General features: G+C 39.3%; 4 protein-coding genes and 1 non-coding gene across 5 annotated transcripts in view; 4 read left to right on the forward strand and 1 right to left on the reverse strand.

Annotated features, from left to right (window-relative positions):
* Window positions 1–211: 211 nt before the first annotated feature.
* On the reverse strand, window positions 212–11,524 carry zdhhc21 (zinc finger DHHC-type palmitoyltransferase 21). Its single transcript, XM_038274791.1, has 8 exons — window positions 11,441–11,524; window positions 8,050–8,239; window positions 7,856–7,954; window positions 7,609–7,720; window positions 5,616–5,754; window positions 5,353–5,469; window positions 2,874–2,917; window positions 212–2,320 (listed from the first exon to the last, which is right to left on the reverse strand). Exons 2-8 carry the CDS (start codon window positions 8,201–8,203, stop codon window positions 2,188–2,190), a joined length of 798 nt encoding a protein of 265 aa, XP_038130719.1. The 5' UTR covers window positions 8,204–8,239; window positions 11,441–11,524; the 3' UTR covers window positions 212–2,187.
* Window positions 11,525–12,463: 939 nt separating this feature from the next.
* On the forward strand, window positions 12,464–23,654 carry plaa (phospholipase A2-activating protein). Its single transcript, XM_038274784.1, has 14 exons — window positions 12,464–12,716; window positions 14,888–15,081; window positions 15,170–15,270; window positions 16,749–16,869; window positions 18,619–18,786; window positions 20,218–20,353; window positions 20,433–20,602; window positions 20,681–20,832; window positions 20,909–21,128; window positions 21,319–21,384; window positions 21,461–21,532; window positions 22,227–22,334; window positions 22,659–22,829; window positions 22,958–23,654. Exons 1-14 carry the CDS (start codon window positions 12,568–12,570, stop codon window positions 23,524–23,526), a joined length of 2,397 nt encoding a protein of 798 aa, XP_038130712.1. The 5' UTR covers window positions 12,464–12,567; the 3' UTR covers window positions 23,527–23,654.
* Window positions 23,655–25,559: 1,905 nt separating this feature from the next.
* haus6 (HAUS augmin-like complex, subunit 6) lies at window positions 25,560–39,823 on the forward strand. Its single transcript, XM_038274783.1, has 16 exons — window positions 25,560–25,993; window positions 27,226–27,321; window positions 27,412–27,490; window positions 30,771–30,903; window positions 31,061–31,205; window positions 33,301–33,363; window positions 33,441–33,498; window positions 33,765–33,938; window positions 34,718–34,914; window positions 35,658–35,787; window positions 35,868–35,970; window positions 36,040–36,100; window positions 36,730–36,862; window positions 36,931–37,026; window positions 37,102–37,237; window positions 38,889–39,823. Exons 1-16 carry the CDS (start codon window positions 25,857–25,859, stop codon window positions 39,557–39,559), a joined length of 2,412 nt encoding a protein of 803 aa, XP_038130711.1. The 5' UTR covers window positions 25,560–25,856; the 3' UTR covers window positions 39,560–39,823.
* On the forward strand, window positions 36,146–36,276 carry LOC119776409. Its single transcript, XR_005279778.1, has one exon.
* A 2,542-nt stretch (window positions 39,824–42,365) lies between the features above and the next one.
* dennd4c (DENN/MADD domain containing 4C) overlaps window positions 42,366–66,851 on the forward strand; it is a 74,201-nt gene continuing 49,715 nt past the window's right edge. Inside the window, exon 1 of the mRNA XM_038274792.1 lies at window positions 42,366–42,691. The gene's annotated coding sequence lies outside the window, so the exon portion shown is untranslated. The remainder of the gene's footprint in view (window positions 42,692–66,851) is intronic.

Consider the following 66,851-nt stretch of genomic DNA (forward strand, 5'->3'; position numbering starts at 1 on the left):
TGAAAAATAAAAGAAAAAATAAAAGAAAATCAACGATAAAATAATTTTATTTCCTCTCAGTCTACAAAACTAAGATAATTTAGATTAAGTGGAGTGGGTTTAAATACTCTACATTAACATAATTAAATGACTGTCCTTCAGTTTAATTAGAAATTGTTTTTTCTCTGAAACCTCTGGCTGTTGTCTTTTAGATTGTACATGTACATGTTTTTTTTTTTTCCCCTATACGCCTGCTTAATAAAATTATATTTATGTTTCTACAACAAGACCAGTCTTTGAGCTCTCTATCTGGAATATAACTATAAACTTTGATTCAAAATATGCATATAAAATTGACCTAAAGGGCAAGACTTTCCTAAAACTTACAGAAAAACTGCTCCAATTATTTGTAATGTAATTACCGGTAGTATGATTAATTATATTTATTCAAAAGAAGAGCTTAAGAATGTGGCTTGTATAGTTTTTTTATGTTAAAATTAGTCAAATTTATTTCTAGTAAGCACTAATAAACTGACTTAACCTACACATTTATAAATACACATTTTCCACATGACTTGATTAAAAAACTAAGTATTTGTTTCCAGATTATTTAAGATTTAAAAAAAAAATAGCAGCCAGGAGTTGTTTCATAGGTGCGAAGGATCACTTGAAAGTGTGACTACCTCCATTAAAGTGTGGGTTTGACTGTTTGGCAGTCTGGTGAATAAAGGTGTGTGTTAAAACAATAGCAAAGAGCAAAAAGAAGCGGTGATATGGAGAGACAGAACTGCTGCAATCCATCAATATCAAAAAGAGTCTAGTGACACTTCCAATTCATTTTAAACTCATTATTCCACAGAGATTAACATTGTTAGGAATCAAAGCTATTTGGAGTTACCAACCCTACTCATAATAGACATCCCAGGAAATCAAAATCCATGAGCTAAATGTGTTTGATGTCAAACAATAAACAAAAAGACTCAACGAGTATGGCTTGTGTGGAAGACCTGCCTGGAGAAAACCTTGAGGATGTACCTGGATTAACCAAAAGACCTGTGCGAGAAAAGCCATTGCACAAATGAGACCAAATTAGACATGTTTGGTCATATACAAATATACCAACCACGCAAACATCTCATACCAACTTTCAAGGATTGTGTTAGATGGACAATGATTTGGGGCTAGTATCCAGAACCCTGGATCCCTTGCATTCAATTAGTTGATCCTGAGCTCCTCTATATAGCAAAGTGGTCTAGAGTTAAACTACCGTAAGACTATTCCAGAGTCCAGAGTGTCGACCTCAACCTCCTTGATAGGCTTAGAGTGGGTCCTTAAAGGGACTGTACATAAACACACAAACATCATGGTATTGTTGATCAAGATGGTTTTAGAAGCTAAAACAAAAGCAGAACACTTAGTTATATATGTATATATATGAATGTGCCTCTAACTTTTTAAGAAAAACAGCTGATTCTAACAGCATAATTTGAAAAAAAAAAACAATAGAAAATTTACACCATCTTCTGATCCGTGAATATTAAACTAATATTTTACAGCAGGATTATTTATTATTGATTATATTAGCCTTTCTTTGCTTTAAAGCTCTCTGCAATCGTATAACATCTACTTCTGAGTAGCAAGGTATCAACTTTGCTCTGTGGCCTTGCCTTTAAAAACAAAACACATTATAGATAAAATTATAATATAGCATTTGAAGAAAACATTCATGATTCATTGGAGGGTAACCCTATCTAAGAACCGCTTTAAAAGAAGAATAGGATTTATAAAAAGTCCCGAAAACAAAAAAAGGCACAAACTTTCCACAGAAATCAAACATTTCTAACTGATTTGTTCTTGTGATAACTAGTGAAGGCTTTTTATGACGTGTCCTGAGAGATGTCGCATTGCTACCAGCAAAGGTAGCTCCCAAAACGATAAAAATAGCACTCACAGTAAATAAAACATTTTGCATTAGTTGAAAATGTATTTGTGACCCTGTTTGATAAAAAAAAAATAAACAGAGTAGATCTAAGCAAAAGAGAAGGATAAAATTAGATATCCGCTCACAAACCATGATCGCTCTTGTAGCTCAGCAGAGGATGAATAGTAGCAGATATATTTGTGGGGTTTTTAGGAGTATGTTGAGTGTTTAACTATAGCAGCTTCTACTGAGAGTGTAGGCAGCAGAGGAAATGTAGTGTGGCAGGGCTATACATGGCTGCGGTAATGGTGGCCCGCCTGCAGAGGCTGTCTGCTGCGCAGTGGAAGGAGCCATAGAAGTTTCCAGCGTGTGCCACAAACTTCAGCGAGCGCCCACTGCCACGATCTTTTGGTTCCATATCTGAACAGAAAAAAAAACAGGTAGAAAAAATATATAATTGCATACATATTAACAATTTCAACCCTCCTTTGGAGGAACACAGCTCCATGGGCGGCATCCCAGGGCAGCATAAGTTTGAGGGCGTCACAAAACATAAACAACAATTACATTGTTACATGCTAAAGAAGGTGAGGCTGACTTTGCCATGTTGTGCACTATCTACTACAGAATGGAAAATACAGCAGGCTAATGATGCTGGAGTTGATAACTGGCCGAAAGCCTCAAAGACCAAAAAAAAAGCCTTAAGTGCAAATATTTCAGCTGTCATAGTCATTACTTCAAATACATTTTTGCAATTTTTTCATTTAATAATAGAAAACTACAAGAAAATGCTACTCCAGTTAAACTGTCGTAATAAATAAATCCTGTATTTATTAAGGATGCTTCAAATAAACCTAAATGTGGAGGTAATAAATAGTGGTGGTTTAAAGGTCATTAAGGCTCTTAAGAGGAGCTTATTTTAAATTGCACCATTATCCAGCAGCGAAAATCAGTCAGACAGAATAAAACTCACGTTTCACTGGAGAACTGAGACATTTTTTCAATGGTGGTCATGTCCTGTGAAAAAGAAGAAAAAAAGAAATGGATCATTTATAATCTTGTATCACAAACAAGTTGTAACCTTCTCATTTTGGATTCTGGGGTCCATTTCAAAAAGCACGTTTACTAGAAATTAATCTGAATTTTCTAAACCTGAAAACATGGATGTTTTTTTCCGGTTCACAAAGAGGGTTTCCTCAACCTCTGTTTCTGTTGCCATAGTAACATTCTCCCCAGACGTAACCTGGTGGGAAGCAGGTTTTGTTCACTAAAGTCCTCTGTCTCCGCTCTTCTTACAGTCAATCAAGTTGCTTTATTTCCTGATTTGCTCAGGAGAGTTCTGTCATAGTTTTGTGTGAACAATAAAAAGGAAATCCTTGAACAGGTCCGTTTAGACCTAGTGAATGTTAAAAATAAAAACATAGCACATCCTATTGACAAGGATCCAAATAAAGAACGAGCGGCATTCATTCAGAGAATTAAATATAATAATAAAGATATTCAGTTATCTTTATTAGCGCTACCGTTTCGCCTCACATTCCATCACATACATCCTCGACCTCATCCGTCAACACATTTGCAGCAATGGCTTCTTTAACAGCTATTTATAAGTAATTAATATCTGTGAAAGTACATTGATGTGTGATAACAGCATTATAAAATCGACTGCACAGTCAAGACAGGAGCCTGATGAAACGATGAACAGGACCTACCTGTCCATCCACATTTTTATTCTTCATCTTCAAATTTAATACATTAATTCACTACCATTTAACCAGTAAACTAGTTTCCCCCTCGTAATGACAACACCTATAGCAGGCTGTTTTGATATTTATTAGTTTGTCTGAATATGTATTTTGATATCTAAAATACATTTTCTCCTTTTCAAAATAACCATTCTGCACATTCCTATTGTTAATGATCATAATTTGTATTCCTTTTAATCAGAAAGAAACACGTTTCAGATATCATAAATGAATATTCAGTCAGGCTGATAAAAGTTCAAACTGCTGCTTAAAATGTGTAAACATTTCTAGGTATAAAAAACTTAATCCTTACAAGTACATTTTTAATTTTTACTTTCTGCTGAAAAAACTATCATTTAGAAAAACTTTTTACTACAGCTCCAACTAGGAGAGTGATTTTGACTAGAAAGAATCTTATTTTAGTGATCTACAAATGGAACAACAGAGAGAAGAGTGCTTTTACTAAAACGGCCACTTCATATAAACCTGAGCATTAATTTGAGCAGCACTCTTCTCCTACACCATCTCCCTCTCCTTTGCAGCTGTTGTGCTGTTCCTCTGTCTTTTAAACACTTTCTCGAATGTGTTTTTTCATTTTTGCATTAAAAACTCTAGTTCCAGTGGGGTGAAGTAGGCACTTCCTGTTGCCGGTCGTCATGGTGGCTTTTCATACTTGTTACGCACTTGTTTAACTCTGAGAGGACCTACTTACAGTTGATTAAACTAACTCACAGCAGCCGTTGTCGAGGTTCTAACCTCAGGCTAGATCAATTCAGAGTTGAGGATTTGAGTTTATTAAACCTCTAGGAAATAGGCCCTAGAATGACAGCAGCTGGTTCTCAGCACAGTAGATAGTGGACGTTCAAAACAATAGAGCGCTGAAATGTAGGTTTTGATGGTTGGCTTTGCAAAAATTATGATGTATCGTGCAAACATTAAATTAAAAAAGATAATAAATGATTAAACCCATCTGTAAGACCAGGTTACATTTTGTTTTCATTTTTCTTTGATATTTAGCATTAGCATGTCATTGGTTTGTATCCACAATATTCTGTAATGTCAGCTGATATGCTGCAATGTAAGAGCAGGCTGCTGTTTCTAGTCTCCCACAGTATTTTATATCCACATGCATGTCGTCACATAGAAGACTTCACTTCCTTTCTCTCCACCATGCCATAATTGGCTGTTTTATTCTGTTGGAGAAGCAATCTTATACTATCTGTGATGATAATTCTATGAATAGATATGAAAAAAAGCCTTTCAAGGAAACTGAAAAAATCCATATATCTAACAACTTTTACTTTACACAATTAGATTTTTAAAGTTGATTCGTCTTTAAAATAAAACAGGATCCTATTTCTTTTAGGCCTCCTTCAAAACAGGGAAGATGAGAGAAAAAGCCATTTAATTAACACAAAAAATGGCTACAAGGAAACAACAGCTTTCCTGAATTTTTAACGATCAATAAAATTAAGAACAAGATTCTTCACAAGATCTGTGAAGAACAAAACTGGAACAGAACCCAAGTTATTCTTCACTGGAATTCAGGATAAAAACAAACGTTAACTTGAGAAACAAGTGTTTGTTGGGGTCAAAACGTCTCTATATATACACCTCTTCAGCAGCATGACAACAAGTTCAATACAGACTAACAGCGGACATCAGAGGAGCAGCAGTTTGGCCGTTAGTGACCGTGGGAGTACTCACAGAGAGGATGCCAGCCATCTGGGAATAAAACAGGCTTGACATGCCACCAAACATGACCACGCCCATGACAGCAGAAACTCGCAGCAGAGCCAGTTCATGACGCGTTGTAAACCTTTCCTGGAAACAAAAAGACAAAAAAAAAAACAGGAAATACAATAAGCAACTCCAGTTTAGCTCTGCTTCATTATATTTTGCTGCAAATTATAAATGACATACCACAAATTTAGTAAATCTGTAGCAAGACAGCAGACCCTCTATCTCACCTGGTCTAGCCTGGTCAGCGGCTGGAAATAATAGTACTGGCAAAAGTCCAGCACCAATGTGAAAAAGCTGAGGACCTGAGCATAAAAACACAACTGCAGGAAGAGCCAGTGGTTGTCTTCTCCAACACAGTTATTGATCCTGAAAGAAAGAGAAACGGGAGTAAGGATTTAATCTTTTATTACATTTTCTTGATATCAGGATGGATGTCTAACTGGATGACATCATCGAAGAGTCAGGGCGGCCAGTCCGCAATCTCAACGAGTAAAAAGTTTCCAGCTTGAGTATCATCTTTCCATATATTGATATATGAGGATTCTGTTCTTTATCATGATCCAATTTAAAAGGAACCTGGACCTTTAAATTGGGTGTCATGGGGTTAGACTATGATTATCAGGAGAAGCAGGTACAGGCAGATGCCAGAGGAGCAAAAAGTGAAACTATATAAATAGGAAACCTGGAAGAAAACATGCTAGAAGTTACAAAGGTCTTCAGACCAAATATACAGCCAGAGCTACAAAAGAAGGGTGTAGAACAAATCATACCCAGGAGTTAAAATTTTACTATCAAGTTTAACACCAAAATGAGATAAGACAATTGTTCACAAGACCAGACAGCCCAGTCTGACTGCATTTGAGTTATGCTTGTAGATTGCGCAATAATCCCAGTCTGTTTAAAGTCAGAACTGGTAGATTTATACTGGAGCTGCAGCTGCGTTCGAAATAAAAAAGTAATTCCACACAGTTAACGATTCAGTGATTCATAGGTTTTTTTTATAGGTTCGTTTTTTTTGTATTTGTGAAGTATAATAGATATCTATATCATAATATATTACTATATTATAAAACAAACCGCCATGCAAATTCTTTTATACCAACAGCCATTCGACTTTCAAATTCTATGCAGATTACCTTGTTTTTTTGGGGTTTTTTTTTAAAGATAACTGTAATCTTTTTTCCATTTTTCCAGTGTTTTTATTGTCATTAATGTTCCAGTTTGTGTGGGTTGTTATTTGTGTTTTCCTCTCTCCACCACCAGGTGGTGCCCTGTCCTCGTTGGCCCTCCATGCCTACCTGCGGCTCATTACCAGAGGAGTACTTGAGCAGCTGGCTGTCACCACCTCGACGCCAGAGTGTTTGCCAGTATTGGGTACTCTAGCCAAACTGAGATTAGCAGAGTCTAACCTTAGCATTGTTTCTCTGAGTCTGAACTTGTTTTTTGTTTTTGTTCATCCACAGGAAGACTTCCTGTGTTACTGGATGAGCCTGGACCTTCTACCCCTGGAAGGAATTCCTGAGTCTCACTGAGCAAGGGGAAAACAACCACATGATCCGTTCAAGTCCACTCCTGGAGAACCAAGTGACAGTCGGCACCTTTACTCCTCTGGATCCAACGTATGTCTGCCTGTCCGCTCTCCAACGAGTTCACTCTTCTCTGGATTAAACCACCACAAACTGGATCCAAGGATAAACCAAGAACCCCCCAAAAGTGAGTGCCTCTCCAGCAAGATTCCAGCCTTGCTCAGATATCCAGAGGGGCAATGTGTGGGAGTGGGTTTGGAACTCACAACCTCAGAATTTCAAGCCCTATGCCCTAACCACCAGGCCGCCACTCCCCGGGATAATGTTTTAATCACAAGATACTCCCCGGGAGTGTCTTTCTGTGTTTTTATTATCATGAATTTTGGTCCTCAATCTCCCAATCAAATTTTCCTCTTGAATCATCTTGTCTTTGATGTTATTACATGTTTATTTATTTCTTTTTTGTCTCATGCACTGTTCAAATTGCACAAATGAATGTTTTTTATCCTGAATTCCACTTAAGAAAGTGGTCTAGATCTATATTGTTATCTAAACAGATATAAATTAGTGGTTTTAAAATATAGAAAGCACTGCAACTCTTTCAGTCTGCCAGTACAGAAGGTCGGTACATCCTATTCCTATTAATAACACTGGACGTAGATAAGTCTCAGTAAGGTAGTAGCTGTGTACTCACCAGGGGCAGTGGTGGTCCATCCTGCGCACACAGTGACCACAGCGGCTGCAGTGGTGTGACCTTTTAGGTCTCATTAAGTTGCACTTATTGCACAACTCCCAGTGTTCTCTTTCTGCAACACAAACAAACATCAGACGGCGCAATCTATAATTCATAGTTTCAGGTATTTCATCATAGACTACAAGATTTTACAGCTAAAGATGACAAAAGTAAGCAGCAACAGTTTCTTTTTTCCTGCTTTCCTTACCAGAGTGAGGTATGTGTGGGTCCACAGGAAGACGGCCGGGATCTGCAGTGGAAGCTCTAAACAGGGCCACTACGCAGAGAGCCGATGCTATGTAATAACCTTTGGAAAGAGAGAAACACAAGGCTTCCTGAGCCTGAGATGTTTCTTGGACCGTTGCTCATTTTCACAGAAACAGTATCAACAGTGATACTTACAAACAACTAAGGCCCAGGGGATGTGGCCTTCATCGTAGTGAGGAAGCAGCACCAGTTTGGGGATGAACAAGGTGTTGTAGAGCCAGATCCCAAACACCATGCTGATGCAGAGCCAGCCCATGGGATCCACTACAAAGTGAAGTCGAAGCTTCATTGCTACTGATGCTACGGGTCGCTGGATCCTCACTGTCTGCAGGAAACAAATGCAAGCCAGAGCAATTAATAACCCTGTAGAGAGGGCTGTAAAATCTAACAATAATAACTCATTACATCAGACCTAAAACAGTTTTAGAGGATTCTCTATGGACTCCTCACCTCCTAATGGTTCTAACTATCGTGTTAAAGGGTTTAGGCTTATAAACACATGAATAAATCCAGTTTCACTGACCCACCCAACCGTACCTTTGTTCTCACTGGGTCATTGACACCATTTGATCGACATGTAGCACCTTTCAGTGAGATTGTTTAACATGCAAAGCACAGAAACTGCAAAGCCGAATCTAAAAAAAGTTCTTTCCAATGAAAAACACCTGTATCTGGACCTTTTTTTTAAACAACAGCTACAACCTTTTACATTCCAATAAGCAATAAAAACAAATAGAATAAAAGCTGATTTGAGGAATTAAGCCTGGTAGAAGAGGTGGAAGAAGCTCAGGGGAATATGCTGGAGAAAGACCATACAGGGGTTTCTAATGGGAACTTAAGCTGCAAAGAGATCCAAGATTTAATGTCTGAAAATTTATCGAGAGGGGAATTCAAGTGGGTTAAAAAGTAGATGCACCGATCCAGTTTTTTCCAAACTGATCGGCAGACACCCAACATAGATCCAATACTACTTTTAAAAGAATGAACCGTATACACTGCCAAGTGAGTAAAAGTATCATGATTGACATAGACACGGTTCAAAAAGGTAAAAACCTGACATGGATATAAACCATCACTAGCTGCTGTGAATGCTCTGCACACTGAAGTCACTAGATCGCTTCACTATTGCTGTGAATATCAATAAAAACAAAGATTAACAGGATCAGAATGCCGGATTGGCTTCATTTATCGGATATCCAATTCAGCTAATTGGCCAACGTCAACCGCCGCTGCCGTAGACAAACCCAAAATGTGCACCATAAATACACATTTCATCATTTCATCATTCTTCACCTTCACTATATATGGATACTCTTTAGTATATTCTGCTGTAAAATGAGTCTTATCGGGCTAGCTCGAGTTTCACAGCCCCCCTCCTCACCCACGCTCTCTCCATTCATCTCCTGGTTGCAATCTTCACTCACTGCAACAACAACGTTCACTGGTTCTTTGAAAGAACGTGTTTATTCTATGTAGTTTTTTCCGTTCTTCCAGCAGCTCTTCTTTCCTTTTTCTTTTCTGGAATCCGCTTAAGTACCTCTTTTTGGTATCCATCGTCGCTAACACATTGTACGTAACAGTTATGGTTTTAATCTACGTTCTGGATTACCCATAATTCCAAGTCGTAGTGTAAAAAATAAAATACTCAAATACATCATTTTTTTAAGATCTTTATTGCGGTTTGAAAAATACTATAGGAGTGTATTTTCTACCAACCGTCTAATGAACTATACACAGTTATTAACATAGTAATTAAAAGTACCACTGTCTGCTTTGCTATTGGTGTCGTGTTTAAACGGCTCACTGTTGAAATCTGGCAAGTGTTGCGGTATAAATACGGTCCGGTCAGTCAAACTGGTATCGGGTGGGTTTAAGACGAACTTTTCACACCATTACATCTGCAAAGAGACATCCTAGTCCACAATTAAATGGGGGTGGGGGGGGGGGGGGGGGGGGCCGGGCTGTAGGAACCAGGGCCTGTTAGGAATCCAGTTTGTGTGGGTTGTTTGTGTGTTTCTTCTCTCTCCACCACCAGGTGGTGCCCTGTCCTCGTTGGGCCTCCCTGCACACCTGCGGCTCGTTGGTTTATTACTGGAGGAGTATTTGAGCAGTGGGCTGTCACTACCTCGATGCCAGAGTGTTTGCCAATATTGGGTACTCTAGCCAAGTTGAGATTAGCAGAGTCTAACCTAGCTTTGTTTCTCTGAGTCTTATGTGTTTTTGTCTTTGCTCTTCGGCAGGAAGCCTACCTGTGAAAACTGGATACCTGGACCTTCTTCCCCTGGAAGGAATTACTGAGTACACACTGAGCAGGGGAAAACCTCTGCATGATCCGTTCAAGTCCCCATCGGAAATCCAATTGACAGTCCGTGCCATTACTCCTCTGGGTCCAACGTATGTCTACCTGTCCGCTTTCCAACGAGTTCCCTCTTCTCTGGATCATCCCACACAGACTGGATTTAAGGATTGATAAGAAACCCCTCAAACGTGAGTCCCGCTCCAGCTTTATTCAGGTCTCAGTCAAATTTCCCATGGTCCCTGAACTGATCACTGTGGTCTCCCCTTCAGACCTTCCAGTTCCAGTTCACCAGCCTTCTGAGTTCCAGATCCTACTCCTGTACACATTACATCAAATAAACCTGTTTACCTTTTCCCCATGTACTCTGAGTGGTTTCTCTGCATGTGATTCCTTAAACCGATCATGACAGGGCCCCTAAAAGGTCGGCGGCGTAAATATCAGTCGGCGACTGATATTTACGCCATTGGCTGATGGCATATATCAGAATCAGAAATACTTTAATAATCCCAGAGGGAAATTACTTTTGTTACACGCTCCAGTTACAGTTTTAGAGCGAGAGACAAAGAAATTATATTTAAGACTTTTTCCTTGAGATTCTTAGAATAATTAAATAAAATTAATTAAATTCATTAATTAAAACTAGCTAATTAAAAGCTAGTATTTACCACATTTTGAATACATATATATATATATACTAATTTATTCTGAATTTAAAGACTTTTCCAGCTGTAACACGTTGGAGAGCCCTGACATCACTCATTTATAACATGTTATTATACCTATTGGCTTCAAAATATTTAATAAACCGCTGTGCGGCCACCAGACGTGTTACCTTCATCTATTATTTCTAAATAAATATAAATAAATAAATAATGGCAGGCGTCCAATAAAAGAGTCGCTGTAAGGGATGCCAAAGAGGGGGTTACAAATCCAGCATAATGTAAAAACCATAGCAGAGGCCTGGAATAACAGCCTTATGACACCTCAACCATGAGTTAAATGTGAATAAACCGGATTTGTAACCGTAAATCAGGCTTGTAGCCTCGCCTGCTCCATCATCATTCATGCTGATAACACCTGACAGCCGCGATGGGCTGGGCTCCATACAGCCTCAGCAATATCAGCTAACACCAGACTGTTTTTATTCAGTTAGGATGCTTTAAGAAAAAAATTATTAAATACATTAATTTTTGATTATATTATTACATAAAGCGAGATACGACTTACTTGTTTGGGTTTTTTTTTTTACGTCGCCCTGAGGAGCGCACGTAGAGTCTACTTCCTCTTCCGACCCTCGGTGTTTCGGACAGGAAGTTGGTTACCTGCAAAAATAAAACTGCTTCCGGTGACTCGGATTTAGGAAAATAAAAGTATCGTGTGATTTTAAAAGTAGTATTTATTTTTTTAAGCCGTATATATATTTCTTCATTTATTTTTGTTTTGTTTGATGTCTTTGTTTCTTGGTAACCTTTTTCGTCTTTGTATGGGTGATTTACAGCCCATCTCAGTGTCTTCTCACTCTCACTCCATATTCACAATTTCTCAAACTTAAAAAATTACAGACATTAAAACTCAACTCAGTCTAGTTTAATAATCTCCCGTTGGAATTTAGGAGTAATTAAACCAACACAAATATTTTAATTCTTAAAGCTTCCAGGTTTCCCTATCAAACCCATAGGAGGTCCACAAAAAGAAAAAGAACCACTGCATTTTATTTTTCAGAAGATCAGCCAAAGAAAAGACCAACCACATTCGAAGAGGATGTGCAGAGCAACTAATTTATCCTGGATTCATAGAGGAGAAACCACAGGGACTTTCTCCTTTTATTATTACTTATCTTATTCATTTATTTTTATTTTAGTCCATTGAATATCTTTAAAAACTTAATTTCCATCACGCCTTCCAAATTGAAACGTCCAGAGAAGTGCTGTCTCCTGTCATGGTGAGTTTTTATAAAATCCACAGCCTCCTAGAAAAATCTGAATTGTTTAGCCGTTTTGTCAATTGTAAGAAAAACTAATAACATAATGACACTATATATATAATCCTTTTTTTTATTATTATTATTTTTTAGATTAGCTAGACAAACATTTAGCAGATTTTATACAAATAATAAAGCATCTACTGCTTTGAAACCTGTAGTCTAAACTAAAATGACAGGTATCCATAGTTAATTCAAGTGGTAAAAATAAATAAAATTAATTTATTTGTTTTATTTTGAAAGGCCAAATAATTGGTATTTCATGACGTAATTCCTCTTCCGGAATCATTGGCGGCGGATGTTGACAGCGACACCGCTTAGCTGTAAACGTTGGTGTTTGGGTTTCGTTTCTTGTTGTTGTGCTTAAAAGAATATGGCATCATCGAACTCCTTTAAACTCAGATGCTCCATCCCGGGCCATGAAATGGACGTAAGAGGACTGGCAGCCGCGGTTTTCCCAGAGGGAGCTTTCGTGTCCGTGTCCAGAGACCGAACCGGAAGGGTTTGGGTACCGAACTCCAGGTAGCTAGCATTAGCACTTAGCCTCCACCTGACTAACTATACTGCCAAGTTAACACTTTACGACCCTTATCGTGTCATGGTAGGGTCAGGGATTGTTTCGAGACTTGTAAACTGCATTAAAATAATTGCCTTATTTAAGCATCCACATCATCACCCTATTTTATCAGACCGTTGTTGGAACAACCGTTAGCTCGGAGGCTAACAGTTGTTCAAATTAGCTTTGTCATTCATTCGCAGCACCTGTCTGGTTTCTAAGTAACGATAGCGAAGTTTGGTGATTCCCTGGGTGATTCCAAGCTTTAAAGAGTAGTAATGGAGAATGTGTTTTTTTTTCCTGCTTATCTTATTAATATGCATTAAAAAAAAAAAGAAATAAGTCTGGGTAAAGGCTCCCTAAACTTAAAGTTCCGAGAGTTTGGTTCCGTACCTCTAATATCCGATTTTTTTTGTTTCCAATCTTATAGACATTTGTTTCCTAATTTATTACAAACAAAATTTGGATGATACGAGGTTATACTTTTAGGATAAGGTGATTAAATATTTAACGGCTATACATTATTTACAAATTAAAAACAAAAAACATTTGTTGTTCCAAACATTTAATTTATTTAAAGAAATGGGACTCTCCTTTTTTGTACATAGCCTATTAAATCCACATTTTTAGTGTCCTTTTATAGTTGGCAGCTTTAAAGCACATCTGTGCAATAATCTTACTGTCTAATCAGCATATTGATATGCCACACCTAGGAGATCACTGCCTTATCTCTATAAAGTGCTCGTTAACGCGGATTTAGATGATATTTAAGGGAAATGCGGCCGCTGTGTACATAGAAGTCTTCAGACTTTTCTATTGACTTTTGTGAAATTGTAGCAACAAAAAATTGCTGCATTTATGTTTTGATCAGTGTATAAAGAATTATGATACCTTTAATATTCATTAAAATTGCATCAAAAATGTGTGATGGACCCAAACAAAGTGGCTCGTATTGTAAAGTAAATGAGAATTTAAACACAGTTTTCTTTATTTCATGTATCTGAAAGTCTTAAGTGTGGCTTGTATCTATATTCACCCCCCCTCTCTTTGATTTGCTTAAAAATACAGAAATCTGTGGAACCAAATGCCTTCGGACCTTACATGACTAGGGCTGGGTATTTTCGCCAAAGTCCTGAATCGATTCGATTTTGATTCATACAGTTTTAAGTCGTTTATTTTCGATTCCATCTGTTTTTACAATAATGAAAGTGGTTCAACTGTGTTTCAAAATACTCATGTATTTTATTTTTTCCTGTCATATTAAACACAAAGTGAAAACTTGTAAATCAGACAGTTTAAACGTGAGATGTGAACAAAACTGTCTCAAAAGTGCAAACTTGATTTTGAAAAGTGAAAACGCCTCACTTGAGCAAACAGACGTGACACAGCAGACATGCATGAGCTGCATTATCTCCACTTTGCAAACCATATTTGCAGCGTTGTCTGTAACAACTACAGGGTGTTTGCTGGTCAGCCTCCATTTGTTAATGTCTTCAATCAACCTATTGGCTATATTTGCAGCTGTCTGGCTTGAAGTATTTTGAGTGCATCTTTCCTGCTCATTGGAATGTGAACGTAATGCACTTCACTATAAAACTAATCAATCTCACTTCCTAGACATCGATTTTGCAAAAAGGAAAAAAAGGAATCAACTCTAAATTGATTAAATAGATTTTTTTTTTACCCAGCCCTATACATGACTATTAATTTGAGCCCACTGGTGTTTAACTGACTCTCAGTATGAATCCTGTGGAGGCCCCAGAGATCCGTTAGAGAACATTGGTGACAAACGGCACCTTGAAGGCCAAAGAACACAGCAGAAAAGCAGTCTTTAATTCGAACTCCACATGCTAAAATGTGTTTCAGTGTGCTCAGTGTAATGGTCTCCCATTTTTTGCACAGTTTGTTGTCCGTGTTTATTGCCCTATCATGAAAGAAAATGTGCAAATCCCTCTTAATGTTTTAGTTCGACAGATCCATTGGTCAACCTCTAGAGAAGTGCTTGTTCAGATTATCTAGAATGCATATGTTTTCATGAGGATTATGTGATTTGTGTTTTTTTTTATTGTTGGTGCTAATAGTCCTGTAATCGGATTTACTAACTACATCTTTGCTTTCTGTCTTCTCTGCTCAACAGCCCAGATAACGGATTCACTGAGATGCATTGTATGACTGGACACTCAAATTTTGTATCCTGCGTATGCGTCATTGCGCCCAGTGATACATATCCCAGGGGCCTGATTGCCACTGGTGGGAATGATAACAACATTTGTGTTTTTACTCTGGACAAGCCACAGCCCCTCTACACCCTGCAGGGTCACAAAAATACTGGCAAGTTCTTGATAATGCGTTTGCAATTAACCATGACACCAGTGCATCTGAATTAACCTGGTAATGCTTTTTTCATTTTTTTTTTCAGTATGCACTTTGTCCTCTGGGAAATTTGGAACCCTTTTAAGTGGCTCCTGGGACACAACAGCCAAAGTCTGGCTCAATGAGAAGTGCATGATGACTTTGCAGGTTTGCTGAAGCTTCGTTATTTGTTCATTTGCTCTCCTGAACCGCAGTTTTAACAGGGTCACTTCTTCTCATATATATATTAGTGTTAATTATTGTTTGTTTGATCAGTATCACTTCGTCGAACCTTTTCTAACATTTCACGTTATAAGATAAGAATTAAAAGTATGTATGACTCATAGGGCTGGGCGATAATTCAATAACGATATATATCGATCGATAGACGTGTGGCGCAATAGAAAAAAAGAGGGTCGATAAAAGTTTGATAAAAAAGAAACGCAGTTTTCCTTCCTTCTCATTGTAGCCTAGCATGTATGTTTATGCTAGTCACTGCTTCCTCCCAACCAATCACAATCGCGGACCCAGGCACGCCGTCACCAAGCGCCGCCCTCTCAAACCACAACACAGAGCACATGAAGATGTGCAGCAAGGAGAGGCGGAGGAAATTGTTCCAAAGAAAGGTTTTTGTAGTTCGGCAGTCTGGCAGTATTTCGGTCATGGCAAGTCGGACCAAAAACAAACCACAGTCATCTGGAAAATGTGTCGGGAACCAGTGAAAACAAAGTCTGATAACACAACCAACTTTTTTTTTTTTTTATCATCTCAGCCGCTCACACCCGCAGGAGTACGAGCTGTGTAGGCCCCGGCGCGGCTTTCCTCCGAGGAATCTTCGGAAAATATATATATATTTTCAGTTCTGGGCAGTTTCCCACGTAGTTCTAACAATTGAGATTAAAATGCTGAGGGGCCAGAAACTTCAAAGTAATACCTCAGGTTAAAGCAGGAACCGGGGGCGGCGGCGGTGGGGGGGCATTTATATATTTGTTATATTTATTTTGGTCACTTTTCTGGTCACTTTAGTTTATTCTTTGTCAGTATTTAATAACATAACTCAGGTCTCTTAAGTTATTTTTCTTTAAAACAATTCTGTTATGGTTAAAAAAGTTGGTTAAATAAAGATTTAATTCGAAGTCTGTGTTTGTTTTTTTTATTAAAATTAAATCATTTAGCAATATTATAAAAAGTCCAGGCAGAGCTGCACATAAAATATGGTTTCAAATCTTTTCAATAATTATCGATCAATATGCATTTTTTTTTATTGATAAGCTTTTTTTCTATATCGCCCAGCCCTAATGACTCATGTTGATTTTGTATCAGGTTAATATTTGCATCAGTCAATTCCCAAAGCAGCAGTGTGGATGTCATATCAGAGATCGTAGTGGCAATCCTAGTCTGTATTGAACTACAACTTCAGGTCAATACAATTATTCCTTAGATGGAGTATACTGACTCTAAAATGGGCCATTTACCTTAAGATGACCCACACAGGGCAGAAATGAATTTGAAACTGTACAAAAATATACAAATTTAGCATTTAAAGTTGAAAGAACTGTTGATAGTACCCTCTGAAAGTTAATAGATCCACAGTTTTGTTCAATATGCTGACAGGACTTGTTCTGTGCTCGCTGCTTTTAATTCAGGGACACACTGCAGCTGTGTGGGCAGTCATCATCTTACCTGAACAAGGCCTCATGCTTTCTGGATCAGCAGATAAGACCATAAAGCTTTGGAAGGCTGGCCGATGTGAGAAGACGTTTACAGGTGAGTCCTTTTTATGTAGTTTCAGGATGTGAGCATATGTGTGCACAGCCAGCTTTGTTCAATCTCGTACTTGCCTTCTTCCAATTATCTGGGACCAGACCACAGAAGCAGCGTCTTAGTAGAGATGCTCAGACCTCCTTTTTCTCACACCTCCTTTCCGTGAAGCCTGACATGTTCCAGGGTCAGCTGAGAGACATTGGCTGCCTTTAAATACTTCAAATTATAACTCCTACCCCCTTTGCTAAGCTCCTATTTGTTCACCTTGGACATAGTCTATGATAAGAACCCTATCCAGAGAAGGAAAGGCACTCCAGACTGCTGTGGCGAATCTGGACAGCCGTCAGACTTGCAGATGTCAGTATGTTACGAATATACAAGAATGGCGCTAGCTAAACTGGGACTACAGCCTTCCTGGAAATAATAAAAAATAAAACCAAAAGTGATTCTACTGTAGTAATGACCAAAGCTCTTGATTATAAAACCAAAATATGTGAAGCTGCATTCATTTGTGTCACTCAGAGCGTAAGTTACCAAATAATGTGTTGTTTTTCTTTTAAACTGTGAGGTGCGCTGTACCTATACGTCTTGTTAGACAAAAGATTGTGGGCCACTTTGTTGCTCCTATATGGCTTATATGTACATTTGTTAGTCCCCTTGTTTGTAAACTTTTGATAAGTGTTATCCTACTTCAACACCTTCATTACTGCTAGCTCTATTAGGACGGCGCTTTTGGTGACTGCTGACATAGTTCCGCTTTGGCTTTTGGTGATTTCCACCATTGGAATCAGACATAGTTCCTCCATCGCATCCTGTTCCGTCCCCTGGTGCTCCTCCCGGTGTGATGTGTCAGGATCACCTCCTAAGTGGAGCGTACAGGGAGCATCTGAAGCAGATGTCAGAGCTACCTGAGCTGACAGCTGAATGTCTGAGCTCCTGAGCTTTCTCTGAGGTAGTTTCCAGCCATCCATTGACCGAAGATAATTTCGGCCACTTGTATCCAGGATTTCCTTCATTGGGTCTTGATCCAGATTTCATGACCATAGAGGAGGGTAGGAACAGACCGACCTGAATGCATCATTAGTGTTATCGGATGCAAATCCAATGGCTGCAGACTTTTTTCCAAAACCTTACTTCAACTGAAGGCTGCAAGGCAGCCACGCAGCTCCGTCTATCGATCTGCTTTTCCTTTCTCCCCTCACTGACCAGGGACCCCACTTTAACTCCTCCTCTTGCAACTCTCCTCCAACTGAAGGGGACAGGCCACCTTTTTCCAGAAACATTGCCTCAGATGAGCCGACCTTCATCCCATCCACTTCACGCTCTGCTGCAAAATGCATATCTTGTATGTCTGGGTAGTAGGAAGCCAGTGGAGTCGCATCTGCTGAAAGCAGGGAAAAGGTTTACCAAACCACTGACCCTTTGCTTCACCTGAAATCCCATCCATAAAAGTTATGAAAATGACCGGTGACAGAGGACAGCCCTGCAGGAGTCCAACATGCACTGGGAGCGGGTCTGACTTAATGCCTGGACCAGACTCCCGCTTCCAGGGGCGTTTAAGCCATCGCCTCTGGAAGGATCTGAGCACTGAAATCCGTACAACACGTCAAGGTGGCGGTTCAAGGAGGGAACCGTATCCTCTGTTGCACAGTTGGCTGTACACGCACATGCACATGTGTGTACGTTATTATTTAAAGTAAAGAAAAAAATGCAGGTTGGGTTAGTACTATATACATCTTTTTTTCACTTTAGGTCATGAGGATTGTGTGCGAGGACTGGCTGTGATTAGCAACACAGAGTTCTTCTCCTGCAGCAACGACACAAGCATCAGAAGGTGGCTGGTGACAGGCGAATGTGTGCAGGTCTACTACAGTCATACCAACTACATCTACAGCCTAGCTGTCTTCCCTAATGGCCAAGGTTTGTTCACTACGCTCATTTTAAAGTTAGCTTCATGCGGTCCTTTAGAAATGCTTTTTATTAAATCAGAATCAGATGATTATGTGATTAGATTTTTAAAGTGTCGAATTAACACAAAATCTTATCTAAGGCACTTCCATAGAATGACAAATTCTATGGAATCCAATTCAGTGCAATCACATCATTAGTGTTACAAAGATTACATATATACCATTTACTTACAAACTGGCCTTAATTTATCCTCCCTATGTCTGGAGTAATTGAGATTCTAAGAAGCTATGCAAACTCAGGCAATTTCCTTTTGTGATTGTTTTCGAAGCAATCTGTTGATTTGAAAAATCATTTGGAAATAGTAGAGCGGGAAGACTCCCCTTTAACAGGAATACACCTCCAGCAGAAACCAGCCTCAGTTTGAACAGAAAGAATATACCAAGTACCGTAATGACCCGAATATAGAACGACCCTGATTATAAGATGACTCCCTCTTTCCAGAACCAGTTTTTAGAAAATAAAACAAAATGACCAAAAGGAAAAAAAGACTATTTCGATAAACTATTTTATATTGAACTGCTAACAATTTCATTGATATTAATATTACATTGAAATATTTCTGCAATTAAACTATAAAAAGTAAAAAAAATCTACAGTAAAGACAGATTTGATTGAAATCTGGCAACACTTCAACTCAAATGCAATCTGAACTTTACTCCCGGAATGTCTCAAAAACCTGCATGAGGCTTTTAATCATAAACGTCCTCTGCCTCGCTGAGAGTCCTACTCTAAACCTGCAGCTCTGCAATTTTTGATAAGATTTTCTTTTGCTGTTTGCATTTTTTCTGTCTTTTTGAATGTACCATCTTCTGACATTACACTCTGTAACTCTGTGTTTCTTTGCTACAGAGAGTTGTTTATCTGCGCTGTATTGACCACCATTATTTTAAAATTGGCATCATAACTCGGCCTCAAAAGTCTGCAGACTTGTCTGACTTTTGATCCACTCCATTGACAGAGACTATCCATTTGTAGCATTCATGTCCATTCTCTGTCGTGATTTAAAAAAATAACCCCAGCCACAGCGAGGTGCTGGCTTTACAAAAAACTGGCGCCCTCTGCTGTTGCGTTCGTGCAGTGACCCCAGACAACTGTCAGCCTTTATAACTGGATAGACCCCGAATAAAAGACGACCCCACATTTTCACATTGTTTTTAACAAAAAAAAATCTCGTCTTATATTCGGGTCAATACGATATATCGAATGTGTTGTTATTCTGTGTTGAGCAGAGAAACGGCTAAAAACAGAAATGATTAGCAATGAGGGAAACAAGGTACCAGCAGTAGGTTTGTTAGTGATTCTTTCTAGATATGAGAAATGAATAAAACAAAAGTTATCTACATGAAAATGTGTCGCCTATATGATGTATTTCTGTCTCAGACTTTATAAGCACGGGAGAGGACAGGACTTTGAGGATATGGAGGAAAGGGGAATGTTGTCAGACCATCCGCCTCCCTGCCCAGTCAGTCTGGTGCTGCTGTATTCTACCCAACGGGGATATAGCTGTAGGAGCCAGGTAATGCAAAGCCACTCCCCATCAGCGCCCTCAGAGGGTTTTGTCTTGTACCACTCATCTGTTTTATTTAAAATCTTAGCGATGGCATCATTCGCATCTTTACGGAAGCCAAGGATCGCGTGGCCAGCGCCCAAGATCTACAGGCCTTTGAGGATGAGCTCTCCAAAGCTACCATAGACCCTAAGACAGGAGACCTTGGGGACATCAAACTGGAGGACCTACCTGGGAGAGAACATCTCGATGAACCCGGTAATTACATTTTTATCAGATCCCATCTGTATATATTTTGGTGTCTTTTCAGGTTAATGTTGCTTTATTCTTGTGCAGGGAATCGGGACGGGCAGACCCGTTTGATCAAAGATGGAGAGAAGGTGGAGGCTTATCAGTGGAGCATCGGCGACGGCCGCTGGATGAAAATCGGGGACGTGGTTGGAGGCTCGAACCAACAGACCTCTAAGAGTGTGGTGTATGAAGGAAAGGTAAGACGACAAGCTCGGTGCTGTTAAGAGGATTGCTGCATCAGAACTTCGGCTAAGGCGTCATTATCTGGTTCAGGAGTACGATTACGTCTTCACCATCGACGTGAACGAGGGAGGTCCATCCATGAAGCTGCCTTACAACGTGACAGAGGACCCCTGGCTGACCGCCCACAACTTCCTCCAGAAAAATGACCTCAGCCCCATGTTCCTCGATCAAGTTGCTAATTTTATAATTGAGAACACTAAAGGACATGTTGTCGGTCCTGCTCAGCCCAGTGGTGGTGATCCGTTTACAGGTGAGGCCGTTGTTTAGAACTGGAGCTCAATCACTCTTAGTTTGTCTCTATTACAAAATTTTATTTCACATAAACTGTTTATGTCAGGAAGTTCTATGTCTAAATCTTTGCTGGTTCTTCAAATAATTCTCAGGGTTCACTCAATACAGAAATCTGTAATTATAAGTTGTTTATGTATTTTTTTTAACAGGAGGATCTCGATATGTTCCCGGTTCGTCTAGCGACAGCTCTGACTCTGCAGCAGATCCTTTCACAGGTCAGACTCTAAACTAATGGGCCATCCACAACATGAGGGATTATGCTTCCACAGGCTTATTTTTCTTCTTGCGCAGGCGCTGGTCGCTACATCCCAGGATCCAGTTCCAACGTAGGCACTCCTTCAGGTGTGGCTGATCCGTTTACCGGTGAGTTCACCAAGTTTGCGACTTGATTCAGCCTCACTTGTCTGAGATCTGCTGAACAGAACTTGTTAATGTCCCTCAAACTCGCTTTAGGATGAGAGGTGATGGGTCCCTCCAAGCTGTGGCACCCAAACAGTTGAATGCACTACTACTTTCCCTGCGCTTGGGGTTTAAAAAACATAATTTTTTTAACCAAGCATTTTAGACTAATTTTATCCAGGGCTGCTATGATTTTATGTATTTTGTTTACATGTATTTTAAATGGTGCTGCTTTGTTTTCTATGCCTCTTATTGTACAGCTTTTTCTGACGCTTGTCTGAGAAAGGTGCTATATAAATAAAACTTACTTATTCTGTATCCCCCTTCTGAAATAAAAATAGAACATTATTGATCTAACAATAGAGAAATTCACTCTGCCATTTTGCAGCACCCAGGGAGCAGTGTGGGGTTGCAACTTCTGAAAGCACAAGCGCACTGCTCTAACCACTAGACCAACACTATCCCCACTTTTGTTCACTAAGAAATAATATTTCAGGTTTTTGTTCAAGCATTTGATACTGCATAGCACTTCTCAGCATTGGACCACCGTGGTCTACTTTATGTCGGTTGTCTTGTTTGCATGCAGTGACAGATTGCAGAACAGTTAAAGGGTTATTGGGGGTGTAACTCTTACTGGATTCATCTCTCTCCAATGCAGGAAAAGGCGCCTACTCCTCTGCAGCCCAGAGACAGACCTCCACTAACATCTACTTCCCTAAAACTGACGGTGTGACCTTTGAACAAGCCAACGCCCCTCTGATCATAGGTTAGTTTACTCAATACAGATGTAAAGATGTTTCATCTTTTGGCTTGTTTTTTCTTTAAGATTCTGTTTTCAATGTGAGTGAAGTCCAAAGTTAAATTACTATTATAACTAATTTTTTTTTGGCTGCATTTAGATTATTTTTATGGAATATTTTAGTTGCATGGCAGGTAGCTGAAACTTTTTAATCTATACTAGCTAGTCAAACATGAATTAATTTAGATTTCAAGCTCAAAACGGTCTTCCAGAATTGACAAAACAAAAAAATGTTAAAAGATATATTTGTACCTTTTTAATTAAGTCTTGTTAATCTTGCTGTTTCCTAAGCAAAGTTAAAGGAGCTGAATGAAGGTGCCCCTCAGGGACAAAGGCTTTCTGAGGAAACCATGGAAAGCCTGGAGAGCTTGTTGCTGGTGGTTTATGGGGCAAACTCACCTGAGCCTCCTCCATCCCTTCAGCAGATAAACCTCCTCTGGAAGGTCTGCCATTGGCCTGAAGGTACAGAAACAGCATTGAGTTCTCTAATTTGTGGAAATTAAGGTTTTGTATTTTTCTTTTAGATTAAACATTAATAGACTTCTATTCTGATTCTATTGTTATTTATTTATTTATTTTTTGCATTGTAGATATTGTTTTTCCTGTCCTGGACATCCTAAGGCTGGCAGTGCGCCACCCACAGGTTAACGAGAGCCTTTGCGGTGAGGCAGAAGGGGTCCAGCTGTGCAACCACCTGCTGAGCCTGATGAGGCCCGAGGGCCGCCCAGCCAACCAGCTGCTGGCGCTGCGCACTCTGTGCAACTGCTTCAGCGGCAGACACGGCCGGGCTCTCCTGATGTCGCAGCGTGAAACGGTGCTGTCTCGCGCTGCAGACCTGGCCGCTGTCTGCAATAAGAACATCCACATCGCCCTGGCCACTTTGTTGCTAAACTACGCGGGCTGCCTTCATAGCCAGCCTGACCTTGAGGCCAAGGCTCAGTGTCTGTCTGTGGCCAGCAGGGCTTTAGAGACGGTGCAGGACAAAGAGGCTATATTTAGGCTCCTGGTGGCCTTAGGAACCACTGTGGCTTCGGACCAGACGGCCCAGGACTTGGCACGCTCCCTGGGTGTCAGCTCTCAGATTTCCAAATATTCCACTGTGTCTGAGCCGTTGAAGGTGGGGGAGTGCTGCCGGCTGGTTTTAAAAGAACTACACTGATGTGAATAATTAGAGATAATAAGACGAGCACTTCTTTCTAATTCTCCGTTCTCCTTCTACAGTCTGATTAAGACAGAAATATTACACTTGTATTGTCTGCAATAAAAAAACATCTTTCTCTATGCTTAGCCTGAGTTTTATGCTGCATCTGTTATATTTATAGAATAAGAGATAAAATTATTTTAAGTTAAAATATCAAGCTACCTATATCCTGCTACATTTTAACTTTGATCACACATGCATGCAGCTTTTTATTGGACCTGAAGTCCACTGGAGGTTTTGATTGCTTCCGTTTTATTCATTTTCCTATTGTAGTGTTTGACTAGCTGTAATGAGATGAAGAGCAGTGCACTTTTTAAACAGATTTTTTTTATGTTAAAGATGGGCTCATTATAGAGGTACAGTGTTAAGCCTCAAATGTGTGATCTTTGAAAATTTAATTATGTATAAAATATCAGAAGATCCTGTCTTTATCTCAGCATAAGAGGAACTCCAGTGCTGCACTGAGGAGGTTTGTAAAAGGATTGGTGAATTGCTTTTAAGTTGAAAGTTGACTCAGGAATCTATTCTGGACAAGAGTCCCATTTATGACATACGAGATTTTTAGTTGTAATTAGTATGCCACAGAGCTAGGAGAACATTTCTAAATGCTGCTGTAAATGGAATCCCTTTTTTTTTTTTTGAAGATCTAATCCAACCTTACTTGTACGTCTTTAAACTAAACCTGAGATAAAATCCAAACCGAGGAACTGGGAGCTTTAAATCAACACCTCCAAGTTTGAGATGAGAGTCCAAAAAATGACATGCTGGCATTTTTAGCGCCTCTTCGTAGACTTGAAAGAAAGCCTCACTACTAAAATCTACAAAAAAAAATAATCTATTATAAAAAGCTAGAATACATTCAGTCTGCAGAAATCTGAAGCTTGGAGCCAAACACCTCACCAATACATGAAACAGGTGGTTTTGAGTAAAGCATGAGATTTAATCAGTGTTAAGCAAAAAGCAGGCAGAAACGTAAAAAGGCCAGGCAGAAATAAATAGCGGCGAAGAAATAACTAGGGTAAAAAAATACAAAGGAAGAACAAAACAGACAAAAATATTATAACATGCACATAAATACTTAAAAATATAAGTAATTAAAAAATAAAGTTGAAGATTATAAAGGACAAAAAATAAGGTAAATATTACAAAGGCAAATAAAGAAGCTAATTAAAAGAGTTATATACATTTATGTCTCACTGTATAATTTAATTTCTACTTACATTTATTTTTTTATTGTATTTTTGGTGGCAACTAATTTTAGCTTATTTATTTATTGAGCATTTCTTTATTTCTGTATTTTTAAATATGGCAGAGTTGGTCCTATATACATACATATACGAGATGTTGGCATTGTTGGGGACAAGTTTTGATCATTTGTTGGAAATGATCTGAAACTGAAACCAAATGAAGAGAAGGCCCCCTGTCTAAAGGGAAATGGACGATAGAGGGCACGAATATCCTTGTGTCAATGGATTCTAACCAAGCTTCAGGCCTAGTTAATCCCACAGTTTGAGTACAATCTATTGGCCTATAGCTAAAATAGCTTTAGGGAGTTTGATGAATACATATGAACTTATTTTGTATTTTATAAAGGAACAGGTGAGACAGAAAAACACACATACCTGCCCTCATTACAAGAGGAAACAATAAGGAACTTACAAAAAAAATGCTGTTTTGTGAATTATTTTTTTTTTTTTTGTAACTAATGTAAATCTCTAATATTCGTTTTTCATACTTTCCTTACAACTCTGTTTGGATGTGGTACATTAAAACACATTTCAAGGTTTTTTAATAGATGGCTACAATATCCTAGGTTTCCTAAATATCTACTTCTAAAGTTATGAAATAATGGACATAAAGGGCACGCTCGGATTTAGTTTTAATACTGAATAAATCATGATTTTTTTTTTTTTTTTTTTGCCGAGGATACCTTTATGCTTTTATTTTGGAAACAGTCACCACCGGAAGTGATTATAAACAACATCCGGGTTGTTTTTGGAAAAATTGGCGGTTGTTGTTCTTGCTGATCTCATTTTCCTGTTTCTGTCCGAGAGATATTGAAACCAATGAGCCTTTAGATGTTTTTAAGTAGCTATGACCTTACGGGATAATAATCGATGGTGTTTCTGTCTTTTATTTTCATTCTGATGTTATTGATACATGTTTTTAACCACCCTTCCAGGAGCTACTGTGGGAGTAAAGGTTGAAGTTAGAGCTAGCTAGCAGGGCAGCTAACTCCGGCTAGCTAGTGCTGGAAGACAAAGCTGGGATTCTTGTGGTTTTTAGTAATGGCGAATCAGAACCTGCTTCAGAAGAAAATCGGACAGAATCTGTGGTTTGCCCTCCTGGGTCTGGGCTTCCAACCTGAATCTGCGGCTGGATCACTGGCAGGCAAAGCCAACACCAAATACCTCTGCCTTGGACCGTAAGTTTATTATTGATGATTTAGCACAACCTAAACTCTTAAAACATCTCCGTTTATTACCTTTATTAATGTTTTGGCCTAAATAAATCTTCACGATTACAATCTCCTGGATTTCTGCATAAGGTGTGTTTACTTAAGATTCAGATGATCTAATAGAGAGCTACTTTTCCTTTTATTTACAAATCCACAGTCTACTTGGATTATAGATGGACTGCTTATTGGTAAAGACTTACATTAAGTCTACATAGATACTTTTAAAACACTTTTAATGTATCATTTTTTTTAAATGTTCACCAGATTGGGTGAGCATCTGCATAAAAGTCTTTGTTTTTATACTCCTTTTATAATCCAGGACAGATTTATTCTTAACATTAGGATAATTATCACCTTATCATTTTGTTTACATTTGGGAAGAATGGTTGCAGCCCTACTTTTTAGGTGTAGAGCAATTTTGATTCCCTAACAGGTTCTTTCCCATTGCCATTAGACTGCTGATTGTTGTGTAAAATTTTATATATATATATATATATATATATATATATATATATAAATAATCTTAGAACTGTAAATATACAGTCATATGTTTATATTACAATTTTTTTTTTATGTTTTCATTACTGTTTTCAAGGCTGCTCTTTAAAAGAAATTGTCTAGAGCTTTTTAAATGAAATTTCTTTTTGTTTACACTTGTGTATACAAAATGACAAAATAAGTCTGATGTGCTTTAATATGAGGACATAACACCTTTTTTTTGAGGACATAATCTCATGCAAAATGAAATCAGTTGTGACTTTAGGTATGGATCATATAAGCTGTGATCCTGCTTAAAAACTGCTGTTCTTAGAGTTAAATCAGGACAGAATATTTTTCATGGCTAAAAGACTTTTGAAGGGCTTTTGAGATTTGGGAAATGAGGGAAAAATATTGATGTTTTGTTTTATGTGCTGGCAAACCTAAGTAGAGTCCTGCCTAAAATCGAATCAGTGCTTCTCCTAAATTTAAGTGTTTACAGTTTAAGATTATGTAAAATACCAAAGAAAACAAATCAATTTTACAAAGTAAACAGTCATCAAATCAGTCCAGGCTTAACATGTCTTGTTGCTTTGGCTTTCAGACTAGGCTTAGTTTGGAATAATTACCTAAAAAAACAGAATGAAAACCTTTTATTAAAGTAATGAATATGATGCTCATGGCTCTGGTTGTGTTTATTATGCTTTTTTTTTTCTGACCAGGAATATGTTTGACAAACCAAACAAAGATGCCTTCTACTTGGTCACCCATTTCTTGTTGGAGAAACTGAATCCCTCTCGCTTTCATGAAGCATACAGGTAATGTCAGATCATGTGGTCGGTTATTAATATTCCTTCATTAAATGTTATGTGAACAAACATAATATTAATAATAATACTTTGTTTTAGGCACTGCTGGCCTGTTTTGGATCACAAGGCAGATGCTGAGTTTCGCAAGGTTACCTGTACCTGGCTGCGGGAGATCATGGTAGGATCTGTAGTTTTTCGTTTTAAGGAGAGCACATGAATTATGTTTTAACTCCTTTTTTGTTAACATTAAGGCTGTGTTACTTTGGTTATCATCGTTTCATTTTTATTCTTGATATGGGAGAAGAAAAAAGCAAAACCAGCCTAAAAAAATTATATCAGGGACGGGTTAGATCAGAGGTTTGCAACCTGCGGCTCTTAATTATGGCCTAAAATGATATAAAGAGACAGTTATTGTAGTTGAGCAATGTAGAGCAGTCTGAGAAGCTTTCCGTATTTTCACGACCATAAGGCGCACCGGACTAAAAGGCACACTCTCAGTTATGTGTCCCATTTCTGTATTTAACACACACATAAGGCGCACCGGACTATAGGGCGCGTTTTTTATATACAGGTACATGTCCTCTACTACCTTTAAATACCTCTACTGCGTATTTAAAAATACAGCGGGGGCAAAACTGAGTATGACTGTGCTTTATTCATGTATTTATTACAAAGTATTAATCAAACCTGGGAGCTGGCCGTGAGACAGACACATCGCAGATGACACAGCGCTGTGGTCACTCCTAAATTAACTTAAAATCCTGAATTTGTTCGCTTTTATTACCGGTATCCTGGTGCCTGCAGCTAAAATTATTTAGATAAAAAACACCTGCCAGCAGCTGCGGTGAACGAAAGGATTTCTCCTGTCGGTGCACCGCTGGTATGTGGGGGTCTGAGCGCCTCCAACAGAAATAGATAATCTGGATGAACTGACTGCAATTATTAAGTTTTCAGGTGGACTTTCTCACTTAAAAACATATTAAAACTACTTTATTCCCACTGATCACAGCAAATATAGCTGCAAGATTTAGATTATTTAGATGAAAAAACACCTGCCAGCCACCGCGGTGAAGAGGAGGAGACCCGGCCCAGAGGCTGCTGTTGAATTAAGTTTTCAGGTAGAAAAATACAGCGGGAGCAAAACTGAGTATGATTGTGCTTTATTCAAGTATTTATTACAAAGTATTAATCAAACCCATCAAAGTCATCATCCTCTGTTTCTGAATTAAACAGCTGCGCTAAATCAGACATGCCAGTTTCCCCTTCTTCGCTGTCAGTCACTTTCCGTGCAGCGCGGCTCCTCAGAAATAATGCCGGCTTTTGCGAAAGCTTGAACAACAATGCCAGCAGACACGTTAGTCCAAGCATCTACAATCCATCCGCAAACGGTGGCGTAATCTGCCCGGCGCTGCCTTCCATTTATCATGAAACTGTGGTCTCCGTCTGTCATCCATCGCTCCCACGCCGCTCGCAGCCTTACTTTGAACGGCCGGTTCAAACCGATGTCGAGCGGTGGAAGCTCCTTTGTCAGACCCCCTGGATAACGGCGAGCACAGCGTTCATTTGATTCATCTTTTTTTCACATCGGCTGTGAGATGGGCACGCAGCGATGGTGATGCGTGGAAAAAACCACCTGGTCTCCTCACATACACCTGCCTCAGCCACGCATCCATCCAGCCTTTTCCATTTGCGTTAATATCATATGTCATCAGAGCGCTGTGTCTGTCTCGCTGTCAGCTCCCAGATCAGCTTCTCTGATTGGTTGATGCGGCGCGTCCAGCAGCAAAACTTAAATTTTTCCATCTGAGAAGCAGCAGCGCGTTGGCGGTGCATCAGATGCTTAAACGCTCCCGACGTGCTGCACCAAAACGCGCTGCGGGACCTTTTGCTGCGCCTATACGCGCGTCAACCATTGACTTTGCATGTAAACTCGCTGCTTCTGCTGCACCTGCTGGGTCCGGTTCACACCGATGTCGAGCGGTTGAACAGCGAGCACAGGGTTAATTTGTTTCCCCATGTTTTTCACATCAGCTGTGAGATGGGCACGCATGGAGTTACAGATTAATGGTGATGAGTGGAAAAAAACACCTGGTCTCCTTACATTCAGCCACTCTTTCATCATCTCCTCAATGAGGTGGTCTCAAAAGTCGCAGTTACAACACACATAAGGCGCACCGCACCATAGGGCGCACCGCACATTTTGAGGAAAAAAAAGACGTTTAAGTGCGCCTTATAGTCGTGAAAATACGGTTATTTGGTTTAAAGAAATATATTTGATTAAATTCTTACAAGATAATAGCATTAAAATACAAAAAAAAAACATGTTTTTACATCTACTTCTCTTGTTATCTTGGAAATTATGTTTTTGTTTGTTTTTTACATCAAATAAAACCCTGTGGAGGAAAATCTTTGCTTCAAAAAAGGTGTTATGCTTTCCTTATTTTAAAGCTAGAAATAAAAATAAACTGATGGCTGTTTATAATGGAAACATATTTCCTATTGCAGGTATTTAACAAATATGAATAATGGGTTGTGTTCTAATCAGTCAACAAAATTTCAATATTTGTATCTCTAAACAGACAGACTAATAGCAAAATTGCTCTTTGGACCTCTAGTTTAGACCAATACCAAAATATTCCACCTCAGCCTTAAAAAAAAATTCTGAATTGATCAAATCTCTAATGATGACCCAACTCTTTTTCTTTCTTTTCAAGAAAAAAATATTTTTCTTTTTTTCCCTAATATTATCAAGCATTTAAATTAAGGGAATTATTTATGAAGCATTAAGCAGAATGTTTCTGTTGAAGCATTCAGCCCTTGTTAAAAAAAAAAAAAAAGTCAAATCTGAGCCAAATTTGAAATGGAGAACATCTGATCTTACTGTTTCATTATAGTTCAAAGGGTTTTAATGTTTTAAATACAAATTAACTGTTAAAATAAGTCAAAGTAAGAAAGCTTTACTACTGTTATTGTGAGTAGCAGCCATCTTGAATGGGGAATGGAAGTATTGTAATGTTGCCCTGACATTCTTACCACTAATTCCAACCCTGTTCCCTGCTGGGGGGCTGGAAATTCAGACATCGGTGTGAAAATGAAATGTACCACTGTCTTGCATGTTTTAGTTTCCCTGCTGATAGTTAAACGTTACACTTGAAGGAATGGCTGAATGGCTGCTGAGGAAGTATCATAATGGCTTTAATATTGTGTGCTGGAGCCAAACTGCCTCTAAAGCATGCAGAACAATGGCGCCGGAAGACCAGGATAGGAAACACTGGTATAGACCAATGAGAAGTTCTCAGAAGGCCTAGCTGGGTATATCTAATCAAAACTCATAAATCATGTCTGTGATATTCAGATTTCACTCTACATCAGGCTGAACTCTGTTCTGTAGGGATGGAAAGGTATTCTGATTTCATTGCATACATGTTTCACACCATGCTCTGTGTGATTTCCTGCAGGATGAAACCGCCAACTCAGGATCTAAAGTGGTGATGTCATTGTTTCTATCCCCTGGTGGTCCCAAGTTCATCAACTTGATGCTTCAGTTAGCGTGCCATGTGATGCTGCAGGACATGAAAACTTTTACCACAGGTAGGGCCTACGGAGAACTCTGTATCAGTGCTAATATGTCCTGAGACAGTATCCTTACTGTTCAAAAACCTGAGACAGTAAATCCTACAGGTTTACAGTTCATCACATCTGTAGCAGAGCTGTATTCTACAGTGACTTCCTGTCTTGTTGTTGACAGATAAGAGTTGGGTTCCTGAAGCTGCAGCCATGCCTGCCTCCACCTTGGACATAGCAGTGGGAAGGCTAAACTTCGTCCGTTCCAGGTTTTTGAAGGCTGCGGTGGATCAGGATCGTTTTCTCCACGAGTACCAGAGACGAGCTCAGTAGGTCTTCGACAAGTGAAGTCGGCTGTTTATCTCGTTTTACTTTTGTTTTTGCTATAAGGCCCTTTCCACACAAAGACGAATACAGAGTGTTATAGTTTGCCTGAAGATGTTTTCGGACAATAGCAGAATTGCACCCAAAGCGCTGACAAATCCAGTGGGCATGTGAAAATGGTTGGTGACGTGGTAAACGTCATTGGTGGTGATGGGGGGAGATGTAGCTCAGATATGCACACTGAAACATGAAGCCGCTGTTTTCTCTCCCAAAACACGGGCTGCTGAAACGACAAAATACATTTTGTATTTATGATTAATTAGATATCATGGATGGGGCCAAAATTCACCTAGCTTTACTTTTTGGCTGCATAAACAATGCAGGCCTACGTGTTAAATTTAAATCCGGTTGATTGTGTGGTCGTTCACATTTTCAAATATAAACGACTTATATTTGAACTCCTATTTGTACCGCATTCATACAACTAACCCTCAGATTCCACATCCTCCGCTCCAACCCGCTCACATAGGCCCTGCGGAGCACTTGCACAGCCATGTTAATCAATATGAACTGTTTCACATCCACCGCTACTCCTCTGCAGGCCCCCTTCCACTTACGTCTTCTCCGTCCTTCACCATCAAAATATGGAGCCGAGCTATTTTTGCTCCGCTCCGGCAAGGTCAAGATCCGCAATTGGAAACAGGAAAAAGAACGTAGAGAAGATCCAGTTTGTCAATAAAACTATGGTAACAACAGATAAGTAACTACAAAATCAGAGCATAATTCTTATATATTCCCCAAAAATGAAGACTGCTTAATCAAATTATTGGATGCAAACTATTGGTACTTCAACATAACAGGAAGCAGATTTCTCATCTTTACCAAAATATGTATTTAATACTTAGAGGCTTAAAAGTTTCATCAAGTCCAGTCCCAACAACTTCCAAGAGCGCCTCTCACAAATTCATAACAAACTTCTTATCACAGGCATTGATGAAGAGATGCTGAGTTTGCAATTAGAGAACAAATCAATTTTTTATAATCCCAATAAAAACCCACAGCAAAAAGAAAAAGTTTGGGCAGAAACGTGTGTGATTGATGTTGATGGTGAGTTTTAATTATGTCATATTAAATTAAGCATTCATTTTTTGCTCCAAGTCCAGAGCAAGACTGGAGGAACCGCAGAGGCTGTAGGCTGAAATTTGCGCAGGTGTTCTGGAACGGGGCGGGGCGGTTACGGAGGACGTTGGATTCAGGGTTAGGTGTTCCACATGCCCAGTAGGATGAGCAGTACGCAGAATAGTGTTCTTTGTTGCGTATTAATGACAAACAGGTCGGATGAATGTGACCTGGCCGTACAGACTGTGGTTACATTTGAAAATATTAGTGGCCGTATTTATCATCAGTGGATTCAGCCAATAAGTTAAAAGCTGGATAAAAAAGTTATTTATCGAGTGTTTTACTCACACTTTTAGCTAAGTGGGGGATAAAATCTTCAGTGTGAATCTCAGAGCGAATTACGCCAGCACCTGGTGCCATAAAGGGAATTTTAGATGATGTCATTTTTAGTCCATGGAGTTAACCAATCGCTGAATGGAACTTTTTTTTTGATGGCTGCGATTGCCCAGCCTTTATTACAAAATTGCACAATCTAAATATTGCAATCAAATCTGGTAGATCTACTGAAATACCTCGAATCTACCTCGAATAAAAAAATTTAAAAAATCTCAGTATCGGAAAAAGTGGTACTTACAGCCTAAAGTTACCGAGATCCAATTTGGGTTAGTTTAGACTGTCGTGTGAATGTAGCCTGAAGTCTCCTGCCTCACCTGTTCCCTATGATTAAATTAGTCAGCCAGGAAACTGTGTAGCAGCTGAAAGGGCTTTCAGTCACCGACCACCACCCAGCTGCACCTTTACAGCACACATTAGACACATCAGGAGAAGGGAAGGGGAATCTTCTTGACTAACAAGAAAACTTTTATTCTTTACCTTTAAATTTGTTTCTGCTATTTTTTTATTTTTATTTTTGCATTTAAAGCTTTTATGTGCAAAAGAAACATTTAATTGCATTTGTTTTATTTCTTTCTTTTCATTTAGGTCTCTGGTCAAGTCCATGAGAGACCTCAAAGCAGAGGGTGCCAAGTACGATCAGCTCCTAAAGTATGATTAACTGTTTTTTTTTGTTTTTAGATAGATTTTAATGCTACTTGCTAATGTTCAGCATTCTTTACTTTCAGGTGTCACATTTCTCAAACTCCTCAGGATGCAGAATCTCTGTCTGAGAAGACAAGAAAGGTGCGTTATGTTCTACAATACTGAAGCATGTTGCTGCAAATGCTGCCTTTTTTAAATCAAGTCGTTCCGTTACCACATGTTGCAGTGCAGCGATGGAGGCCAGTTTTCCAATAAACTGTTTTAGGAATAAGTAAAAATCTATGTAAAATTTGGAGAATTATCTTTTTCATCTAGTATTTATATTTATCTAATTGTACTTTTTTCAGCATACGGTTCAAATGTCTTTGGACAGTATGAAAGACGCTGTTTTCTCTCTCTCTGGTAAGGTTCGTGCTTTGTGGTCGGTCATTGAAGGAATGCTGTCTAATATCAAGGAGGACCTGACTGTGATAGAAAGTGTTTTAAAAGGCGACGTAGACCAGTACGTCCTGGACGGAACGGATCGAGTCCTCAAACTTCCTCCTTGTCTACTGGAGAGAATTGAACATCTTCCACATCGGGTGAGAACAAACCCAAACCCCAGCATCTGCTGCTTGTGGAATTTTGAACATTAGAGCAAAGGTTCCAGGGGGAAAACTGTGTGCAATTTATGGATGGGTTGTGTTTTTTGTAAAGGGCGTACATTGTACAGCCATATGCATTGCTAGCTAAAAGCCTGATTTTCACAAGGTCTAATTTGTACTTCTAACAAACTCTGAAGAAGTGTCTGTAAACTGCTAAATTCAGGGGGGGGATCTGTTTAGTATATGGAAAATCAACAGTTTTGCTAAAAAAATTTTTTTTAGGCCTCTAGGTTTTAACTGCACATGTTAAACTGTTTTAGGAAAAAAAGTTTTTGAATGCACTTAAAGGTTTTTAAAAATTTCCCATGGAAAGTAGGGTTAAAATGGCCAAAGGTCCCGGTTAGGCTTGGTCATGTTCTATGGGTGCTCCCATATCTGTTAACCTGGCAGTACCCAGATCGATATGTATAGAACTAAGTTGAGTTCTATGTTTTCAATCTGGGATGGCTGCCGTTCAGTCCATCTGTGAAAAGGAGGGACGTTTAGTACAATACATTGAGCTGATTGGGTTACATGGCAGCTAGTACCCGCCTTCCATATCCAATCATAGCAGTGCGATTCGTCTGCAGCTTCTTGAGTGTTTTCACAACTAGCAAAATAAGCTAGGAGTATTTCAAGATGGATTTGTTGTTAGACTGGAAACTCACATCTTGTGAGAATCCAGCTTGCAGTGCAAGGTTGCATATCTGTTTGACTGTGACCATTTCATTCTCCAGTTAAACTCAGGAAACCTGTACGAGGCGGGCCAGCTGAACCTCCTGTGTGTCATGGAGCTGTTGAATCATGCTCTGCAGGCCCTCAAAGAGGAATGCTTTCGGGTCTCTCCCTCTGTCAAGTCCCAGCCTGGTGCTCAGCACCTTCAGGAGAAGTGCCAACAGATGTGCCGAGTGCTGCAGGACCTCCGCCTAATCAGGTAGACCAGTGATTTCCAACCTTTTTTGATTTGTTTCCTTTTGGGACATTTTGTCATACCATGAGTTCCCCTCTCAGTCAAAGGCATTGATTGTTCAAAAGTGGAATGTACAATAACTGAAATAAAGACTATTTGAGACTGATCTCTGTAAGAAGCAGAATGGAGAGATACAGAAGAGGTGTTTTTTTTTATTTTTTTTTTTTTATCCTATTTTATGTTTTTATTTTTGCTATCGAGCAGGTTAATTTCCTATCTATCAAACTTAATGTTTTGATTTTTATTATGCTTTCCATCTCAAATAAAAAAACAAGTATTTTGCCTGAAAGTTTGTGAGGAATTGAAATAAATGCAAAATAAAATATTATAAACCGGTCTTTGTAAAACTGGAGCTTCTTTGAGTAATTTCACTATTATCACATTAAAACTTGGTGAATTGGGAACAAAATAGAGAAGAAAAATTAGTTAGACTGACTTAATTGGGTTTTCACAAAGAAAAACAGATCCATCCCCATTTTATTTTACTATCTAAGAAATAAAATATTTTAATGTACCCCTTGCAATGCACTTGCAGACCACTAGGGGTACACGTACCCCCGGTTGGGAAACACTGAGTTAGAACATGGCCTCTGCTCACTCTATGCACTCCCAACTGTGTCGCATGTCCTAAATGTACATGTTTGTCCACATATTAAATTTTTTTTCTGAATGACTTTGACTTTCGGAGCTTAATGTCTCTCCTTCAGGCAGAAACTTTCCAAGGAGGAAATTCCTGAAGTGAAGAGAGCCATCAGAGAGCTTCAGGCCAGCTGGGAGCAGAAGTGGATGCACACACTGAAAGAAAAGCCACTTGTTTCTTTCCTGAATGAGGATCCTGTGAGTTTCCCCTTTAGTGTTTAACAGGATTAAACAAGTATTTAACCAGACTAAACTGACCCTGTATCTTATTCTTTTAGGCTCTTGGTTTCCTCTCACCAATGGCTCCGTTGTCTTTTGAACCAGCTCCTGAAGCTACTTACAGGCGCAGCATCTTTGCTCAGTTTCCTGCTAAACTTCTTGGTACGCAAAACTTTTTTTTTTTGCCAAATTTAAGTCCATTTAATAAAATGTTAAATTTTTAACTTTTAGATGACAAGCCTACAGAGGTGAAACCAACAGAAAGTGTCCACACAAGTCTGGATATCAGAAGGTAATCACGGAGCAGCTGCAGAGGGAAGCTTAAAGCTACCCCTGGTGGGAGGCAGATACCTGGGCAGTCCTAAGCAGTGGTCTGTCCGTCACTGGTCCTCCCAAGAGCATCCCTGCTTTCTGATGACCGCGGCGAATTGAGAGAAATCGCCACGGACAGATACGGAGCAGACACTTTGATCAGAGTTTAACTGAGGCATTTCAGAGTTAATATGATGATAAAAAAATATATAGTTTAATCGTTGAAGGCCTACCTATCATACTAAGTTGTTGCGTGTTTCTTTAAATTCCTTTAGAGTGAATAGTTTTTGATGCATGGATCTTAGCAGTCTTCATTTGCCTTAAAATGCTGCTTTGTATTGTATAAAATATCATTATTATTTTGGAGGGAAAGGCATCCGTTTTAACCGGTGCTTTTAAAAAAAATAATTTTAGGAATCTCTCTACTAATCAGATTTTTTTTTTTAGTGGATCCATACAGGAGAAATTTAAGATCCTATGTACCTGCATCACAGAAATGTTGCATTCATTTTGTCATCTTCCAGCTACAAACTTGATGTATTAAAAAAAAAAAAAAATTCAGCTAAAATGCAGAGCAAAAAATGCTTATTATTTCACATATTATTTCAGTTTTCCTACCGTGCCTGAGCCATCTGAACGCCCCGTTGTTTCTGAAGCAACGCGAGCAAATTCATCCCTGGATTGGCTCTTCGACACGTCACCATCCCCTCATGGAAAGGCTGCAGCTGTAGCACCGCTTCAGGTGAGTACTGCGTTAACCAGGGTTCTAGTGGTTTTATTGGGTTTTATTGCATCCCCGTTTATTTGCAGCCGCCCAGCGTTGACAAGACGACCAATCACAAGACTGCTCAGCTGAAGACTCACTCTGAGATTTTAGACTTGGAATATGAAAACCTCGCTGATCAGGTACTTTGAAAGCCTCTTCTTAGAAATGCATTTTACAAAGAGGGTTTAAACATGCATTTAAGAATCTTTTATTAGTTTGCAGATGCCGTAACGACAACCAGTCCGTTTGATGGCCAAAGGAAAGGTTCTGATTTGGAGGATCTTCTAAGCACCCTTCAGATGGATCCATTTTCTACTAGAAAGCAGCTGCCTCGAACACCTAAGAGCTTAAGTGAGTTGGAAAGATTTGCAGACCGTTTCATGTCTCTTTGGCTGAAATTTATTGAACCATTTTTGAGACTAAGGCAATTAATGTATGAGTTTAAAAAAAATTCTACAAGTTTGGTATGCATTTGTATTCAGCCTCTTGAATCAATGCTTCACAAAAGTGTTTTGCAAAAAAAACTACAAGTCTTTGGGTTTTGTTTAACCACCCTCCAACTGGTAGAAAGAGGCTGAGGTTTTAGCTCATTGTAAAAATAGCTCAAGTTCAGGAAGAGGTTACCAATTGGGTTATAGGTCTATGTTGACCTAAATTCTTTATTTCTGAACATCAAAAGTGTTTAAATCAAACGTTTGGTTTCTCACTACTAAAAAGATGCTCTAAGCTATGTTTCATTAAAGTAATGGGGTCCTCCTTAGTTTTGATGCTTGATCTTCTAGACTTAGGCTACATTCACATCGCAGAGTGAAGTGACCCAAATCCGATTTTTTTTTTCTTTGTTTAACCATCTTGGAAAGATTGTTTTTAAGGTTGGGTAAGATCGCTAGATGCTCTCCAGCACTACCATCCATGTTTACTTCCATAAACACAGGGCACGCTTGCTTGTGACATCATTGCGTCCTCTACTGCTCATGCGGGACACTTAATCTGTATGAATGCAGCTCACACAGGAGATCACGTACAAGTCGCATATATTTGGAAATGTGAATAGCGACGCAAAAAAAATCTGAATTGAGCATCAAGGCCTGCAGTGTGAACGTAGCCTTAGACACTTGGGCTACGTTCACAGCCACTTGGCCAGTTGGTCCTGAATCCGATACGAATCTGATCTTTTCAAATGCGATCTGTCTGAACGGCCAGGTCGCATTCATCCGACCTGAACACAATACCAGACAAAGGTCACTATTATGGGTCTTGCTATGAAGAAGCGGCAAGAAAAAACAAACATGGCGAAAGATGATGCGGAGAGCAGTATTGATGTTTAACCATCTTTAAAAGATGGAAATTTGAACGGTATCGCAAATCCGATTTAAAAAAAAAAATAAATAATCGGAATTGAGCATCAAAGCCTGCAGCGTGAAATTAGCCTTAGACTTTAGAGTGCAGCTGTGATTAAATGACCTACACATGAACGTGTTGGCTTATCAGATGTTTCTGGAAGCTTTGAAGCTCCAGTCTTTATTTGCAGGTGTTTGTTTATAGTAGAGGTTGCAAAACTCTTCAGCTTCTGACCCAAAATTTGGTATCAGATTTGACTGATGACCTAAACCATTAGCTGGGTAAACCAACATCTCTACAAAATCAATTAATGACTGGTCTTATCGTTTTTTGTGTGTATGCTTTAGGTTATTTTAACTCTAACATAAATGTGGATCCCAAGACCCTATGCTGGTTGATTAAGGACCCCAACTTTGCAAAGCAATTGGTCTGAATACAAATGCAGTTTCTAGATTTTAAGACCTCTTACTTTTGTTAATGAGATGCATTGATTTTTGTTTTCTTATATAAGCCATAACATTTGCAAAAACAGAACATGCAGTAAAATTGACAAACAAGACAAGTCCAGGATGACCATAATTGCAGCATTACATCTGCACACTATAATGCAACCTATTGATCTCTTCAAATAATAAATATTCCTTTTTCTACCTTTTTAAAGTAATGGATGTAAAAAGCTCCTGGAGAAAAGCTGTTGATGAGGATGAAGCGAAAAGACACTCCCTGCAAACTGAGTCCAACGACAGCATATCTGGGCGACTCAGTCCTGTGAGTAGGGTGCTAAATCTGAGCCCCTCCCTGGCTGAAAACCAGACATCTCCCCCCACTCTTGGAGATCGGGAAGCCTCCTCCGCCTGCCAACAGGGACTCGTCCCCAAATCTTCTCTTTTATGGGAAACTTTCTACACAGAGGCTCATGACACCCCCAGCGGAACTGGCAGCAGCGCCGTACAGTTCAGCCTCGAACACGAAACTCTGCCTGAAATGCCGAGCTGTGATAGTTTGTACCTGGAGGATGAAGCGGTGGATATGACGAGTGAGGAAGAGGAGCTACTCGTCCCCTCCTTAAAGACTGATTTAAAGCAGACCCCAACCCCTTCAACTCATCCAGAGAGGAATGCAGTCTCCCTGATTGAAGGCTCCCCTGGGGGTCTTCTTTCAGATCACAGGATCTCTACTAAAGACAAAACCTGGCTGACTGAACCCACAGCATCAGAAGACGATACCAACAAGGTGTTTTCATTGGATCTGGATTCACTGGATTCTCCTCGAAAGGAGTACAGCCTGCCCACACTGATCACCTTCTCCCCTATTGATGACATGAAGTGTTAGCAGCATTAAAGGCAGCTCCTTTCTCTTTTTAAATTGTTGGTGACGGACTCTTGATTCCAATTGTGCTCTAAATGGATAACATTTGTGTATATAGCTGTAAATAAATAAATCACATCTGTTGCACTCTGGATTAGCTCTAATTGGATTGAAGAAAATCATCCCTGAACTGATCCACTAAGATTGTCACAGTTTATAACTTCTGTCTTGTCTGACCCTGTGTAGATCAGAGAATAACTTGAATAAAGAAAACTTTGCAAAGTAAAATGTTGTTTATATCTCACCACTCTGTTATGAAAAATAACTTCCAAGTGCACCGAGGGAAAAATAATTGGAAGCTTGCAATCGCATAAGTATAAAGGAGCAAATGCTAGTCATTTATGTTTAGGTATCTGAAATATCTACTAAACAAGACTGAGATGTTTTTCCCCTGAAAGCTTAGAATCAATGATTAACACTTTTTGATATTTATTACAAGAATGCAAAGTCAGGAGGGTTGACAGACATTTATTCCTTGCAGTTCCATCCTCTTAAACTAGGGGGTGTCAAAAGCTGCAGTATTTAAGTGTCAAGTTCACACTAAACTGGACAGAAAGCCGGAAGTTGGTAGACTTCTTTTTTTTTTTATTAACCAATTTGATATTGGTTTAACTTTAAGATTTTTTTTTCTTAATTAGAACTAAATGTTACGCGTTTAACTTGCTATACAGGAGGCCCTGGGTCTGCAGTAGTAAATGGATTATCTGGTAAATTGATCAATGCAGTTAGCACATCTATAGTTATGTTTGAAACTTAAAGGTGCACAGTAAAATCGAATTTGACAAAAGTAGTGAAATGAAAAATTGAACTCATAACATAAATATATTAAACTATAATTTTGAGCAACAGTGTTATCAATTTTTTGAGTTTTTTTTTAATTAAAACTTTGAATTTACTCTTTATTCTAATGGGAGGGCATGTCAACTTTCAAGCACAACCTTATGGATCCTTGTTGAGGTTTAAAATTTGAGAAGTGAAACCTAAATAAACCTTGACTTTCTAATTTGGTGATTGTAATGAATGTAAATCACATTTCCCAAATTGAAATAATTTTCAGGAACTTCTCTTTGGTCAAGTGACCTTTACAGGTTGCTCTATGCGTGTCCAACTGAATCCAGCCTGCTACCACAATTTATCTAAAGCATTTTACAAAATGTGCTTTTAATCTTGACAAAGTGGATAAAATGGCTAAAAAGATTGCTGTAGTGGTAAATGAAATAATAAAACCAAAAGTTTGATTTATACCGTTTAAATTGGCCCTTCTGAAGACTAACGCTCAAGTGGCCTGATATAAAAAATGTTTGGTTTCCCTGCTGAGAGGGCAGATTAAAAAAAAAAACGACTAAAGGCTGGGCATTATGAGCTTATTGCTTCTGCAAATACAACCTTTTTCAGTTTTTTCTTTCTTTTAATTTATGTTACAAGGACATATACTGTCATGTATTGTATACTTTGGTTTCTGAAAATATCAAAAATATTAAAGATTGAAGCTAAATTCCTAGTCGATGCTATCAGTTGAAATTGTTTTTTTAGACAATTGTGTTGAAGTCTGATTTTACTGTTCATTTACATAAATTTCATTAATTGCATCAGCACCACTTGTGGCAAAATGCTCCCACAGCATGATAGTGCTACTACCTTACTTGACAGTTCAATGTTTTAGTTTTAAAAGCCTCACACTGATTACTTAGAATAGCCCAGGCTTTAATTCCTCTGACCATAAGGCTTTTTTATCAACATTAGCGACTACAAATATCAAAACTTACAGTAACTGGGATTACTTTTCTTTTTCAGGATCCTCTCATTTGTAACTTTACTACTCTTGGTTAACTCTGAATACTGATAGTGTCCTTGCAATTACCATGGCCCCTGATGGGTTTATATGGGTTAATAATACTGCAATTTGAGAATGTATTTTTAAATCGTAGGACCGTCTGATTAGTTTAACTGGTTTGGAGTATGCTGAGGAACCAGAAGGTTCACAGAAAAAGGTAAATGAGAGTGTAAAACAAAAAAATATATTACTGTGATTTGGAAAGGTATTCATAATCAAATTGATGAATTGAGTTTTTTAAATCTTAATAATTTAACATTATTGATCTCACATTGGAGGATTTTACCTCTGCATTTAACCCATCCCCTTGGGGAGCAGTGGGCTGCCATCGTGGGGTGCAATCAGGGGTTAAGGGTCTTGCTCAGAGACCCACAGTGGCAGTCTGTGTTAGGGGTTTTCGAACTCACAACCTCAGGACTCCAAGCTCCTAACCACTAGGCTGCCACTCCCCTGTTTAGATATAGGATTTAAAAACACATGTTTAAATTGCATTATTTAATAATGGATTAATAAATACACTTTAAAAATCCTAATGATAATTAAATTTTTATTTAATTTGATTTTAAAAAATGGCTGATTAAACACTTTTTAAATTGTATTCCTAACTGTTAGATTTAAATGGTATATTTTCATAGGTCCTCCATACATCATCACCAAAACATTAAAATATACTAGCTGGCAATACAAGCGTTTTCTGATTGTGATTCACTACAAAGGCATAAAAAAACATTTTAAATTTATTTTTCAAAACGAAACGCAGTATAGCTTATGTTCTGTATTTCCATAATTTGTTCAATGACTTAACCCCCCCTCCCTCTAGCTGGTAAGTACCTTTAATTTGAAGTGTAATGAATATTGAGTTTTATTTTGAAAATAACTCCCGGAAGCAGTCGGTCTTTCAAAGGCTAACTTTTCGAAAGTTGGCAGCCAGCCCGTGTCAGTTAAAGCGAGGACAAGCTGTGGCCGCTCCTCTTCTCTGGGCGGTTCCACACTCAAAGAGAGAGAGAGGCGTTAAGGACGAACCATCTCCTACAAAACTATCAGCTCAGACACAAAAACATGGCGCCTACCTCCGCCAACAACTTCAGATGAGATCGCAAGAGAAGAAGTAGCCTGCAAAGTTTCATAGAACAAGACCAAGCAGCGGTTTTTTTGCCCCCTCTCTGCGCGCAAAGTCCCTGTGATAAACGGAATACATAACGCGGCGAAACACCAACTTGCCTTCATGTCAACATAGTCTCCTGTTGCAGTGGAAACAGCTGGTGAGTTCTCACGGTTTACAATATTGCGAAACTAGTGAGTGAAACGGAGTAAGTTGAGTTGACTATAAATTGCAATTAAAGTATTTTTTGAGGAGACTAGCTGCGTGTCGACAGACTTCGGTGTTACGTCTTCACTTTTCACCGTGGAAAGAGAGAGGCTGAGCCACGTATCTCCGCTGATCACTGGAGGAAACTGGCTTTGTTTTGGCCGCGCTGGTGTGTGTTTCCTGCATCGACGTTGACCTACTTCTGGGTTCAGATGCAACAGTTGGGAACACCGGAGCCCCCCCTCCTCCTATTCGGGCCCTCTTTTTGCTAATCAGCCTGCCTGAACCTCCGCAGGTGCGATTCTCCTCTGTGAACTTCCTGCTTGCGCTGTAATTCAGCACGCTGTGTTGATCCGTTGGTGCAGGGAGGTGTGGGTGTTTAACTGCACATAATGAGGAACTGTAAACCCCACTTCCTGTTAAATTAGTGGCCAGCTTTTAATCCAGGTAATTAAAGCCCAAAGTTATCTTTCTAGAACACACGATGATTTCTATACGTTAAGATGCAAAGATCAGACATGTTAACTAGTCCCTACCAGGGGCGGAGCTAGATGGGGGGGCCAGGGGTGGCCATGACCACGCTTAGCCAATCAATTCAATTTTCAATTCAGTTTATTTATATAGCACCAATTTACAACACGTCATCTCAAGGCAGTTTACAGTTCAACCAGATCATACAGTCAAATTGATTCAAAGTTTTCTATGTAAAGAAAACCAGTTGATTCCATCGACTAATTGACTCGAATGCAATCCCTCACACTAAGCATGCTTGTAGCGACAGTGGAGAGGAAAAACTCCCTTTTAACAGGAAGAAACCTCCAGCAGAACCAGGCTCAGTGTGAGCGGCCATCTGCCGAGGCCAACTGGGGTTCAAGGAGACAGAAGCAGAGATACAAAAAGCAGATTTAAAAGGCGGCCCCGTCCAGGAAACACACAGCCAGGCAGACGAGCACTTAGCCAGCTCCCATGTAAGAGGATGAAGAGAGCACATCCAGTCAGACACAGTCATAGAAACAGGACTACACTTGAAAAACAGGCCGATCTCCAACATCTATAAAAAAGGTGTTAATGGCAGCAGCACAGCTGATATTTCTTGCCAGGATGGTTTCACAGCCAAACAGGAACAGATAAGGCGAAACTACAATGAGAAAAGGCAGAGAGAGAATAACGTTAGAGATTAAACGAACAGATTCTGCAGACTAGAAGAATAGAGATATAAAGAAGGGAAATTATGAAATAGGGGTCCCTATGTCCTCCAGCAGTCTAAACATATAGCAGCATAACTATAGAGATAGCTCTGGATAACCTGATCCACTCTAACTATAAACTTTATCAAAAAGGAAAGTTTTAAGCCTACCCTAATCAGTGGCCACCCCTACCATTTTTTCTCTCAAGTAGAATATTCAAAACAATTAGATTTTATATATATATTAAGAATTACTTGACAACAAAAACACTTTGGTTAATTATGCACATCAATATTCAAACATTCAAGATGATTAGTACAGAATTCATGCTCTTTCAAAACTAGATTTTGTGTTAAATGCCATTAAGAGAAAATGATGTGACTCTGCAAGTCATCTAAGGCTACGTTCACACTGCAGCCTGAAGTGACCCAATTCCGATTTTTTTGCCCATATGTGACCTGTATCAGATCTTTTTATGACAGTCTGAACGACACAGATCGGATTTTTTCAAATGCGACCCAGGCCACTTGGATATGTGGTCCTGAATCCGATACGTATCTGATCTTTTCAAATGCGACCTGTGTCTGTACGGCCAGGTCGCATTCATCCGACCTACACGTCATTGATACTTGACAAATGTTACTAAACGTTACTAATCTGCGTCCTACTAAGCGGAGGCGGGAAAAACTAACAACCATTGCGGAAGATAACACAGAGAGCAGTCAATGGAGAGAAAGTGAGGTTGCTGACTTACCCCAGGCTCACACCGACTCCGGTCTTACCGTTGCGGTGCGGTGGGTGCGGCGCCGCAGTGATTCCAAGTCATTAAAAAGACGTAAACCTCTCTCACCGGCTGCTGAGCTGTCCGGCTGCGGTTACCGAGACACTCCGTCGCTGCAGAAAATTCCGCAAGAAAGCTATCCTTGCGGCGTGCCGGAGCCCTCCGCAACAAGCTCTCGCAAAAATCCTTTATTTGGGCCGTGTTATCGCGTGAAGTTACGTGAACTCAAGTGAACTTCTGTTAAATCTCCGGACCTGTTGCCGGAGCCGCAGAGCCGCACCGCACCGTAGTCAAAAGGGCGGTGTGAGAGGGGGTGTGCGGGAGTTGGGGTCTCCGTCAGCTCGGTAACCGCACCGGAGCCAGTGTGAGCAAGGGGTTAATTCATATTTGGGAGATAGCTCGATTCAGATCAAACTCGAAGGGTCTTACCGGAACCTGGCTCTCTTTCTTTTTGATCTTCTTAAAAAGATTTCGTTCGTAATGTGCCTGCTCCTGTTGGAGAAGAACTTAAAGAACGCAATATACGCTGCGGTATTACGAGTCATGTTTACTTCCGCAAACACTGAGGACGCTTGCTACATGTGACGTCATCGCGTCCTCGAGTGCGCATGCGGGACACTTCAGTTGAACGCTTTCAGTTCACACAGTAGATCACATACAAGTCGCATATACTTGGAAGTGTGAACGGACACGCAAAAAAATCCGATTTCACAAAAAAAATCGGAATTGAGCATTAAGGCTTGCAGTGTGAACGTAGCCTAAGAGTCTTCAGTGAAATCATAGATACTGTAAATAACTATTTTAATAAAAACCTGTTAAATTATCAATTTATGTAGGAATTAGTACCTATAAATATCAATTTCATGCACAATGACATTGATAAAAGTAGATAAGTACTGACGATGGAAAAGATGTTCGCTGCAGAACTCAAACCTGAAAGAATCCAATATACCTTTTACCTGGACGGATGTTTAATTATATGCTTCTATTTGTTAGCAAAGGCTATAGGAAAGTGTAGTTTGTCTTTATTTAGAAATATGGACGTGGGGTTTGTTCCTGTTCTGGTGGCTATCCACTTTTGGCCACCCCTCAGTATATGTTGCTTATTGCCTGGCCAGCCTTATAACAATTTTCTGGCTACGCCCAAGAAGCTTTTGTATAGTTCTAAGTAGATATTTGAATACTCTTCCTATTAGAGGTGATAGTATTCCTGACAGAGTGGCTTCAAGACCAGTTTAATTTGTCTGTATTTGGCATAGTAATCAGTGTCAGGTGATGTTGAATAATTTGCAGCACAACTTAAAGCAAAGTAGACCCACAGCATGATGCTGCCACTAATACATTTGAAATCAAACAAGCACATAGTATGATGCTGCTTATAAGTTATAAGCCCTCATTGTAACCCCCTCCAAAGTGTTCCAGTTTTAACCATTTAGCTCATTCTGATCCTCAGCATGATGCTAACATCACCATGCTTGACAGTTGGCACAATGTATAGGTTTCTGAACCCTCATATTTTTATTTTTTTTATTTTACTCCTCCAATTGTACTTCCTGTCATCTTTTCCAAGTTAATATTGTTTGTGTTGGTTGATTCTAATATTGGATGTGCTTAAAGGTGTTGGTTAGTGTTCCAAACATTCTGATTAGCTTCTTTTTAACAATTTGGATCAGATGGTTGAGACGACAGACACACTAGGACAATAATCCTAAACACGCATCAATATGTGTAAATGTCTTCTTTTTACCTATAGTGAGACAAAGTTACGTTAAATTTTTTTTTTTATTATTATAGTAATTTTATTACAGATATAATACCAAGAGTTTCTTGCTAATGTCATAAATGAGTTAATAAGCGATTCATGCCCATAAATGCAAGCTTCCTATGCACAGTAAAAGCAAATAGATTGACAAGCTGGAGTTAGTGTAATCATACGAGTATGAGAGGCATTTCCTCTCTTTTGTGGGCGTATAATGAGGACAAACGCTATTTAATCCAAGGTGCTCCCATATCTATGCCTCAGCACTTGAGTTTATGCCAGGTAGCAGGAGAGGAAACCCCAAGGGTAGATTCCAAACGATCTTCTCATGGTGATTCATGCTGCTGTGGTCGCAGTGCGAGCCACTTTGTACGTATTGTGCATAGAGCGTTCGTATTTTTCTGAACGTGTCACCTGAGATGGCTGGAGGAATTTTGCATCCTGACAGGATAATTGAGACACATGGGGGTGGCAGAATTCGCAGAGCAGCTGCTGCCACGTAGAAAAACACACGGCCACAACTTCTCCCCTGACCGGAGATGGAAAAGACGAGTGGACGGAGGGAAGGTTTTGCTCCTGCGTACTGCCTCAGGCTGGAGATATTAAGTGGGTCATGGCTGCACTGTGGCTTTGTGTACATTGAACTTGCAATTTGTAACCACCCCTGCTTGCCCTAAGCCTCTGTCAGGTGACTAAGGAAATGCAGTGGGAGGGCTAACGGAGCAGCAAGAGCAAGACAAAGTGCTCACTAGCTGCCAAATCAAAAGTCAACCGAGGGTTTCAATGAATGTGAGAACTCCCCGAGGGGATTGTTAGGGGAGAATGAGAGGAATGTTTCTGTTAAAGCTTTAGAGTTGTATGAAATACCCGCCTGTCCTTTCATAAGGCAAACCATTGGATTTGTACTCACTTCTCAATTACTGCAGGGAGCACAAAGTCTAGAAGTCTGACTCTACACAAATGATTACATTTAATAAGATGGGTGAGACTTGGGATTATTAACAGATTTTGACTTCATAAGAAGTCATAATCTTAAAATTTGAATTATATACTATGGAGTTACAGACCAAATCAACCTTTGGTCATTTAAAAATAAAGTTAAAAAAGCCTACCTATAAGTCACTCCTACAGAACAAGACCTAATGGGAAGTAGCTAATGTTGCTCTGATTGCTCAGCATGGAAAACATGCTCCTAATGGGGACTTTCTCGCCATGGTAACGGTTTTATTATTATACACCCTTTACACCATGTCGTCCTTTAAAAAAAAGAATAATGAAACCAAGCTCCTGATTTAACTTCAACCTATGAATTATTTCTTGACAATTCTGATTCATCTTGATCCATTCCTCTATTGCTAGTTTCCCTTTGCTAAAAGGGGCTGGCTTCATCCCTTTCATTTAACTGTTCTTCTGAAACAAGCTGATTGGGTATAAAATGCTGCTTTATGTAGCACAACTTATTTCACCAGCTTTTTAAGTTCCTAAACATTTCCCCATGTTTATGTTAAAATCTGCATCTTTGGATCAACACGAAGCAGATCGTCATCTTAAAGAGAACAAAAATGATGCTGAGGTTTCAGAATGACTAAATCATACCCAGTAAAGGGTGGGTGGCTATTTCCAAGATTTTCCGCATATTATGGGTTATTTTAAGCAGTAGGGTTTAGTAATCTGACAACATGATGCTTCCACTACTGTGTCAGGATGGTGTGTATGTTTTCAATGTAGGGCTTAAAGTCCAGTTTGGGTCTGATCTGATCCAAGCATCACCTTCCACTTGTTTGCTATGTGGAAAACTGTGGGAAGGAATTCTAATTATTCATTTTTTCCACATATTTACTTTCTTATTACAGCCGTAGCTCCTCAAAAGTTACCCTTGGGCCTGTTGGTTGATTCTCCCCATTCCTCTGAATTAATTTAGATTTTATTTAGGATATCAGAGAGGTATGGATGCAAGGTATGGTTGGAAATAAGTATCTGTCTAAAAGTATTGGTTTCTGGCTTTGCATTGTCATTCTTACTTTAATGTAAAACACAACCTACGTTTTTAGGGCCATGGGTTTATTAACTGAGCAGCATTGGCAATCTGAAGCCAGATGTTATGAGCATAAACAAAAGCAGACAACTGGTTTAGTACCGGAACCAGTTTGGTGGGAAAAGACCAACAGAGTGACTAAGTCGTCCCTCAGGGTGCTCTGTATTGTTGGCTATGGATCAGCAGGAAAACAATCCTGTTTCCTACATCCAAATATGCCCGATGACTCCTTTTTTTTTTTTTTTGTTGTTGTATTTTTTATGTATTTTAATTTTTTTTCCCTCTTTGTAAGTTCCTTGTTAGCCATTTAAAGAGTTGAACATGCTAGCTCTCGAGGGTAGAAGAAGTTTGTGCTCGTCACAGTCTTTCCCAGATCTTTCGATAAATTAAACCTTATTTCTTTAATATGTCTGCCTTTCTTTCGTCCAAATCTGAGCTATACCGTCATTTTTGGACTATTAGCCGCACCTGAATATAAGCCGCAGACGCTAAATTGCATGATTTATACATATACAATCCGCACCGGACTATAAGCCACAGGTTTTTTATGTTTAATGTCCATCTTTCTCGCTGTCGTTCTGTCTCGTACCACTCGCGGTAGAAGTCTGCTTCCGGAGGACCTCCGCATTCCCGCGCGCGCAGCTACCGTACTTGGGTGTTGAGGCAAATGTGACGTCAACATGGTGGATGGTAAAATCCATAGATTTAGGTATTACCCTACCGGACGTTAGGTGTAGAAGTTCATAGATAAGCTGCATTGTTATATAAGCCACAAGGTCGAAAAATGGGGGGGAAAAGTCGTGGCTTATAGTCCGAAAATTACAGTAACTTGTTGCTTTTCCAATATATTACTGCCGATCAACGGTTCTGTTTATTTTAATGCTGATATCAATTATTTTCACATCACTCTGGCCGATCCCTGAAATGTTCCCAACCTTTTTTGGAGCGATTCTTTAAGTGGTATTGCTTATTCTTCTTGATAGAAAAGACACAGGCTGTGCCTGCAAGTCCGCCCTAACCCCTAAATCCCTCAGTCACTATATAGAGCGGGGACTATATAGGGGACTTCATAGTGAAGTCAGTTAACTGACCGTTTGGACAGATGATCACTACTTCTTGTATGACAGCAAATCCGCTCGTCGGGTATATCCGCTCGTCTAGTGACCATGGATGATCACTACGTTTCAAGGTGAATTGTGGGAAATTTTAACTCCACTACTTTTTCATCTGCTAGATGTTCGGACATTCATTAAACATGGCGTAACCACTATATAGTGATTGGGTTGGAGATTCGGACACATCCACAGTGATAACAAAAGTTGCACGAGTCCCATTTTAAACAAAAACAAACATTTATTAAAGAATCAAAGAAAACATTTACAACGGAGAGCCAATGCACTTGATCTAAAGGCAGTTTTGTGAATGCACAAATCAATCGCATGCACCTATTGGCGGATAAAAGGAAAAAAATAGTGATGTTTTGAAACTAGTGTGTCTTCATCTATCACCCAACATATTGCAGACAGCAGGGATCCCCACTATGAGAAAGCATGCCCACATCGATGTACTATTGAATAATAATTATATTAAACGCTGATATTATATATACCAACCTTCTACCTCTTTCTAGGCCGTGAAAAAACGAATCTGCCATTGCTTCTGTGCCTCAGCTTAAAACCCAACAATCCTCCTAATACTCAGCCAGTACCCATGTTAATGCCATATATTGTTTCTAATGGGATGATGTAGTTTACAGTTTTCGTTTTATTCAAAGTTTTACTGCTGAATATGGTCCAATATCATCTGTATAACTGTTATGTTCAGCTAAAGCTGTAAAATTGTCTTTTTTAAATAGACTGTTGGCTGATTAGTATGTTTGTTGTAAATCTATAGTTTGAAGCTGTTCACACTTCAAGTCGAGAATGTCACTCCTGACATTTAGCCCTTGAATAATCCCTGGTTATTATGGTTATTATTACTTGTGAAAGAGGCTTTTTTTATTGTGATTTTCTGATATTTAATCTGTGCGCAGAATGTCGTCATCAGTGAGTAGTGGTGTCAGTTTGTAAGCAGCCTGCAGAGGCGAGCAGCTCAACTCCAGGGTTCTTTAGCAGCCTTTTATTATCTGATGCTGCTGCCCTAAAATGATTAAATAGATTACTGATTCGATGCTACAGCGCTGCTTTTCGTGTTTCTTTCTATGCGCCTGAAACGGTTCAGTGCATCAGTTCGGTACATATTAACTTCAGACAGACACTGTCTAGCCAGAGATCAACAAGGTGGATCTTGTGATCGAGGAAAGAAAGAGAAAAACAACCTTTCAGCCAACCGGTTTCCCTCCTCTGGCCCTTGCATTGATGCGCTGGGTTTTTTGCAGCATGTCTGAGCTGGAAGAAGTGAAGTCAGGCGGTTTGGTCTCTTCTGCCTGCGGTGGAAAGAATGCTCCACCGTTATGCTTTTAGGAAGGAGACAGCCTTATGGAGTGACTGCCGCGCTCTGAGCGGCCGCTCTGGGTTGCATTGTTGCTCCACTTCTAAAGGTTATATTTACCAGCAAACTTTAATCACAGAGTTTGACTCGGCGCTGTCCTTCTGTAGTCATGTGCGTCCATTAGGGCGTTGGAAGTTGATATAAATCATCAAACATTTTAAAGGATGCTATTTTTCTCTTTTAAAAACCACACCTACCCTTAAATATGTGCCTGTGCGTTTTAACCACAGACATCAGCAATGATCAGCCCGTAAACACTGCATTTAGCTTCGCTGCAATTAAGAAAAAAACTGTTGATGGATGAAAGTTTGACTTGGAGAAGCGTAAAGAATGTTGGGCATCTTGAATGTTTTTCATGCAAGAGAAAGGAGGAAGGGCATTGTATAAGCTTAAAAATGCCGAACATTTTTTAAAACAACTTCTTTTCAAGAATTCTGCTTCATGTATTCTACTTCAGACTTAATATAGTTTAATGGGCTTGTTTTTTTATTTGCTAAAACAAAGTAGCTTATAATCGTGACTTTAAAGCATGACTTTTTAGAAAGGTTTTTAGAACTATGGTATATTAAGAGCTGTGGAGGAGCTGCACAGATCCACACCTTTGGTAGGAAACTTTTTTTTGTAATGAATAAAATGTAAAGGCTCTGGCTGGGAGATCTATCAACTACAAGACTCAAAATATTGACCAGTCGGGTCTGAGTACGGACCAGAAATCAGAAGATGAAACCAGATTTATAAACTCAAGTCGGCGTAAAAATACAGAACCAGTAGGGATGACCTGACTGAAGGTTTCAGGCCTTTAAAAAGTCTGACCTGCCATTTCCCATATTGAGAGATACAGATTTGTGATACTGTTATTTTTTATAAAATCATAAGAGACTTTTAACATTTAAATCTTATCTTACTGAAAGACATTAATCTGTATCTGTGAAACAATAAAAACTTCTGAAATCTCTTGACAGTGGGTGTTTTTCAGAGCTTAGCAGAGGTATATGAGATCGCTGAATAAGATCAGTTTAACATTTAAATATCCCGATCTCTCAAAATTAAGTCAATTGAGGTTGATCAATCAGTGCACCTCTGAGCTCTTACCTTGGGTAGGTAACGCCTATAGGAACATAATTTTGCAAATTTTTGCTACAATGTGACAGTATTATGTATTTTTCCTAAAGTGGATGTGTTATACCTTTCCCCCATGGTTCAGTCTCTTCCTGTCTGACTCATGACATTCCTGTCAAATTGTACTGTAGGTCTGACCTTAATAAACCCCTGGTTTCTATTAGATGTGCGGTCGGAGGCAGAGTCTTTGAAAAATACGCACAGTTGGTGTGGCTGCCATTCACTTAAGGTGTTTTAATTTCTACTGACATCATCCGATTGATTTTATCGATGCCAAATAGAATTAAGCATATTTTGTTGCTGGGTCTGTTACTTCACATAGCTAATGATCTGTATGGAAGAATGAAAAAACAAAACCCTTGATAAAAAAAAATAAATGCTGTTTACGGTTCAACAAACCAGTTAGAGCTCAAAGCAAATGTTTGTCTGAAGATTATCTGGTTAGATGTCACCACAATTTATCTTTTCAGGCCAGCATGCATAATTTGGCTCAAACCAAACACTGAGATCACTACAGTGAAACACGGTAGTGGCAGCATAATGCAACGGGAAGCTTTTTTTTTTTTTACACAGACAATGTTTGGAGCTAAATACAATGAAGATAACTGGTTTATAGGCTGCTAGGGTTTAAACTGAGGATCTGAACTTCTGGAACTGTACCCCTCCAAGACTCTGGGGCAAGTAGGAAATATTGCAGCTGTCAGTTTCAGCACTCCATAGTAGTCAGCTCCCTTTTTTTTTACTGAAGTGTCACTCCCCTATTAATCATTCATACATTTTATTCATTTATTTTCTTTATGCCCAATCTACAGGTGCTGGTCATAAAATTAGAATATCATGAAAAAGTAGATTGATTTCAGTAATTCCATTTAAAAAGTGAAACTTGTATATTATATTCATACATTACATACAAACTCATATATTTCAGATGTTTATTTTGTTTAATTTTGATGATTACAAATGACAACAAATGAAAATCTCAAATTCATCATATCAGAAAATTAGAATATTGTGAAAAGGTTCAAAATTGATGGCCCCTGGTGCCACACTCTAATCAGCTAATTAACTCAAACCACCTGCAAAAGCCTTTAAATGGTCTTTCAGTCTAGTTCTATAGGCTACACAATCATGGGGAAGACTGCTGACTTGACAGTTGTCCAAAAGACGACCATCGACACCTTGCACAAGGAGGGCAAGACACAAAAGGTCATCGCTAAAGAGGCTGGCTGTTCACAGAGCTCAGTGTCCAAGCACATTAATAGAGAGGCGAAGGGAAGGAAAAGATGTGGTCGAAAAAAGTGTACAAGCAAGAGAGATAACCGCACCCTGGAGAGGATTGTGAAACAAAACCCCTTCAAAAATGTGGGGGAGATTCACAAAGAGTGGACTGCAGCTGGAGTGAGTGCTTCAAGAACCACCACACACAGACGTATGAAAGACATGGGTTTCTGCTGTCGCATTCCTTGTGTCAAGCCACTCTTGAACCACAGACAGCGTCAGAAGCGTCTAAAGAGAAACAGGACTGGACTGCTGGTGGGTGGTCCAAAGTCATGTTCTCTGATGAAAGTAAATTTTGCATTTCCTTTGGAAATCAAGGTCCCAGAGTCTGGAGGAAAAGAAGAGAGGCACTTCATCCACGTTGCTTGAAGTCCAGTGTAAAGTTTCCACAGTCAGTGATGGTTTGGGGTGCCATGTCATCTGCTGGTGTTGGTCCATTGTGTTTTCTGAGGTCCAGGGTCAACGCAGCCACATACCAGGAAGTTTTAGAGCACTTCATGCTTCCTGCAGCTGACCAACTTTTTGGAGATGCAGATTTCATTTTCCAACAGGACTTGGCACCTGCACACAGTGCCAAAGCTACCAGTACCTGGTTGAAGGACCATGGTATCCCTGTTCTTAATTGGCCAGCAAACTCTCCTGACCTTAACCCCATAGAAAATCTATGGGGTATTGTGAAGAAGAAGATGCAATACACCAGACCCAACAATTCAGAAGAGCTAAAAGCCACTATTAGAGCAACCTGGGCTATCATAACACCTGAGCAGTGCCACAGACTGATCGACTCCATGCCACGCCGCATTGCTGCAGTAATACAGGCCAAAGGAGGCCCAACTAAATACTGAGTGCTGTACATGCTCATACTTTTCATGTTCATACTTTTCAGTTGGCCAACATTTCTATAAATCCTTTGTTTTTATTGGTCTTCAGTAATATTCTAATTTTCTGATATGATGAATCTGAGATTTTCATTTGTTGTCATTTGTAATCATCAAAATTAAACAAAATAAACATCTGAAATATATGAGTTTGTATGTAATGTATGAATATAATATACAAGTTTCACTTTTTAAATGGAATTACTGAAATCAATCTACTTTTTCATGATATTCTAATTTTATGACCAGCACCTGTATAACCGTTTGTTTCTGTTCACCTGTCAATTGCTAATGAGAGCCAAATAAAGATTGACTCTCTACCAAAAAACATAGATGCATCGTGTGCATACCTCAAATATTTTAGTTTTACTAACCAATATTTTGCTGGTTCTTTTTGGTCATTTTTGGTCATATTTTTTCTGATTAACTTAAGCAGCAGGGTGGGTAGAGTTTTGTTTTTCTTTCTTATTATCAGCTTCAGTCTGGCTCCACCATAACCACATTCAATACTTCAGAATTTATTTACCGGTATGTCAACTAAGTAAGTTTGTCTATATATGGCATCTTATCACCAAAGCAAATTCTTTGTACCTATAAAACTCTACCTGGTAATAAAGCTTGTCCTAAGTATAAAGCCTAGCTCTAAGCTGATGTTCCTGCAAAAAAACTTTCATAACTTTAAAAACCAAGTCTAATTAAAATAAAGATTTAAGTACAATCACATGCTGATAAAATAGCTGCCATGGCTTTAAAAGATAAAGACCTGTGGCGGACTACAGTCTTCAGCTGTATGCAGAAACATTTCCTTTGCTTAGAACTGCAAAATGGAACAGATGTTTTGAAGACGGATATGATAACGTTTGGGTATATCAGTCTTCTTTATCCCCAGCCAAACTGCAGATGTATAGCAAAATGCTTCCCCTCTTATGCTGAATATAGTGACTCAGTAGCATATTTAGTTATTAGTTTTTCACCATGTGGCAGGAAAAGAGCTTCAGTTTGTCTGTGGTCTCTGGGTTTTTATCACCTCACTGGCAGCATGCTCTGAGTCTGGCCACCACTGCTTACACCATATTGTGTTGACAGGTGGCAGGGAGTGCCACTTTGTTCTTTGAAACTTCTAAAGCCCAGAGCTGCAAAGTGCCACTTGAATCAGACTCTGGATCTGCAGACTTATAGTCGTAGGGAAGTCGTATTTAAATTCCAAATCATTCTGGCTTAAACATGTATATAAATGTACTCTTTATCAGTCTATATTGTCCCAAAATTTAGAAAATTTCCATTAAAAATGTTTTTTTCTGTCTTATTTTATGCAGACAAGTTACTTATACATCAGCTTGTACACCTAAATTCTGCCAATTATATATCAAAATTAATCTGTCAATCACATTTTTTCGGTCATAACATCTTTATTCATATGTGGCAGCTAATATACACAATGGTTGAAATAAGAAATAAGAATTATTTACTTTACCATTGAGTTCCGTCCCAGTGTTCACGGGGATGGACTACTGTGTCTTCAGCAGGCGTGGAGCTAACTGAACCGACGGCGTTGCGAGGCAAGGGCTCAAACATGTACGGCTGTAAGCCTTCTACACCAAACCAAGCTTCTGCTGCCCTGGCGTCCTCTTCCACAACATTTTTGTCCCCGCTTTCCTCCTCTAAATAAACAATGTATGACGGAGGAGACTCATCCATGACCTCCGACACAAACCTATGGACAGTTTTCCATTTTCCATAGTGTTCCTTGACAGTGTTGTTTCTAAGTGCTACTTGGTCCCAATATAATTTCCAACCTACTAGCACTAAGTTGCTACCTGGTTAGCAAGATGCTTCCGAGAGACCGCCCAAAACCAAACATGCTTACGAACCTTCCGCCACAACAATCCTGCCCCCTTGATAATCGACCAATCACATTCACTTTTATTCACTCGTGTAAAGTCGTGCACCACTCGGGAGAATTCGGAAATGCAACCATTGAAACAGCCGCTTCCCTACTACTTTAATGGTAGCTCAGCCTGAAACGTCATTGGGAAGCAGGTTTAGGTGTACATTTCTGTAGGAGTGACGGTGTTCTGTTAGATGAGCATACCCCATTAGACTAGCATACCCATAATCAATATGCATGCGCAAGATGTCAGATTTAACTTTAAACTACCTTGACAGGCGCGTATCCCTTTAGTCATGCACAAAAAACGATTTAATGACTTACTTTTTTTTTTTTTAAGCGTATGGTGATCTGACCTGTTTTTTGTTTTTGTTTTTTTTGTGTACATGATAAATGGGGATAAACTAAAGAGATAAACGGGTGTTAAGTATGGGTATGCTGGCCTGGTCTGACCTCTGTTCCATAGCGATACATTAATATCCTCCTCAGCAGCTGTTTAAGGAAAAGCTGTAATCAGATGTGCATGGCGGAGCTGCAGAAGAAATAATATAAACACACAGCGTCATCTGTTGTTCAGCACTTGCTTTTGTACGCTGACACACAGAGGGAGCCTCTTAGGCCCCTGGGGAACCAGCCTCCAGGCTCTTTTGTGTGAGATGGATGAGATCATCGTGGGGCAGACCATGAAAGGGATGCAGTAAGAGGTTACTCCATCTAAATAAAAACTGAGAGCCTTCTCTCTTTTTGCAGTTCTTTTTGATGCAGTTCTCTCTAAGGATAAACCTAGTTTTAAAGGTGAAAGGCTGATAGATTCCCCTGTCTTAAGGATTAGCAGGGCTCCACTGCCAGCAATTGAAACCTTTACAAGTAACTCCAGAACTGGCCAGAAAACAAAAAAAACTTTTGTAAAGTTTAATTTCTCTCTTTACCTTATTGCTTTTACCAAAAGAAGATATTTCTTAGGGAGCCGTATAAAAAGGAAAGGGTCTAAAAACATTGCTAGAGATAAAATGAATTTCATTTCAACATTACAACTAGTAGTAATCTGGTAGCTCTGCTGATGTTGTGGTACCATTTCCCTGATGGCATTACTACAGAGAGTTAGTGTAGGTTGAAGTCATTAGACGGTTTGAATTTGTTTCACTACTTGTTTCAACCACTTTTTTTATAGCAGATAAAATGAGATCTGTTTGTTTAATAATCTTAATATTTATCCTTTATTTAATACAATAATCTCCAGTGTAAAAGCAATGTAAAAATGTTTTGTATTGCCGAATTACCATGTAAGATTTCATGTATTTTAACATTCCATGGTAGTTACTCTAAAGATATGGTTGAACTTCTATGGCTGTAGTTTTGGAGGCTGGTTTGTGCTTCGTGCATCTAAATCAGAGGAGTGGAACAATGTGTTTGAAGCATTTATACTTTAATTCTCCTTTTTTCCACTGTGTTCAACAGTCTGGCCGACTCTGAGGGGGCGGGGCGTGTAGGGCTTATATTGCTTAGTGTCATCCAAGAGTGGCAGTCATTTCTTTCCAAGAGATGCTCACAATTTTGTGATCACAAGATGTGATCCCCATCCGATTGACATAAGATGTGATGTCATTTGTCCACATGGACCTCAGACATGTCAAGGAGAAACCAGCCTTTACCCTGATCCCAGGTCTCCAATTTTATGAGTTAATATACGTGGGTACAAAAATACTGCATTAATTAAACGATAGAGAAAACGATATCAACTGCAAAACAGACCCAGATGCGACCTGTATCTGATCTTTTCATTGCAGTCTGAACAACACAGATCAGATTTTTTTCAATGCGACCCAGGCCACTTGGCCATGTAGTCCTGAAACCGATACGAATCTTATCTTTTCAAATCCGACCTTTGGGTGAACGGCCATTTCGGATTCATCCGACTTGAATGTCATCAATACCCGACAAAGGTCACTTTTATACGTCTTGCTACGCAGAAGTGGCAAGAAAAACAACAACCATGGTGGACGATGATGCGGAGAGAAGTGTTTATGTTGAACCATATTAAAAAGATAGTGTTTTTATGGTTGGAAAAGACCGCTAGATACGTGCCGGCACAACCGTCAATGTTTACTTCCGGGGAAAAAGAGCATGCTGGCCTATGACATCATTGCGTCTTTTACTTCGCATGCGGGACACTTGCGTTGTATGACTGCAGTTCACACAGGAGATCACATACAAGTCGCATAAATTGGGAAATATGAACGCAACGCAAAATAATCAGATTTCTCAAAAAAAAAAAATCGGAATTGAGCATCAAGGCCTGCAGTGTGAACGAATCCTAAATGACTTTTTTTTTCTTTTAGTTTTTACGGCACATTTTTTCAACAGTAGGCTGACAGGAAAGGGGGTGTGAGAGAGGGAGAGAGACATACGGCTAAGGACCACAAGTCGGATTCTAACCCGGGTCAGCCGTGTCAAGGTTTAAGGCCTCCTTACATTGGGTGGTGTGCACTAACCACTGCGCCACCTGCACGCCCCTAAAAAGAAAAGAAAGAAAGAAAACTTGCTCTATTCACCAACCAGACGGTGATCTTTTTGGGTTTTTGGTCATTTCAAATTAGGTTTATAAAGGAAACTGTTGGTTTCTTCTGTTTTACTCAATTTTTCTTTCTGTCTAGTGGCAGCTAACAAACCCACCACTGTAGTTTTTAGGTTGTTGAGATGGTCTCTGCTCATTTTCTACGAATCTCAAGCAATTATTGGTTCCATATTCCTGCAAGACTTCTAAAAATTTCTAACAAGTACAGTCTGGGAGTGGGAAAGTGAAACTAGTATTTGGTTCTTTAGGATTGGAGCCCGTTTATCGATAAAAGTTTATGACATGCACATTTCCAGGACTAATTATTCATAGAAATAAATGTACTTGCATAGAGAACTAAATTGAAAAAGCTTATTATTGAACTGCTATGACGGATATAATGGCGACAGCAGCTCACCAATTTTTTCCCCCTCTTTTGATATCTAGTAAAATTACTGGTCAGAGTGCATGTGACTGAGAGCCGCAATTGTATCTGGTATTTTGTCGTGACTCTGCAACACTGAGTGCAGCCCAGACAAAGAGGCTGACATCCGATCATCAGGGCTCAGGGCTCGGTTTTTAAATGGTGAAGGAGGGGCACAACACAGGGCCTCGAATTACAACAGACATTTATATCGTGGAAATTTAATGTGCTTGGCTGGCCCCTCTTTTTCTTTTTTACTATTTGCCCTAGTTTTGTTCATCATTTGGGCTTGAAAATGATTCCTCATGTTTTGCCCTCTTGTTTACAGTCCCTATAAAGCTTTTAGGTCTTAATTCTCTCTCCATTTCTGGGAACTGCTTTGGTTTATTTGCTCTCCTACACATTAAAGTGGACAGCCAAAGGAAGCCATCTCTGCCGTTTTATTTATTATACATCTAAAGCAGCAACTTAAGTGTGTCTAAATGTCCTTGGAGTCTGAGAGCAGACTGCTGAGAACGTCAACTATGCTAAGGATAAACTTTGAGATCGATTTCCAGAGGTAGGGTAACACTAGTCGCTGCTTAGGGCCGAGCAGCCCGGCATTGTTGGAGCCAGGTTGCTATGACGGCGTGGGTGTTTATTTATCATGCGCTCCCTTAGAGAGAGAGAGATTTCTATGGGTGTGGGGGGTCTGTTTGAAGCTTTCAAATAAGTAAAGTTGAGGGTTGCCACCAACTGTAAAGGGTGTGAATAAGCAAGAATTTGTGAAATGCAAGTCATCATGTGTTTTAACACTGATGATGCATAACTGCGGCTTTCCTTCATATTAAACTCCACTCTTTAAACTTCTTCCCGTCATTGAATCTGCATTTGTCAGCAAAACTTTTCAAATGGTTTTATGTTTGTAAACTTGAGAAGAAGGGGATAGTTTATTCCAGTAGCAGTGGTGGTAATTGTTGTTGGGGGGGCTTTGCTGACCAGGTAGAGTCTGGTAAAGTTGAGGGATGAAACCAACTTTAAGATGTGTGAATAAGCAAGAATTGGGCAATACGAAATGTTATATAATACAATACATCAACATAGAAAATCTATTGCTATTTTTGTAATAGTTGTAGGGTAGGGTGCACACCTTAGTGTATCAAACCTTTATGCTTTGCGTGATGTAGTAGACACAAGCACTGTAGGGGGCTTCGAGTCGTATCCTCGCCCAGAAAATGTTGATATTTGGACTCTGAAATGCTTTTTAGACTTAGATTTTATTTTGTCATTTTGTACACACAGGTGTATACAAAAAGAAATTTCGTTTAGTACAGCTCTCTAGACTTTTTCATTTTTTATTTAAAGTGCAGCCTTGATAAAGGTAAGCAGCAGTGATAAAAACACAGATGAAAAAACACTGTGGTGGAAAAAAGTGATGTAAACATTCGACTGTATAGTTACAGTTTCAACATTCAGGGTTTTTTTTTGTTTTTTTTATAACCCATTTTATATAACATTTAGCGGTCCTATGGCAGTGGGGAAGAAGCTGTTCTGGAATCTGCTGGACCTTCATCCAATGCTGCAAAGTCTCTTCCCAGAGGGCAGCAGGGAGAACAGTCCATGGTGGGGGTGTGTGGGGCCATTTATGATGTTACGGGTTTGGGACACCAAAGGCTGGGATGAAATGTCTTTAATGGAGGGAAGAGGAGCCTCAATGATCCTCTCTGCTGTTCACACCACTCTTCTCACCTTCTTCCGGTCTGAGGCGCTGCAGCCTCCACATCACACAGTGAGACAGCTGGTCAGAACGCTCTCTATGGTGCTTCTGTAGAAGGTGGTGAGGATGGGTGGGGGCAGGTGGGCTCTCCTCATCCTCAGCAAGAAGTTCCTGCATTTTAAGGTGGAATGCAGCTAGCTTTTTGTCTTTATTACACTACATTTGTCCTGTTTATGGGAAGTATGTGCACTTGACTAGAGTTGGAAATTGCATAAGGAAGACGTAAGATAATTTTTTAGGTACAATATTATGTTTTCTCGGTTAATTCAAACAATCAGAAAGTGCAACTTAAACCTGCTGCTAAAGGTAAAACTTGATTGTTACATATACAACAAGCTGAAAGATGAAAAACAGTCTACAAAGACTATAACACACTCTGCAGCAAACCAACAGGGGAGAGAGTGTAGCCAGGACAGCTTTTATTTTTGTGTATCTACTTTAAGAATACAGCCGACACTGAAACTAATTCTGAAACTTAGCTGTCACATTTTCATGTATCTTAGTACATTTTGTAAATGTAAGCTGATGTGTTACACAAGCAGATGACTTGCGCCGAAAGGCAGCTATACCAGTTGTAAATGTCCAAAGGGCAAAATAAGCCTAATGTTATCCACAAAGGAAATCCATTTATCGAACTTTTTGGGATCAAAGACAAATTTTCTTAAAGACCCATGAAAAAATGGCAGCATCTGTTTGACATTTGCTATGGATTTAATACAGATCGCGCCCAACCGTACGTTAGTTGTTGTTTTTCCCACATTCCACAGACAGTATTGCCCCACAGGAAAAAAAAAAACTCTCGAAAATAATTCTATAGTTATCAGATATTCAATGAGTTTTCATAAACTTGTCATAGTTACAAGCTTACCTGCTTGCAAACAGCGCAACATGCTTGTTCACACGAATGAAGTTGTCCGTATGGACATTGGATATTCCAACATATTCCTGAGGAAAATTAGGCCGTCCCAAAGCCATACATCCCAAAAACAGGGGGTACAAATTCTAATATTGTTAGTACAGGCCGTACAATGTACAACCATATGCATTCCCAGCTAAAAGCCTGATATCTCTGGAAAACCTCTCAAGATGATGTCATTATTCCACTGCAGCTTAAAAACACGCTCATGGTTGGTGCACTGCTAACTAGTGTCAGGGAGTTTAAGTTATATAAAAGGTAAAAAGGAAACTGATGCTTGCCCATAGGGGTGTAAATAATCGTTTTGTATCGATGCATCGATCCAAAAGCCGACATTCCAATGCATCGACACGTCCGCAAGATAATCGATTCATGTTTTTTTTTTTTCCTCCGGTCTATTTTTATCCAGTTGCTCCTGGGCGTAATTCTCCCTCCCGTGCTGCGGTGCCGCTAAACCTATTTTGCCCTCCTACCTCGCTTCCTCGTTATACTCTTACAGCAGTGTGTTGCAGTAAGCTGACAGACATTTTTAAATTATGCTCAGTATTGAAGCGTGGTCTGAGCTACACGCTGTGGGTCTAGATACGGCCGAGGCGGTGAGGAAGTGGGGACGAGTTTAGTCCGACGACGGAGGGACATGAGAGCCAAAAAGAGCGGAGATCCAGCTGGAAAAAGGGTCCCAGCGTTCTCGCGCACCTCGCTCTTCTAGCGGGTCAAACTTCACGAGTTGTTTTCCGCAATTTCGGTCATAAAAACAAAACAAGCCGGCCTCCTGTCTGCTGCACTGTTTGCGGTCAGCTACAATCTGGGAGAGGTGCAGCGGAGCGTCTCTCAAGGGGCGGTGACGTCGACAGCCTGGAGCCTTCTTCTTCTTCTTTTTTTTAATGGCGGTTGGCAAACAACTTATAGGTGCATTACCGCCACCTTCCAGAATGGAGTATGGACCAGACAAACTATTATATTCTCCCTAAAATACCCGTTCTTCTTAGAAAATTAAAAATACTCCCAAAAACTACATCCCCAGATTACCTTTGAAACAATTCCCTTATATCTAGTTTATTTTTATTCCTGTCTAAATCTCTACGCAACATCTCTCTTTCCTGAGTATATTTATTACATTCTAAAAAAATATGTTGGACAGTTTCTCTGGAGCCGAGGTATTGTATTGAACTAATTACACTGATATTGTGCAGTATTTTTGCAGTATTTTTTGATGCAACTTTTCTACTTCTGTTATTTGCTGTTGTTTCTAAAGAAAATGCATAATGATATTACAGCTTTCATTGATTTATTTCAAACTTGAAACTTTGTTTAGCCTGTAAGGTGTAAAAAAAAAAAAAATAATAATAAAGGAAAAATTTAACCGATTAATCGATTAATCGAATCATTGGGTCAGGAAATCGATACTGAATCGAATCGCCATGATGGATGTGATTTACACCCCTACTTGCCCATAATTGGTTCATATATTTAAAATCCATTCGGCTTTATTTTTAAATTGATGCAAATATGCTCTAATAAAATACTGTGGTATTTAACAAAATAAGTTTTTTCTTGCATGCCTACAACTTCCTGATCTACGTATTTGCATATGTGAATGTGGCTGCAACCTGTTGCTGAAAATCAGGGTAGTAATTATATGATGATGGTCCATGTCTGATCTAAAATAAGGGGTCTGCATATGTATGCAATGCTGTTTGATTTTAAAATCAACCTGCAAGATACTTTGTAAATGCATTTAATGCATAACAATGACCAAAAAAAAAACAGCTGTAATTTGTGAGTGCAAGTCATCAGGTGTTTTAACTATGATTATACAAAATCGCTCTCCTTTATTTTAAACACTACTCTTTATCACCTTAAAGGGATAGTTCGGGATTTTTGACATGAATCTGTATGGCATCCCCATCACCAGTGTCATGCAATCACACTGACTTACCCCTGGCAGCATCCTGTGAGCAGAGTTCTCGTCCACCTTTCCATTGATAAGTTAGCACTGAAATGAGCTGGAAAAGTCGAGCTCGCTGTCAGAATGACGGCGCGCACTGATACGAACAGAGAGAAAATAGGACCAAGTGATAACGACGTGTGACTTTTTCCACTACAATGTTTTTGGGATGCAAAAATATCACTCTTTTGAACACATAATGTTTTGGGAAGAGAAACGTTTTATTTCGCTGGGTCTAGCAAACCTGCCAGACTACTTTCGGCTTGACCAAAGCTGGACGAGAACTCTGCTCACAGGATGCTGCCAGGGGTAAGTCAGTGTGATTGCATGACACTGGTGATGGGGATGCCATACAGATTCATGTCAAAAATCCCGAACTATCCCTTTAACGTCCTCTGTATCCCTCATTGAATCTGCATTTGTTAGCAAAACCGCAAGACAATTCAGTACAGATGTGTGAAAAGTTTTCTATTAATTTGATTTACTGAATAAAAGACCCAGACACTGCTTTCTGCAAAAGGATGCCAAATAAATAAATAAATAAATATATATATATATATATATATATATATATATATATATATATATAAAAAAAAAGTTAAAATTTATTTCAAAGGGTTTCTGATTTAATTCAAAGAATCTCGGGTTTTCTGAAGATAAATATGCCCTCAGCATCACACATATTCCACCGTACTTAGCGGTGGAGAATGAGGTGGTTAGGTGATTGCTCAAATGCTCAGTCCCAACTGGCTATTCATTCATTTTAGTCAGATATAAAAATAACCAGTTATTGTGAAGGAAGCTAAATATAAGCAAAACTAAGTTCTGTGTTTATAATGGCAAAACATTTTAATGCGGAAATCTCATTATTTACAAGTTTTTCATACATAAAAACGCAATACGAGCTAGATCTGCCTTGTATCTTAAATGCCACATAAGCCGTGTGTTTTTCTCATGGTTTCCAGTCTTCAAGACCAAACCCGAAATCTTTGCTGCAGAGCAAAGTGCTTTTTTTTCTCCTCCTGTTAGCTGTCCTTAGTTCCCCTGCTGTGAAGCTTTGTGGTCAGCCGTGCTCATGCTTTCAGAAAGCCTTATGACTCACACTCCTGATGTGTTTTATATCCCTTTGTTGCCATTCAAGGGGATGTGAAATGTTCTAATTAATATTGGTGCTCTAAATGAACAGATTTCCTATTTCCTAGGTTCCAGACTAAGAAAACCTCCTAATCGGACTTTGTAATCTTACAGTTTACTTTGTAAGATTTGTTTATAAATGAGCCTAGCCTGTCCTGCATTCATTTTTTAGCAGAGGAATATTGGAAAACGAATTGTCCCAGAAAGATGCAGTTTTCTGTAGGCGATGCCCTGTAACCCAGCAAGGATGACCAAGGGGCTGATCTCAAGTGAAACCATAAATGATTTCCACACAAGTGTTTCTACGTCACTTTCATTTCTACAATGGAACATCAGCCTTGATTGGCTTGTTTGGCGTTTTATTGCACCATCTCACTTTTCCCCATGCACGCTTGCATGGAAAGTATACTTTGAGAGTTAGCTATCCGTTTCTTTTTTACAGTCTAACATTAACACTTACAACAGAAGGCCAGACATTCATTGCTTAAATCATCAGAAGTGCATTTATTATGCAGCTGTGGATGAAGGACGTTCAGAAAGACTGAGAAAACATGATGATACAAGCTGTTTGCCTTTGAATGGGGTTTGACTGAGGAGCTGTTACCATGGTTATAATACAGTACATCTCTTCAGAGTAACAAGCCTTTGCTCTAAAACTGCAGCTGGGCATTGTGATGAAAATAAAAGCTTGAGCCAGTCAGAACTAGGGTGAGGCATGTCGCTGAGAGGGTTCTTCATTGTGTCGTGAAGAAAAAACGAACATCTGGAGTCACTGAGAAGACAGTTTTTAGAACGGACACCACGCTGATGAGATGACAGTATCTCTAAAACTATCAATTTTCATGCTAATTTATTTTAGAATTTTATTTTGGAGGGCCATCTGTCAACATTGATCGCTCAGGATCTTGTTTACCTCTAAAGAGACCATTACTCCTATATTTCACTCTTTTAATGGAAAGGGAAGGTTGTTGCTGGACTGACAGTAAAGCCAACTTCATTTTAATGCATTAAGCTGGCCAAGTTTGAACCATAGGCTACTAACATAAATTTAGGTAATTTTACACAAGAAACACCAAGCACTGAAAGTCTAAAATGGAAAATAGGATTTTTTTTCTCGCTTTCAGCTTGGCCCTTTCTAAATGTCTTTTTTTTTATTTGCACATCCAGCAACTGTGGTGTTTAGCTTGCTGTGTCCGTCCTCATGTCTTTCTATTTTTTCCGTCTCTCTGCCACCGCTGACTCACCGCTGGAAAGAATGAACTTCATGCTCTGGTTCTGAAAGCCCTTTCAAGATAAAGTGCCGGCTTGCTGTTACATTTACTTTTAACTGTTTGACTTTTCCTTTTAATTCGCCAATGGCTTTCACAGGTCGAACACTTGTATGCATGAATGCAGTGTTTGTTTTGTCTTGAAATATAATTGCATATTTGTTTTTACAAAAGAAGAAAAACTACCGTTCAGTTATGAAATTGGCACTCTCACATCAAATGAAATGTGCAGGTGAGGATTATGAATTGAATAATGTTGATAATACACATGTTATAAGATGGCATTGAACTTTTAACGGAAAAAAATAAAAAAAAATTGTGTAGTTAATACCAGATATGTTAAAAGCTAATACAGCCTTTCAGTTATTAGGAGGAAAGATCTGCACCTAGAGTGCTACTCCAGCTTAACACATGGGGTGGGAGACATTGTCCAACAGTGATGTTGATCTTTTTTAAGAGGCCCCCTATGGTGGATTAGGGTGCCTCCTAGAACAGAGCCGACCTCCTTCATGAGCGTTTTTAACCTCTTTGTTTCAGTTATTAACAAGTGGCGCTCCAATAAACTACACTATAGAACAGAAGTGACCAATTAAAAATGAGTGGAGTCCGAATAAAGAAAATCAACTACCAGTAAAGGTCCGGAGACGTTTTTAATTATAACATGTTACTTTAAAAAGAATTAAACACTGAAATAAAAT

Source organism: Cyprinodon tularosa, unplaced genomic scaffold (assembly GCF_016077235.1).
Source record: "Cyprinodon tularosa strain WSP-4 unplaced genomic scaffold, ASM1607723v1 ctg93, whole genome shotgun sequence".
In the NCBI taxonomy this organism is placed as follows: Eukaryota; Metazoa; Chordata; class Actinopteri; order Cyprinodontiformes; family Cyprinodontidae; genus Cyprinodon; species Cyprinodon tularosa.

Coding starts and splice junctions, on each gene's coding strand:
- zdhhc21 (XM_038274791.1), bottom strand. CDS start 8,203: ATGAAGCTTCGACTTCACTTTGTAGTGGATCCCATGGGCTGGCTCTGC. Junction 7,955..8,049: donor CCCCTGGGCCTTAGTTGTTT/GTAAGTATCACT, acceptor CTCTTTCCAAAG/GTTATTACATAGCATCGGCT. Junction 2,918..5,352: donor AGATGGCTGGCATCCTCTCT/GTGAGTACTCCC, acceptor TCTTTTTCACAG/GACATGACCACCATTGAAAA.
- plaa (XM_038274784.1), top strand. CDS start 12,568: ATGGCATCATCGAACTCCTTTAAACTCAGATGCTCCATCCCGGGCCAT. Junction 12,717..14,887: donor GTTTGGGTACCGAACTCCAG/GTAGCTAGCATT, acceptor TCTGCTCAACAG/CCCAGATAACGGATTCACTG. Junction 16,870..18,618: donor ATGTGAGAAGACGTTTACAG/GTGAGTCCTTTT, acceptor TTTTCACTTTAG/GTCATGAGGATTGTGTGCGA.
- haus6 (XM_038274783.1), top strand. CDS start 25,857: ATGGCGAATCAGAACCTGCTTCAGAAGAAAATCGGACAGAATCTGTGG. Junction 33,364..33,440: donor AAGTACGATCAGCTCCTAAA/GTATGATTAACT, acceptor CTTTACTTTCAG/GTGTCACATTTCTCAAACTC. Junction 35,788..35,867: donor CTTTCCTGAATGAGGATCCT/GTGAGTTTCCCC, acceptor TTATTCTTTTAG/GCTCTTGGTTTCCTCTCACC.